This window comes from Sus scrofa, chromosome X (genome assembly GCF_000003025.6).
Source record: "Sus scrofa isolate TJ Tabasco breed Duroc chromosome X, Sscrofa11.1, whole genome shotgun sequence".
NCBI lineage: Eukaryota > Metazoa > Chordata > Mammalia > Artiodactyla > Suidae > Sus > Sus scrofa.
The window spans coordinates 52,490,555-52,562,643 of record NC_010461.5 but is presented as its reverse complement, the minus strand read 5'-3'; the positions used below and the strand labels follow the sequence as shown (position 1 = coordinate 52,562,643).

General features: G+C 38.6%; 1 protein-coding gene across 1 annotated transcript; it reads left to right on the top strand.

Moving 5' to 3' along the window:
• Nucleotides 29,564-40,413, top strand: EDA2R (ectodysplasin A2 receptor). Its single transcript, XM_021079842.1, is given in 5 exon segments — nt 29,564-29,769; nt 30,307-30,403; nt 32,426-32,477; nt 32,480-32,578; nt 40,037-40,413. Coding segments are annotated over 5 exon segments (831 nt in total).

Below are 72,089 nucleotides of genomic sequence, written 5' to 3'. Positions count from 1 at the left end.
ACTCAATGTCTGTCAGACTGCAGATGTCAGTTTTATTGTTGACTGCTTTAGGTGAATTCTCCTGTTCCTTTAACTCATATGTTTTCAGTGCTTCTTCATCTTGCTTGCGTTTTTCTTTTTCTGTGAGTTCACGGAAGCCAAACTATAGTCTCGTAAGGCTATTTCTATGCAAGAGCAACCCTTTGTATTTTTGGAGTGGTTACTACTTATTTTTCATGTGGGAGTTTGAATATTTGCTGTCTCTCTCTTTGGTGTAAGCAGGCTGTTATTCCCAGGATGCTCAGTGTGTTTTCAGGGAGAAGGAGGCAACATGTTAAGGGCAAGCAATCAGTGCCTGGTCATTTGGCTCTCAATAGCAGCAAGGACCTGTAGGAAGGTAGCCCAGGCTGCTCATAGTTGCAGGACCCTGGGAAGTGGTAATATGCTCTAGGCAAATCTTCAGGGTGACCAGAGCATTTGGCAATAGCAGCAGCATGGTGCATGAGTTCCCAGGTGAGTGAGAGCAACACCAGCTTGTGTTTGATTGCAATGCCCTCCTCTGAGGTGATTGGAATCACAGGTGGTGTCTGTTCAGGGACCCTTATTGGGAGTAGGCCATGATGGTGATAATTGTGATGGTTTGCCCCCACTGCCTTTAAAGTATGCATGAAGCACCCAATCTCATTTATCCCACATATGAGGTGTTGTAAAGGGTGATCCTAGTTGCAGGATCCTGGGATGTGACAGAGATCAGACATGTGGGTACTGCCCAGAACGTTTGGCAGGGTCAGCAGCAGGGTGGGTGTGTTCCTGGGGGTTCAGTCACAATGCTCTCGTCCGTGGTGCCCTTTAGGTGAATGGGGCTGCAAGTGATTTTTGTTCAGATATCTCCAAAGGCAGTGGGCCACGCCCAGCTCTGGAATCAGGGATAACTGTGGCGGTTTGCCCCTGCTGCCTACAGACCATGCATGAAGCACCCCGTCCCACTTATCCCGTACAGGAGATGCTGCACCAGTTGTTCCTAGTTGTAGCGTCTTAGGAAGGGACAGTGACCAAGTGTCCGAGCATCACCCAGAGCGTTCGGTTTTGGCAGCTGCAGGGTTAGTGTGTTCAGGGGAGTGAGATCAACAGCATATGGTGCTTGTTTGCAATGCCCTCTTTTTACTATTTTGCCAACCCCTGAGGTGACTGGGGTCGCTGGTGGAGCCCACTCACAGGCCCCAGTGGTGTCAGGCCATGCCTCCCTCTGGCCTCTGAGACAACTGCCATAGTCTGTACCTGCCACCTGTAGATCATGCAAGAGGCGCAATGTTGCACTTAGCCCCCTTATGCCCTTAGCCCACACAATAGGGGCCTGACCACCAGTAGCCTGCATGTGAAGTGCCTCATCTCCCCTAAATGAGCAAGAGGCTTCTGGCTTCCTGTAGCCTCCTCAGAGCAGCCCTGTCCTCTGAGCCTGCAGGCATGTGCATGCTCCAGTGCAGGGAGCTTCCTATGGCTGCCTGCCCCTCCTCCTCCTCCCTCCCCAACAATGGCCCCTTGCCTCTCCTACAGGTCTGGACCTTCTCCCAGGTTCCCTCTGTCATGGCCTCCCACTCCTTAGCCCATGGCACACTGCTCCTTAGCCCCTCATGCCCCCCCCAGTTCTCTCCCTGGGACTGACCTCCAGAGCCTGAGTCTCAGCACTCAGCCCCTGCCCGAGTGTCTCAGGCTGTGGTGTCTAGGCTGGTGGTTCAAATGGTCTGTGCAGCTCTCACTATGCTTTGCTGTTCTTAGTTCAGCTGCTGCACTTTTCTTGGCGACTTTGAGGTCCCGCCAATTCAGCCAATCTTTCTTCAGTTAGGTGGCGTCCCAGGAGGTGGGTTCCTTTTCTCCTTCATGGCTCCCTCTCAGGAATGATAGTGTGGTCCTGATTCCTTTTCTATCTCTTTTTTCTTTTGTTCTACCCAGTTATGTCAAGAGTTTCTTGCCCTTTTTGGAGGTTTAAATTCTTCTGCCAGCATTCAGTTGATGTTCTGTGTGAGTAGTTTTACATTTAGATGTGTTTTTTTGATGTGTTTGTGGGAGAAGGTATGCACTACCTCTTATTCCTCCACCATCTTGCTCCACCTCCTCCACTCTTTTTCTTTTGATTGGAGCATTTAGTCGATTTAAATTTGAAATAATTATTCACAAGCATGGAATTATTTCCATTTTGTTAATTGATTTCGTGTTTTTTTTTTATTATTTTCTTCTTCCCCTTTCTTCTTTGCTCTTTTGATTTGATGGCTCTCTTTAGTGTTATGTTTAAATTGCTTTCTCTCTTTTTGTGTTTATCTATTATAGATTTCTGTTTTGTGGTAACTATAAGGTTAATAGACAGAAATCTCAATATAAACGTGATTATTTTAAGTTTCTGATCTCTTAAATTCAAACATTTTTTAACAGCACTGTATTTTACAACCCTCCTCCCACATTTATAGCATATTTTACATTTTATTTTTGTGTGTGTCTCTTAACTACTTACTGTGAATTTACTTGATTTTACTAGTTTTGTCTCTTAATCTTTCTATTAGCTTTTTGTGTTGTCGAATTACTACTACCTTTACATTAAATTTGCCTTTACCAATGAGATTTTTGCATATTGCTAGTTTTGGCCTTTTTCTTTACTTACAGAATTCCCTTTAACATTCCTTGTAGAGCTGATTTGGTGTACCTGAACTTTTAGCTTTTGCTTGTGTATAAAACTTGACATCCCCATCAAGTGTGAATTAAATCCTTAATAAGGATAATACTCTTGGTTGTAGGTTTTCCCCTTTCATCATTTAAAATATTTCATTCCACCCCCTTCTGGCCTGCAGTTTCTGCTAAAATAGCAGCTGATAGCCTTACAGGAGTTCTCTTGTATGCAATTTATTTTTTCCCTTGCTATGTTTAATATTCTCTCTGAATATTTAAATTTTGCCACTCTAATTACATTGTGTCTTGGTGTGGTCCTCTTTGGAATGAAACTGATTGGGACTCTGTTCTTCCTGGATCTCAATGTCTGTTTCTTTTCTCAGGTTAGGGAAGTTCTCTGCTATTATACTTTCAAATATGTTTTCTAACTCTCTCTCTCTTCTCCTCCTGGGACCCTTATCATGTAAATGTTAGTACACTTGTTCTTGTCCTAGAGGTCTCTTAAACCATTTTTATTTATTTTTTGTCCTGTCTTTTTAGGGCCACACCCACAGCATATGGTGGTTCCCAGGCTAGGGGTCTAAATAGAGCTGTTGTTGCTGGCCTACACCAAAGCCAGAGCAACACCAGATCCAAGCCACATCTGTGACCTGCACCACAGCTCATGGCAACTCCAGATCCTTAACCCACTGAGTGAGGCCAGGGATCAAACCTGCAACCTCATGGTTCCTAGTCAGATTCGTTTCTGCTGTGCCACTGTTCAGCTTCAGTGATTTCCACTACTTTTTTTCCAGTTCACTGATCCAGTACTTTGCATCATCTAATCTACTGTTGATTCCTTCTAGTGTATTTTTCATTTGTTATTATATTTTTCATCTTATATTGTTCTTTATATTTCTTAACTCTTTTTTTTGAAAACCTTTTAACTTCTCACTGTTTATCCAATATTTCCCCAGATACTTTGAACATCTTTGTGAGCATTACTTTGAACTCTTTATCAGGTAGATGGTTTATCTCCACTTAGTTCTTAGGCAGTTTTACCTTGTTCCTTCATTTGGAACATATTGTTTTCACCTTGTTTTGCCTAAGTTTTTGTTTTCATTTCTATGTATTTGGTAGGATGGTTATATTTCCCAACCTTGGAGAAGTAGCCTTTTGTGGGAAACTACCTATACACCCCTTTCCATCAGAGCTAGAGGTACCCCACCAGGTGGGCTGTGTGGGTCCTTCTGTAGTGGCAGGCTGACTTCTGTGGGTGATCTTGTGGTATTTCTCACTCCAAGTCTGGTTGGTTTCCAGGTTCTTTTTTGTGAAGAGGCTTCCTGCCACTGATGGTTGAGGCCAGGTCACAGGGTGGCTGGCTGCAGAGCCCCATGGTTTCCCAGGACTACTGGTGGCCCCCTGATGGGAAGAGCCATGTTCTGAGTTGGGGGAATACCTGGAGGGTTCCCACATCTGGTGTTGTCTTGCTGATGGGCAAGGCCATTTCCCAACATGGCTGAGTCTTGGGTCCATGGTGTCCCAAAGCTGATGCTGGCCCACTGGTGAGTGAATCTATGTCATGAGCAGCTGGGTCAGGGGTTCAAGTTATCTCTGGGATGTTGCCAACCTTCTGGTAGGGAAATCATGTCCTTGAGCTAGTGCTGACCCACTGGTGGGCAGAACCAGTTCCTGAGACCTCTAGCTACAGAGCTCAGCTGTACCACAGCTGGTGTGGCCCACCAGAGGACACAGATTAGGCACAGGGATTCTCAGGGCAAGTGCCATCTCACTGGTGGATGGAGCTGGGTCCCACATTCAATGGCTGCAGGGTGATGGGGGTCCCAGTGTTGGTGTTTTGGATCACTGGTGGGCAGGACTGGGACTCAGTGGGTCCTGGGACTAGTTCCTGCCAACCGATGGGTGAGCCTGGTCTCAGAGCTAATGCCAATCAAATGGTTAACATAGCCAGATCCCAGTTTCTCTGGATGCAGGGCCCTTTGGTTCTCAGATCTAGTGCTGGTGCACTAGTGGGCAAGCCAGGATCCTAGGCTCACTGATGGACTGAACTGGGTTCCAGGTTGTCTGTGGGCTCAGGCAATCTTATGGCAGTCATCCCATTCATCACTGGGGCTTGTCTCTGCTTTGCAGCTAGTTGTTTGGCTGTAGGCATCCAAGTATTGGTGCTGACATGCTGTCAGGCAGGACTGGGTCCCTGTACCAAAAAGCTGGAGGGAGGACTCCACAATGTCACACACTAGCACCAGCACCTTCATGGTAGAACCAGCTCCCAAAACTTGCTGTCACTAGTGTCTATGTCCCCGGAGTGACCTCTAGTTGCCTCTGGCCTCCCCAAGGGGTGCTCCAAAATCAGGTGTGTCTGATCCAAGCTCCTTTCAAATTACTTCAGCCTGGGTCCTCAAGACTGTAAGATTTTGTGTGCACCCTTTAAGAGTGGAGTCTCTATATTTCCCACAGACCTCTTGCTCTCCTGAAAGTATCCCCACAAGCCTCCAAAGCCAGACATTCTGAGAACTTCATTCTCAGGTTAGGACCCTGGCCTAGAGACTCCAGTGTGGGGCTGCATCCACTCACTCCTTGGGGAGAAACACTGCAACCATAGTCATCCTCCCTTTTGTGCATCACCCAACCTTGGGATATAGTTCTTGACTATACTGCATTTCTGCTCCCCTACGTGTTTCTCTGGTTCCTTCTTTGTCTTTATGTAGAGTTATTTTTCCCCCTTTTTATTCTGTTTGTTTGTTTGTTTTTTGGCTGTGCCAACAGCATGTGGAAGTTCCTGGGCCAGGGGCTAAAATTGTACCACAGCAGAAATGCCACAGTGACAATGCCAAATCCTTAACTTGCTACACTACCAGAAAACTCCAAAAGAAATTCTTTTTATATTTTAATCTTCCAGTCTTTCTCATCAATATTTGCTCTGTAAATTGTTGTAATATAAATGTTCCTATCAGAAGAGATGAGCTCATATACTTCCTATTCTGCCAAATTAGCCATTTTCTCTTTTGTTAAATTTATTTCCAAATATTTTGTTCATTTAGGTATTACAGAATATAACTATTTTTAGTTTCCTTTTTGGGTTGTTCCTTGCTGGTTAATTGAAACAAACCAGATGGTTGTGTTTACCTTGTATCCTGAAACTTTGAGTTTGTTTATGTATTACTTTGTTTGAGCTGCTATAACAGTTTTATTTTCTCACAGTTTTTGAGATTAAAATACTGAGATCAAGGTGCATTCTGGTTTTTGTTTCTTAGGAGGCCCTCTCTCCTTGGTTTGCGTATGTCTGCCTTCTTGCTCTGTGTTCACATGGTTATCTCTATGCATGTATATGTGGTGTCTGATCTCTCCCTTTATCTATGTCCTAATTTCTTTTTTTTTTTTTGTAAGGACACTAGTCATATTGTATTAGGGCCCATCCTAACTACCCCCTTTTAATTTAATTTCACTGTAAAGGTCTCGTCTTCAAAATACAATCAAATTCAGAGATACCATTAAGTTATCGTTTAACATATGATTTGGGGTGTAGGACATAATTCAGCCCATAGCAATCTATTAGCTCTGCTATCTTTTACTGGAATAATTACATTCTTCTATACATAGGGTTATGTTAGCTACAAATATAATTTTTCTTTATTTCCATTTTTTATCCATGTTATTTATTTTCCTTATATAGTAGCTCTGGCTAGGACTTCAAATAAGTTGTTGAATTGTAGTGGTAAAAGTGGCCATGATTTTCTGGTTTCTGATCATAGGAAGAAAAGTGTCAGGTTTTTACCATTGAGTATGATATTTGCTGTGCATTTCTCATATATGTTTTTATCATATTGAATAAGTTCCCTTTTGTTTCTAGTTTTCTTTGATATTTGAGATGGCCATGTAGTTTCCCTTTATTTTATTAATGAGCTATATTAGCATTGATCTTCTTATATGTTAAATTATCCTTGCATTCCTATAAACTCCTCTTGGTGTTCAGTCCCTTTAATATACTACAGGATTCACTATGCTTACATTTTATCAAAGATTTGGGGGTGACTATTCATGAGGGATATTGGTGTGTGATGTTTACTTGTTTGTTTTGCTTTTTAGGACTGCACCTGTGGCATATGGAGTTTCCTAGGCTAGGGGTCCAATCGGAGCTACAACTGCCTGCCTAAGCCACAGCCACAGCAACATCAGATGCAAGCCACATCTGCGACCTACACCACAGCTCACAGCAATGCCAGATCATTAACCCACTGAGCAAGGCCAGGGATCGAACCTGCAACCTCATGGTTCCTAGTCTGATTAGTTTTCACTGCGCCATTACAGGAACTCCTGATTTTCCTTTCTTCTGATGTGTTTTTATCTGGATTTTGCAAGTTATTGCTGGACTCATAAAATTAGTTATGCATTTAATTTATATTTTTGGAAAATTTTGGAGAAGATTAGGACTAGTTATTTTAATATATTTTAGGTTCACCAGAGAAGCCATGTGGTACTGGATTTCTCTACATTGAGAGATTTATGATTATTGATTCATCTCTATACTTATTATAACGCTTGAGTTTTACATATCTTCTTGAGTTATCTTAAGTAATTTGCGTATTTCTAGAAATTTGTCCATTTCATGTAGATTATCTAATTTATTGCTATATAATTGTTCAAATAATTCTTTTATAAGTTTTTAAATTTATATGTTTGTTAGTAATACCCCCATTTTCATTCCTGACTTTAGTCATTTTCATCTCATCTGTTTCTTTGTTATTATAGCTAAAGGAATGCAAATTTTGCTGTTCTTTTGAAAGAATCCACTTTTCATTTCATTGGTCCTATTATTTTTTTCCTATTCTACTTTATTTATCTTCACTAACTGGGTTTACTTTGCTCTTCTTTCATAGCTCCTCATGGTGTAAAGTTAAATTATTGATTTGAGATTGTTTTTAACGTAGGCATTTACAGCTATAAATTTACTTCAGAATACTGTTTCCTTTTTTTCTCCATAAGTTATGTCCTGTGGTGTTTTTATTTTCTTTCATTTTATTTTGAGTTTCCCCTGTGGTTTTTTTCTTTGACACAAATAAGAATGTTGTATTTAATCTCTACATGTTTGTGTATTTTCCAATTTTCTTTCTGTTATTGTTTTATGGCATCATGATCTTGTGGTCAGAAAAAACACTTTATATGTTTTCAGTATTTTAAAATTCATTGAAACTTGTTTTATAACCTTAACATATGATCTAATTTGCATGATGTTCTATGTGCAGTTGAGAAGAATGTTTATTCTTCTTTTATTGGGTGTAGTGATATATATATATAGGCTTGAAGTTCCCCTGTGGTTCAGTAGTTAAGGATCCAGGAACTTCCATATTGCTGCTGGTGCAGCCAAAATAATTGGCTGCCTTCCATCCTTCCCTCCATTGAATAGATCATTCTTCATAAAGATGTACATATGCACACATACTACACAATACCTGGGAGACAGCTGGGAGAGTATATATGTAAGTTAGATCTTGTTGTTTTATAGTGTTGTTAAAGCCCTCTATGACATTATTGATATTCTCTCTAGATGATATTCAATCCATTATTGAAGAAAAGTATTGACGTCTCCAACTATTTTGTAGAACCACTTTTACTTATGTAAATTTTGCCAAAATTTCATAGATTCGGGGAGATATGTTGTTTGCCATATGTATGTTCATAGTTGTTGTATCTTCTTGAACTGTTGACTCTTTATTAATATATATTGTCCTTCCTTTTCCCTTATAGAAGTTTTATCTTAAATTATATTTCATCTGACAAGAGTATAGACATCCCAGTTCTTTGCTTAGTACTACTTGCTGAGCATTTCCTTTTTTTTTTACTTTCAAACTATTTGTATCTTTGGATCCAAAGTGAATCTCTTCATATGGCATATATATTGATTTTGTTCTTAATCTACTCCATCATACTCTACCTTTGAAGAATTTAATCCACATCATTAAGATGAATACTGAGAAGAAAGCACTTTTGGGGGAATCCTCGAGGAGCCTTCTGACTAGAGAGCTGCAATTTGCCTAGGTTACAGAAGGTGAATTTGGAAACAGTGTGAACTGCCTGATATTCTTCAAGGGACCTCCTGGGAAGTCAGAGAGCTATGATTTGCCTAGTGGGTGGAGAAAGTTAATTTGGAAACATTGCAAACAATCCTGGAAGTCTACAAGGGGCATTCTGGGAGGAAAGAGAAACACAGCTTGCCTAGGATATTGGAGATTAATTTGGAAATAGCCAGACTGTCCAGGATTCCTCAAGGGGTCTCCTGGGCAGGCACAGAGACAACGGATGCCTAGGGGGAATAAGAAAGTTATTTCAGAAACAGTGCAAATGATCCTAGGATTCCAAAAGGGGCCTCCTGGATGGGCAGAGAGCTGTAATTTGCCTAGTGGGTGGAGAAAGTTATTTCTGAATTTTTGAAACAGTACAAACAATCTTGGGAGCCCTCAAGGGCCCTTCTGGACAGGTACACAGCTGTGAAAATTTCATTGCTTGGTAAAGCTATTGCAGAAACAGCGTAAAGAGTCCTGGGAGTCACTAAATGCCTAGTGGGTATGCAGAGAGCTGTGATTGCATAGGGAGTGGAGAAAGTGTATCTGGAAACAGCACAAAGGATCCTGGAAGTCACAAAAGGCCTTGTGGGCAGGTAAAAGTGGCAAAAGGCCTGGTGGAGGGAAAAATTTTAATTGGAAATAGGACCCACTGCCCAGGAGTCACAAATAGCCCAACAAGTTGATGGAGTGAACTTAGGAATAGCACAAGCTCTGTGATCCCTGCCAACAAGAAAACAGGGGAATGAAGAAGCAGTGTACGTTTCATGGCTAGTGAAAGTAAGTTAGAGGGACCCACTAGAGCACATTTTTACTTCACAGTGACTATAGAGGGCACTCTACAATCAGCCTGGTAGGGGGAGATACCACTGGAACTGTGCAGGCACTACAGCTACAGAGAGCCTTTTAGCAATGGTTAGGGAGCAGGCTCTACCCTTAGGGTTACAGAGAACACTCCCCAGACTGGAAAAATAGGGAGTGACTACAGAAAGGTTGCCTGCATCTGCAGCTATAGAGAGCAGAACCAAGAGCCTCCTTGACAAAGGAAGGGACTTAAGGAGCAGCTGCTGATATTGCCAACTACAGGAAATCATCATAAGAGCTACCTGGAAGGAGAGGTCTCAGGATCCACCCACACTAAAAAAGCAATCCCCTTAATGGTGAACCACTGTCAACTCTTGCACAGACCATATTCCTAGCAGTCATCCGGCTCCAGGGGATGTTGTAGAATACCACTGCTCCCATCACATTCTCTAGGTTCGCGTGAGCCACTACCATCCCTAAGAACTCCAAGACTAGGCAACATATACTACATCCATATAACTGCTACCCAGGTGACAATAAACCTAGAAAGTTAGACATTATGAGATGACAAAGAAATAGCTTCCAGACAGTAGAACAAGATAAACACACATAAAAAAACTAAATGAAGAGGAAATAGGTAATCTCCCTGAAAAAGAATTCATAGTGATGAGAGTAAAGATGATTCAAGATCTTGGGGAAAAAATGGAGGCACAGATACATAAGCTATGAGAAATGTTTTAAAAAGAGCTAGAATGAGTTCCCTTCGTGGCGCAGTGGTTAACGAATCCGACTAGGAACCATGAGGTTGCGGGTTCGGTCCCTGCCCTTGCTCAGTGGGTTAACGATCTGGCGTTGCCGTGAGCTGTGGTGTAGGTTGCAGATGCGGCTCGGATCCTGCGTTGCTGTGCCTCTGGTGTAGGCCGGTGGCTCCAGCTCCGATTCCGCCCCTAGCCTGGGAACTTCCATATGCCGTGGGAGCGGCCCAAGAAATAGCAACAACAACAACAACAACAAAAAGACAAAAAAAAAAAAAAAGAGCTAGAAGACTTAAAGAAGAAGCAAATTAAGATGGTTAGCACAATATCTGAAATGAAAAATATACTGGAAGGAAACAACAGTGGGATAACAGAGACAGAAGGAAAAATAAGTGAGGTAGAAGAGGGTGAAAATCACTGACACAGAAAATAATAAAGAAAAAAAAAAGAATGGAAAGAACTTAAGAGAGTCTAAGAGATCTCTGGGACTACATTAAATGTACCAACAGTTGCATCACAGGGGTTCCAGAAAGAGGAGAGAGAGAAAGGGTCAGAGGAAATATTTGAAGAAGTTCTATCTGGAGGCTTCCCTAATATGGGAAAGGAAACACTAAAGTTGAGGAAACACAAAGAATCCCACAAGGATGAACTCAAAGAGAAACACAGTGAGACACATACTAATCAAGCTGACAAAAATTAAATGCACAGAAAAAATATTAAAATCCACAAGGGAAAAACAACAAATAATATGCAAAGGAACCCCATAGGATAGCAATCCTCAGCAGAGACTCTGCAAGCTAGGAGGGAGAGGCAATATATATATTAAGGTGAAGACAGGAAAGAATATAAAACCAAGAATGCCATACCCAGCAAGAGTCTCTTTCATATTTGATGGGGAAATTAAAAGCTTTTCAGACAAGCAAAAGCTAAGAGAATTTAGCACCTCCAAACAAGTTCTATAACAGCTACTAAGGGAACTTCTATAAGCAGAAAAGAATTAGCCACAATTAGAAACAAGAAAATTTCAAATGAGAAAATTCACTGGTAAAGATGGAGATAATACAAAGGTGGAAAATACACATTTCCAAATATGATATGAAAACTAGCAAGCATGAGATGAGAAGAAAATTGCAGAACATTGAAAATGCATTTGAAAATAAGATAACCACAACCCAAAATAGTTCTGTACACTATAGATGGTTATATAAAAATCTAGTGGGGACCACAAACCAAAAAACTATAATGGATACACACATTTAAAAAAAAAAGCAATCAAAACACAATTCTACAGATAGTCAGCAAATCACAAGAGAAGAGAAAGGACAAAGGAAGAAAAAAAAAAGACCCAAAATAACAATTAAAAACAATGAACAAAATGACAACAAATACATTCCTATCTATAATTACACTGAGTACAAATTGACTAAATGCTCCAACCAAAAGACACAAAGTGGCTGAGTGGATACAAAAACAAGACCCATATATATACTGTTTACAAGAAATCCACTTCTGTCCTGAGGACACATACAGACAAAGTGAGGAGATTGAAGAAGATATATGCAAATGGAAATCAAAGGAAAGCAGAGGTAGCAATACTTTTATTAGCCAAAATAGACATTAAAATAAAAAATGTCACGAAGGACACTATGTAATGATTAAAAGATCAACCCAAGAATATATAAAAATTATAAATATATATGTACCTAACAAAGGAACACCTCAATATATAAAGCAACTAATTATATCCATAAAAGGAGAATTTGGCAGCAACACAATAATAGTGGGGGACATTAACACCCTACTTACAACAGTGGACACACCATCCAGACAGAAAATCAACAAGGAAACACAGGCCTTAAATGACATCCTAGACCAGGTAGACTTAACTGATACTTATAGAACATTCCACCCCAAAGCAGCAGAATGTACATTCTTCTCAAGTGCACATGGAATATTCTGTAGAATTGACCACAACTTTGGCCAAAGAACAAGCCTTTGTAAATTCAAAGAAGTTGAAATTATCTCATGCATTTTCTCTGACCACAATGATATGACTCTTGATATCAACTATAAGAAAAACAAAAACAAAATACAAACTCCTGGAAGATAAACAATATGCTACTGTGCAATCAATGATCATCAAAGAAATCAAAGAGGAAATTAAAAGATACTTAGAGACAAATGGCAAGGAAGATACAACAGTCCAAAACCTATGGGAAATGTGAAAGCAGCTGTGAGTGGGATGTTTATAGCAATAAAATCTTATCTCAGGAAAGAAGAAAAAGCTCAAATAAAAAACCTAACCTTCCACCTAAAACAACTAAAGAAGAAAGAACAAAGTCCAAAATTAGCAGAAGGAAAGAAATCATAAATGTCAGAGTAGAAAAAAAAATTAATAGAGACAAGGAAACAATATAGAAAAATCAATGAAAACAAAAATTGGTTCTTTGAAAAGATCAACAAAATTGATAGAACTTTAGCTAAACTCGTCAAGAAAAAAATGCTAGATGGCTCAAATCAAAAAGTTAGAAATGAAAAAGGAGAAATTACAACTGACTACAAAGCAATGCAAAAGCTTATAAGAAACTACTATAAGCAAATATATGCCAATGAAATAAGCAACCTAGAGGAAATGGACAGATTCTTATAAAGAAAGGTACAACCTACCAAGACTGAACCAAGAATAAATTGAAAATATGAACAGACCAATCACAAGTACTGAAATTAACAATGTGACTTAAAAACTTCCACAAAACAGGAGAAGGATCAAGATGGTAGAGGAAGGGATGTTGTATTCAGCCTCTCTCACAAACACATTAAAAAAAACCCACATCTATAGGTAGAACAATTTGAATAGACCATCTACTGAATACTGGCAAAAGAACTTAAACTTCCAACAAGGGCAAGAAACCCTCCACATAACTGGGTATAAAAAAGGAAAAAAAAGGGAGTGAGAGAAAAGGACTCATGATGGGACTAGCACTACTGAAAGGCAGATGTGAAAGAGAAAAGGAACCCACAACCTGGGAAGCCACATAATTGATGGGGTGATCAGAAGAGATGGAGAGAACTCAAAGTCTCCAAGAAAAGTGCATCAGATGGACTGAAGAGGGATAAAGCAGAGTGAGAGCCACACAGATCAACTGCATCACTGCCCCTGACAGCACAGCCTGAGATGATTGGGCAAAGGCTGGATGCTGAAACTCAGGCTCTGGAGGTCAATTCTGGGGAGAATACTAGGGTTGGCTGTGTGGATACAGCCTGAGGGGCTAGGAGGCAGTGTGCCACAGGCTGGGGAACAGAGTGCCACAGCCAAGGGAACAGAATTCCACAGCCAAGGGAACACAGGAGCTCTAGGCCTGCAGGAGAAGCAAGCTGCCATTGTTGGGGAGGACAAAAGGACGAGAGGCAGACTTCCAGAGGAATCTCTTTCCCTGCACATGCATAGACTCTCAGAAGGTAGGGCGCCTCTGCTGCAGGCTACAGGGGACTAGAAGCCACTTGCTTGAGCTATGGGAGACTGGGCACCTCTTGTGCACACAATGGGTAGCCAGGCACCTCTTGTGTGAGCAGAGGGCAGTGTGGTGCTAAGTATGATGCAGAACCTCTTTTGTGATCCACAGGCAGCAGAAACAAACCACAGCAGTCATCTCAGAAACCAAAGGGAGGTGTGGCCCGTCACCACTAAGTGTCTGTTAACAGGCCCCACCTGTAGCCCCAGTCACCTCAGAGGTCAGCAAAAAAGAGGCCAATTCAACTGATCATCAACTGTTCATGTTCTCACTCCCCTGGGAACACACCTTCCCTGCTGCTGCCACTGCCAAATACTGCAGGCAGTGCCCACAAATGTATAATCACTGTCACTTCCCAGGACCCTGCAACTAGGAGCAGCCTGTGCAGAAACTCATGTGTGGGCTAAGTGGGACAGAGTGCTTCTTGCGTGGTCCAGAGGTGGGCATGTTGCACCACCCGTAGGGGTTCATGAACAGGCACCACTTGCAGGCCCAACAAGCTCTGAGGGCACCACAGAGGAGGGAATTCTGAATGAACACCACCTGTTGTTGCTCTCATTCCCCAGGGAACTTACACACCCTGCCATTGCCATGGACAAATGCTCCAGGCACTGCCAAAATCTGCATGAGGCTCCTTACCACTTCCCAGGGCCCTGCAACTTGGAGTATCCTGCACCATGTTCCTGCAGTTCTTTGCAACTTTCAAGATCCCAGCAACAAGGCACTGACTGTGATCCCTGCCCATTACCTCCTGCTCCCTGGAAACACACTCAGCATGCTGTCAGGTGGATATACTGCTAACACTTTAGAAAGACACAGCAAATACCATGCCAAAAATAAATAGTAACCCCCACAAAATGGAAAGTAGTGCTGTTGCATAGAAATAGCCCTCCGAGACTGCAGTAGTTGGTTTCCCTAAACTGACAAAAAAAAAAAAAATAAGCAAAATGAAGAAGCTCAGATACGATCCCCACTTAAAAGAACAGGAGAATTCACCTGAAGAAGCAAACAAGGAAATAAACCTCTGCAGTCTAAAAGATACTGAGTTCAAAAAGGGGATAGGGATAGGGAAAATACCAAAGGAATTAACGGTGAATATGAAAGAATTGGGAGCAGATATAAATGGTAATGCAGATTACGTTAGAAAAGAACTAGAAAATATAAGCAGGAACAAAGAAAAATTAGAAAATGAATTTGCAGAGACACAAACTGTTAAAGGCATTAAAGAGAAAAATGAATAATGCAGAGAAATGAATAGTGATTTGGAAGACATAATAATGGAAATAACCTAATCAGGACAGCAGACAAAAAAATTGAAAAAACACGAAAGCAATGTACGAGATCCATGGAATAATAAAGAGTGGGCCAGTCTATGAATAATAGGAATTCCAGAAGGAGAAGAAAAAGAAAAGGGGACTTAAAATATATTTAAAGAAATAATATCTGAAAACTTTCCAAAGCTAAATGAAACAGATATCAAGATACAAGAAGCACAGAGGTCCCCAAACAAGTTGAATACCAGCAGGACTACACCAAGACATATTATAATAAAAATGGCAAAATTAAAGATAGAATTCTAAAGGCAGCAAGAGAAACACAAAGCATTATCTATAAGGGAACCCCAATAATGCTATCACCTGATTTCTCTGCAGAAACATTACAGGTCAGAAGAGAGTGGCAAGATATATTCAAAGTTCTAAAAGGGTTAATTTTGCAGCCTAGAATACTCTACCCAGCAAGAATATCATTTGAAATAGAAGTAGAAATAAAGAATTTCTCCAACAAAAACAAAAATAGTACAGCAATACTAAACCCATTCTAAAAGAAATACTGAAAGGGCTTCTCTAAATAAAAAAAAGAAGTAAGAAGAAATAGTATGGAGGAAATCACAATTAGAAATAATCATGTAAATAAGCCAGTATACAGATGTAAAAGGAAAAAAAGAAAAACCTATTGTAAAATGACCGCAAAAACAAGGAAAAGCCAAAGAACAAACAGGAAACTATTTTAAAAAGTCTTCAAAAACATAGAATGTGGGGAAGGAAAGTAAGAAAATCTAGACTTTGTTTTTTAGAATGTGTTTGAGCCTGTATGATTATCAGCCTAAAGCAAGCAGATATAAGAAGTGCTCAACATATTTGAAAAACAGGGCATCCACAAATCAAAACCAAATATTACATTCAAAAAAACATAACAGGAAAGTACACAATCATAAAATAAATGGAAATCATCCAACCAAAAAGAGAAAGGAACAAAGGAGAAACATAGAATCAAATGGAAATCAAGTTTTGAAATGGCACTAAATACATATTTTTCAATAATTACCTTAAATGTCAATGGACTGAATGTTCCAATCAAAAGACACAGAGTGACAGATTGGAGAGAAGAGCAAGAGCCTACAAAATGCTGTCTACAAGAGACTCACCTTAGGGCAAAGGTCATATATAGATTGAAAGTAAGGAGATGAGAGAAGATATTTCATGCCGATGGACAAGACAGTAAAGCAGGAGTTGCAATACTCATATCAGGCAAAATAGACTTTAAAATGAAGGCCATAAAGAAAGACAAAGAAGGGCACTACTTAATGATAAAAGGATCCATCAAGGAGAGGGTATTATAATAATTAATATATATGCCCCCAATATAGGAGCACCCAAATACCTACAACAAATACTAATAGACATAAAAGGAGAAATTGATGGCAATACGGTAATAGTAGGAGAATTCAATACCCCACTCACATCAATGGGTAGATCCTCTAGACAGAAAAATCAATAAGGCAACAGAGATCCTAAATGACACAACAGAAAAAGTTAGATTTAATTGACATTTTCAGGACATTACATCCAAAAAATATCAGAATATACATTATTTTCAAGTGCACATGGAAAATTCTCAAGGATTGACCACATACTGAGGCACAAAACTAACTTCAACAAATTTAAGAGTATAGAAATTATTTCAAGTATCCTCTCTGACAACCATGGCACACAAATAGAAATGAACCACAGGAAAAGAATTGAGGAAAAAAACTGACTACATGGAGACAAACCAACATGCTATGAAAAAAAAAAGGTCAATGTGAAAAAAAGGAAATTTAAAAATACCTTGAGATAAATGATAAAGAAGACACAGCCATACAAAATCAATGGGATGCTGCCAAAGCAGTGCTTAGATGGAACTTCATAGCAGTACAGGCCTTCCTCAAAAAAGAAAAATATAAAAGTGACACTAAGCCCACCACCTAATTGAATTAGGAAAATAACAAACAAAACCAAGAGTCAGCAGAAGGAAGGAAAGCATAAAGTTTAGAGATAAAATCAATAAAATAGGTATTCAAAAAATAATAGAAAAATCAACAAAACCATGAGCTGGTTCTTTGAAAAGGTAAACAAAATTGACAAACCTTTGGGCAGACTCACCAAGATGAAGAGAGAAAATACCAAATAAATCAAGAAATCAAAAGGGGAAATCTCAACGGATAATACAGAGATACAAAAAAAGTAAGAGAACATTATCAGCAATTATATGCAAACAAATTTGAAAACCTAGAAATAAATGGACAACTTTCTGGAGAATTATAGCCCACAAAAGGAAAATACAGCCCACAAAAGGAAAGCTATGTGCAACTGAATGGAATTATCATTAAAAATGAAATTGAATATGTAACAAAAACACTCCCTACAAACAAATATCCTGGACCAGATGGCTTCATGGGAAAGTTCTACCAGACATACAAAGGAGCACTTATACCATCCTTCTTAAAATTTTCCAAAAAGGGTTAAAGACGAATGAACACTCCCAAAAACATTCTATGAAGCCATCATCACCCTAATATAAAAAGCAAAGATACTACCAAAAAGAAAATTATAGGCCAATATCCCTAATGAGGATAGACACAAAAATCCTCAATGATATTTAGCCTACCAAATCCAACAACATACAAAAAAGATCATACACCATGACCGAGTGGGATTCATCGCAGGTTCACAAGGATGGTTCAACATGTGCAAATCAATCAACGTCATACACCACATTAACAAAATAAAAGTCAAAAAACACATGATCATCTCAATAGATGCAGAAAAAGCATCTGACAAAGCCCAACATCCATTCATGATAAAAACTCTTACTTAAGTGTGTATAGAAGAAACATACCTTAGCATAATAAAGGCCATTTGTGACAAACCCACAAGAAATGGAGAAAAGCTGAAAGCCTTCCTGCTAAAATCTAGAACAAGACAAGGATGCCCATTCTCACCACTTTTATTCAACAGATTATTGGGAAGTCCTAGCCACAGAAATAAGACAAACAAAACAAAAGGTATACAAATTGGAAGAGCAGAGGTAAAATTGTCACTCTATGCAGATATAATGATACTATATATAGAAAACCCTAAGAACTCCACAGAAAAAACTGCTTGAACTGATCAATTACTTCAGCAAAGTAGCAGGATACAAGATTAACACTCAGAAATCAGCTGCATTTCTGTATAGTAACAATGAGATATTATAAAAGGAATGTAAAAATACAATGCTATTTAATATAGCACCCCCACATATTAAATACCTAGGGAAAAACCTGACCAAGTGAGTTAAAGATTATATGGTAAGAACTATAAAACATTAATCAAGGAAATTAAAGAAGATTCTAAGAAATGGAAATATATTCCATGCTCCTGAGTTGGAACAATTAATATCATAAAAATTGCCATACTACCCAAAGCAATCTACAGATTCTATGAAGTCCCTATCAAATTACCTATGACATTTTTCACAGAACTAGAACAAACAATCCAAAAATTTATATGCAACTATAAAAAAACAGAATTGCTGAAACAATCCTGAGGAACAAAAACCAGGCAGTAGGCATAACTCTCCTAGACCTCAGGCAATATTACAAAGCCACAGTCATCAAGACAGTGTGGTACTGGTACCAAAATGGACAGACAGACCAATGGAACAAAATAGAGAACCCTGAAATAAACCCAGACACATATGGTCAATTAATCTTTGACAAATAAGGCAAGAATATAAAATGGGAAAAAGACAATCTTTTCAGCAAGTATTGCTGGGAAAACCTGGACAATTGCATGCAAATCAATGAAACTAGAACACCCTGACACCACGCACAATGAAATCAAAATGAACTCAAAATGAATTTAAAGATTTAAATGTAAGACAAGACACCTTCGTACTCCTAGAAGAGAACACAGGAAAAACATTCTCTAATGTCAACCATACAAATATTTTTTAGGTCAGTCTTCCAAGGCAATAAAAATAAAAGCAACAGTAAACCAATGGGACGCAGTCAAACTGACACGCTTTTGTACAGCAAAGGAAACCAAAAAGAAAACAAAAGACAACTTCCAGAATGGGAAAAAAATAGTTTCAAATGATGCAACTGACAACAGCTTCATCTCTAAAATATACAAACAACTTATAGAACTCAACAGCAAAAAAGCTGACAACCCAATGGATAAATGAGCAAAAGACCTGAATAGACATTTTTCCAAGGAAGATATACAGATGGCCAACAGGCATGTGAAAAAAATGCTCAACATCACTGATTATTAGAGAAATGCAAATCAAAATTAGTATGAGTTACCACCTCACACCTGTCAAAATGGCCATCAGGTCAACTAATAACAAATGCTGAAGAGGGTTTGGATAAAAGGGTACTGTCCTTCACTTTTGGTGGGGATGTAAATTCGTATAACCCCTATGGAAAACACTATGGAGTTACGTTAGAAAACAAAACATAGAACTACTCTATGACCCAGCAATCTGGACACAACTTTCATTGAAAAAATACTTACACCCATATTATCATTGCAGCACTATTCACAATAGCCAAGACATAGAAACAATCTAAGTGTCCACTGACAGATGAATGGGTTAAGAAGATGTGGTATATATACACAATGGAATACTACTCAGCCATAGAAAAGAACAAAATAATGCCATTTGCAGCAACATGGATGGAACTGGAGACTCTCCTACTAGGTGAATTAAATCAGAAAGAGAAAGACAAATACCATATGATAGCACTTATATCTTGAAACCAATATAAGGCACAAATGAACCTTTCCATAGAATAGAATCTCATGGACCTGGGGAAGAGACCAAGGGAGAGTGGAAGGGTGTGGGATGGACTGAGAGTTTGGGGTTAGTAAATGTAGACTACTGCCTTTGGAGTGGATAAGCAATGAGATCCTGCTGTATAGCACAGGGAACTATATATATCTAGTCACTTGTGATGGAACATGATGGAGGATAATATGAGAAAAGAATATATATATATATATATATATATATATACACACACACACACATACATATATATACATACATATATATACACACGCACATATATATACATACATGCATACACACACACACACACACACACACACACACACATATGACTGGGTTGCTTTTCCATACAGTAGAAATAGAACAGTGTAAATCAATTATAATGGAAAAATTACAAATCATAAAAAATAAAAATAATAAATAAGTAAAAACAACTAAATATCAAAAGTCCAGGACCTGATGGCTAGCCAGGTGAATTCCTTCAAATATTCAGAGAAGTGTTAACACCTATTTTTCTGAGACACTTCCAAAACCTAACGGAGAAAGGAACACTCCCAATTTTCTTCTATGAGGCCAACATCACCATGATACCAAAACCTGAGAAGGATACAAAAAAAAAGAGAAAACTATAAACCAATATCACTGATGAACATAGATGCTGAAATCCTAAAAATATACATTAAAAGGATTATACACCATGATCAAGTGGGATTTATTCCAGGTGTCCAAGAATTCTTCAATATCTGTAAATCACTCAGTGTGATACACCATGTCAACAACCTGAATAACAAAAAACATATGATCATCTCATATATGCAGAAAAAGCTTTTGACAAAATGCAACACCTTTTCTGGTAAAAACTCTCCAGAGAGTGGGCATATAAGTAAACTACCTCAACATAATAAACGCCATAGAAAACAAACCCATGGTTAACATTATTTTCATGGGTGAAAAAATGAAAATATTCCCACTAAGATCAGGAACAAGACAAGGATGTCCACTCTCACTACTAGTGTTCAACAGATGTTTGGAAGTCTTAGAAATGGCAATCAGAAAAGAAAAAGAAATAAAATTAATAAAAATTGGAAAAGAAATAAAATTCATTGCAGATGACATGACACTATAGTTGGAAAATGCTGAAGACCCTGCCAGAAAACACTTAGAGCTCATCAATGAATTTGACAAAGTTGCAGGATACAAAACTAATTCGCAGAAATTGATTGCATTTCTATATACTGACAAGGAAAGATCAGAAAGAGAAATCAGAGGCACTATCCCCTATACCATCTCATCAAAAAAAATTAAAATACCTAGGAAAAAACCTACCTAAAGAGACAAAAGACCTATGCTCTGAAAACTATAAGATGCTAATGAAAGTAATCAAGATGACACAAATAGATGGAAAGATGTATGATCCACTGGAATTGGAAGAATGAATTATTGTCAAAAATGATTAAACTACCCAAGGCAATCTACAGATTCATTTCAATCCCTATCAAATTACCAATGACATTCACATAACTAGAACAATGTATTTTAATATTTGTATGGATGCACAAAATACTTCGAATAGCCAAAGCAGTATTGAAAAATAGAAGTGTAACTTTAGGAATCAGGGTCCCTGACATCAGACAATACTACAAAGCTAAAATTATCAAGATAATATGTTACTGGCACAAAACCAGAAATATAGATCAATGGAATATAGAAAGCCCAGAAACAAATCCAAGTAACTATTGTCAGCAAATCTATGACAAAGGAGGAAAGAACATACAGTGGAAAACAGATAGTGTCTTCAATAAGTGGTCCTGGGAAACCTGGAAAGCTGCATATAAAAGGATGAAATAAGAACACTCTCTAACACCATACACAAAAATAAATTCAAAGTGAATTAAAGACCTAAATGTAAGGCTAGATACTATAAAACTCTTAAAGGAAAATATAGGCAGAATGCTCTTTGACATAAATCATAGCAATGTCTTCTTTTTCCCATCTGCTAGAATAAGGTCAATAAAAATAAAAATAAACCAATGGGATGAAATTAAACTCAAAAGCTGTGCAGCAAAGGAAACCATTTAAAAAATGAAGACAACCTACAGAATGGGAGAAAAGTTTTGCAAACAACTCAACCAACAAAGGTTTAATCTCCAAAATATACAAACAACTCTTACAGTTCAACAACAACAAAGAAAAACAAACAACCTAATTGAAAAATGGGCAGAATACCTAAATAGACATTTCTCGAAAAACATTAAGATGGCCAACAGACACAGGAAAGAATGCTCAACATCACTAATTATTAGAAAAATGCAAATCAAAACAACAATGAGGTACCACCTTATACCACTTAGAGTGGCCATCATTAACAAACAACAAATGCTAATGAGGATGTGGAGAAAAGGGAACCCTCCTTCACTGTTTGTGGGAATGTAAATTGGTTTGTGGGAATGAAAATAGGTACTATGGAAAACAGTATGGATATACCTCAGAAAACTTAATATGGAACTACTATATGACCCAGCAATCCCACTCCAGGGCATATATCCAAACAAAACATTCATTTAAAAAATATACCTGCACCTCTATGTTCATTGCAGTACTATTCACAATAGCCAAGACATGGAAACAACCCAAATGTTGATTGGCAGGTGAATGGATTAAGAAACTGTGGTACATAGATGGAATACTACTCAGCCATAAAAGGACACACATGCCATTTGCAGCAACATGGAAGGAACTAGAGATTCTTATTCTAGATAAATTCAGAAAGAGAAGATAAATACCATATGATATGACATATATGGAATTTAAATATGAAACAGATGACCTTATCTACAAAACAGAAACAGATCATGGCCAAGGAGAGTAGCCTTGTTGTTTCTGGGGTGGGGGAGGGGGGGTGGAGTGGGATGGAAGAGGAGTTTGGGGTTGGTGGATGTAAACTGTTACAATTGGAATGGATGGGGAATCAGGTCCTACTGTACAGCACAGGGAAACTGAGTGATTGGGTCACTTTGTTGTACAACATAAATTGAGGAAATATTGTAAATCAACTAACATTTAATAAAAATTTTAAAAATATGATATAAATGTACATATTTACAAAACAGAAATAGACTCATGAGGAGAAGCAAACATATAGCTACCAAAGGGGAAAGACCGGAGAAAAAAATGGAATTTGGTGTTAAAAGGTACTTACTACTATATATAAAATATATAAACAACAAGGAACAACTGTATAGCACAGGGAACTATATTCAATAGCTTGTAATAACCTATTATGGAAAAAGATACTAAAAAATATATATGTATAACTGCATCATTTTGCTGTACATCTGAAACATTGTGAACCAACAATGTTTCAGTAAAAAAGAGTACTTCTGACATTTTATTATTTGTTTTATATTTCTTTACACCATTTATATTCATCATTTTCTAGCTAATTTTTGTGCTAGTTGATTTTTTTGCAGTGAAGAATTTTAATTCCCTTATTTCTTTTTTGTTTATTTTTAGATATTTTATTTGTGATTACCATGTGGATTCCCTTTAACATATTTAATTTTATGCTAACTCACAGACATTGAAAAACTTATGGTCTCTGGAAGAGACAGTTTGGGGGTTGTGGGGATGTTCTTGGGCTGCGGGATGGAAATCCTGTGAAATCAGATTGTTATGATCACTATACAACTACAGATGTGATAAATTCATTTGAATAATAAAAAAGTAAAATATATATATATGTATATATATATATATATATGTATATATATATATAACACACCCTCACACCATGCACAAAAATAAACTAAAAATGGCTAAAAGACTTGGTGGGAATGTAAATTGGTACAACCACTGTGGAAAACATTATGGAGGTACCTCAGAAAACTAAATGTAAAACTACCATATGTTCCAGCAATCCTACTCCTGGGCATATATCCAGACAAAACTTTCATTCAAAAAGATACATGCACCTAAATGTTCATGGCAGCACTATTCACAATAGCCAAGACATAGAAACATCTTAAATGTCCATTGACAGATGAATGTTATTAACAAGATGTGGTATATATACACAATGGAATACTAGTCAGCCATAAAAAAGAACAAAATAATGCCATTTGCAGCAACATGGATGGAAGTGGAGACTCTCCTACTAAGTGAATTAAGTCATAAAGAGATAGATAGATACCCTATGATATCACATATCTGGAATCTATTATATGGCACAAATGAACCTTTCCACAGAATAGAAACTCATGGACTTGGAGAACACACTTGGGGTTGCCAAGTGGGAGGGGGAGGGAGTGGGATGGACTGAGAGTTTGGGGTTAGTAAATGTAGACTACTGCCTTTGGAGTGGATAAGCAATGAGAGACTGCTGTATAGCACAGGGAACTATATCTAGTCACTTGTGATGGAACATGATAGAGAATAATGTGAGGAAAGTTTTATATATATACACACACACACATATATATATGTATGACTGGGTCACTTTGCTGTACAGCAGAAATTGACAGAACATTGTAAATCAACTATAATAGAAAAAATTAAAATATTAAAAAATCAATAAAAATTTAAAGTATAATTTCAATTGATACTAACTTCAATAGCATACAAATAATCTACTCTTATACAGCTTATATCTTCTTTCTTTATGTTATTCTTTCACTTTTGTTTTTATCTTAATCATTATGTGCCCAACAGTATAGGTTTATCATTGTTGTTATTTTTAGATATTTTAATTTAAATCATATAAGAAATAAATATCACAGTTCCAAACCAAAAATTCAATAATGCCGCCCATTTTTTTTACCTTTACCTGAGACATTCTTTTAACCTGAAGAATTCCCTTTGGCATTTATTGAAGCACAGGTCTTTTTTTTCAATTTAGGAGGGTTTTAATTTATGTTCTACCTCATTTTTGAAGGATTTTCTGTTGGGTATAAAATTCTTAGTTAATGACTTATTAGTTTTGTTAGTTAGATATGTCATCTTATTGCCTTCCAGATTCCAGTTTCTGAGGATAAATCAAGTTTGAAACTTATTGAGGACCACTTACACTTGACAAATTATTTCTCTCCTGCTTCCTAGAGATTTTCACTTTGTCTTTGACTATGCATATTTTGTTTATGTCTTAGAATGGATTTCTTTGACTTTTTCCTACGTGTGGTTTGTTGAGGAACATGGATGTCTTATCCGTGTCTTTTGTCAAATTTAGGAAATGTCTGCCTTTATTTATTCAAATATATTTTCTACTCTTTTATCTCTCTTTTACTTCTGAGATTCCTATAATGTGTGTGTTAGTTTAATTTTTAATTATTTTTTTAAAATTTCTGCTCCACAGACTTGATCATTTAAACTGTCATATTTAAAGCTTGCTCACTTATTCTTTACCCACTCACATCTGCTGTTGAACTCTTCTAGTGAATTTTTCATTTCAGTCATTTTACTTTTAAGCTCTAGTATTTCTGTTTGGGTCTATTTTACAGTTTTTCCTCCTTGATATTTCTATTTTGTTCATACATTTATTTCATTATATCCTTTAATTTTTTTCTAAGTTTTACTTGGACATATTTAAAACAGTACTTTTTAGTCTTTGTCTAGTAAGTCTGATGTCTGGACTTCCTCAGAAACAGTTTCTATTTTATTTCTTACTCTTTTTTTTTTTTTTTGTAACAGCTGCACCTGTGGCATATGGAAGTTCTCTCCCTGGGGGTTGAATCAGAGATACAGCTGCACAGCCACAGCAATACTGGACCTGAGTCACCTCTGAAATCTATACTGAAGCTTACAAAAATACCAGATCCTTAACCCACTGAGCGAGGCCAAGGTCCAAACCCACATCCTCATGGACACTATGTCAGGTTCTTAATCCACTGAGCCACACAAGGAACTCCTTATTTGTTACTTTACATGGGCCGTACAGTCCTGTTTCTTTTGATGCCTTTTTGTTGAAAAGTTGTCATTGTTTTCATTATAATATGATAACTTTGGAAATCAGACTGTACCCCTTCTCCATATTTAGTTGTTTTGTTTTTGTTGTTGTTACTTTATTTGAAGGCTATAGTACTCCACTTGGTGGTTTTTGGTGTTTTAACCAAAACTATATGTGCAAAGACTGTATTCCTTGTCATATGTGGTCACTAAAGTCTGTATTCACTTAGATTGTGTTCAGGGTAATATTTTGACAGAAATTTCCTTGAGTGCTATGAGTTGAAAAACAGACAACAATAACAGTTCAAAAAAAAAAAACCATATATTATTCTCAGTCTTTGTGGATTGGCTCTGTGCTGAAGCACTCTTATAAATCAGTCTGGTATGTAAGCTTTGGATGTTCTCCATTTTTTTCTAAGTGTATGTCTTGCTCTGGGCAGGCATGTACCTTTCTAAATTCTCCCATATATGTGGGTGACTTTGAACATCCTAATTTCCTAAAGAATCTTCTGAAGCTTTTGCTCCCATAATTATGCAGTCTCTTTTATGTCTCCACCTATAATTTCTTGTCCCAGGCCCCTGTGGTTTGTTATTTTGTTTGTCTGTGGTTTGCAACATTTTAAAACAAATGACCGCCCATTTTTCAGCCTGCATTCTCAATTGAATGAAACAAGGATGAGAACTTTGTATCTGTCCTTCAGATAACAGGTTAGAGTGGATATTCACAATAATTTCTAAGTTTTTTTTAGTTCACTCTGGAACTAGGGATGAGGGTGTCACACTAAGAACACAGGCTACTGCTACTTTAAGACTGCCTCCACTATAGGATTGTTACCAGGGAAATGCAGTAAGGGCAAATAAAAATGGTAGAAAACTTTCCTATCCTTTTCAAAATACCTTTATCTTGATTCAGCATTTGCTTCATTGCTGTGAACAATTAACTTTTTCCCAGAGTTCTTCCAACATTGATTCTGACAATTTTTGTTTGTTTTTCTATACTTCTGTTAAGGAATGAAAGTTTAGAGCTGCTGTCTCCTCCATTTCCATGACATCCTCTGTCATTTTTAATATGATTCCAACATCTCTCTGGGTGTCCCTGGATGCCAGAAAAACAAAGTATAAAGAAAATTAAAGAGTTTTTAATTTTGAAATAAGTATAAATTAAAAATAGTTTTTGTTGGTCCAAGCCTTAGAGAGGCATACATCATTTTATCCATATTCCATTGCCTAAAAATTAGGCACATGGCCCTACAAAGCTGCAGTGGGGTTAGGGAATATGGATTAGTGGTATTCCCAGAGGGAAAGGAGAATGAGTTTAAAAACAACCAACCAGCACCTGCCACAACTAACAAATAATTAATATCTCTTTTTAACTAGAGTTGTGTCTTTGATAGAGAGCCAAGACATAACAGGCAAGAGCCTTGTTCCTAGGATAGAATGTTAGACTTGGGATAATGTTTTAGAGATCAATGTCCTCAGATGTTGGGGACTCTTATGACCAGAAATGAAGAGGGGCAGGCCAGAGTCACATTGAGTCATTACCAAACCTGAGATAAGAGCAAGATGGAACACTCATCTGTCTTCTGTACCATCTGCATTCAAATATTTTTAAGCATTACCAGGATTAAGATTCAGTCTTAGAAGACGGTAAATTTCTAAGAATTTCCATTTTTCCAGGTTGTTTGATTTCTTGGAGTATAATTGTTCATAATATTCTCTCATGAATATAAATATTTCATTGATATTGTCTGTAACTCGCACATCAAAGCACTTAACAAAATAAAAAGTCAGTCTATTGAATAGGTTGCAAATTATATATCAATAAGAGATTAATATCCATAATATACAAAAGTCAATATACAAAATATACTCAACATCAAAAAAACATATTTGAAGAATGTACAGAGTACCTGAATAGACATGTTTCCAAAGAAGACATTATAGATGGCCAGCAGACACATGAAAAGATATTCAACATCACTAATAATCAGGGAAATGAAACACAACAATGGGAGGAAATAGTATGTATACATGTATGTGTAATTTGGTCCCCATGCTGTACAGTGGGAAAAAAAGAAAAGAAAAATCACTATATTACCTCAATCCTGTCAAAATAGCTATCATCAAAAAGGCAAGAAATAATAAGTGTTGGTGAGGATTTGAAGAAAAGGGAACCCTCATACACAGTTGGTGGGAATGTAAATTAGTACAACCATATGGGAAACAATACAAAGATTCCTTAAAAAATTAAAAATATAACTACCATTTGATCCAGAAATTCTATTCCTGGATACTCATCTAAAGAAAATGAAAACACTAATTTAAAAAGATATATGTACCCCAGTGTTCATTTCAGCATTATATGTAATAGCCAGGATATGTAAGTACCCTAACTATCCATCAAGCAAAGGAAAGATAAAAATATGTGATATGATATATGTAATATTTCACTGAATATATATATATATTTAAAATTAAGTATTACCCAGCCATAAAAGAGAATAAAATGTTGTCATTTGCAACAACATGGATGGATATAGGTGGTGTTATGTGAAATGAAATGTAATACAGAGAAAGATAAATATTGTATGTTTTCACTTATATGTGGATTCTAAAAATATAAAACAAATAAATGACTATAACAACAACAACAAAAAGACAGAATCACAGTTGTAGAGAACAAACTAGTACTTGCCAGGAGGGATGGGGTGGGTAATAGGTGAAATCAGACAGAGAAAAACAAATACTTTATGTCTTCACTTGTAGAATGTAAGAAACAAAACAAATGGACAAATATAACCAAATAGAAAGAAACAGACTCACAGATACAGAGAATAAACTAGTGGTTTCCAGAGGTAAGCTATATAGGGGTAGTGGCAAAATAGGCAAAGAGAATTCAGATATATAAACTACCAGTTACAAATTGAATACATCACAGGGATGTAATGTATATCACAGGGCTTATATTCAATAATACAGTAACTTTGTATGGAGTATAAGCTATAAAAATATCAAATCACTGTGTTGTACAGCTGAAACTAATATGTTGTGAGTCAATTATATTTCAATAAAATGTAAGAAATAAATTTTGCATCACAATCCAACACATGGTTATGTATTTCATTTGTAAAAGTTCTTCAAAACAAGACTGAGATAGGTCTTTGTCAATTGTTTCTAGCTCCCCACCTTCTGGCACATCATAGAATTGCACTTTATTACACTTTTGTAGATGTGTCATTATTGATACATAAGTATCATTTACTAATGATAAGGTGATGTGCATCATCAAGGGCATGTGAGCAAAATGAAATGGGTCATTTCTGGGAGAATACTTTAAAATCCAGTGCACAGTTCACAGTATTTTCTTTTCCCTGATGCTCCAAGCATGGTAGCACAAAGATGAAGCCCCTGTCACCCTGGGTAACCCAAGGAAGATAATGTAAAGCAGAACCCCCAAGAAATCTCTGGTAGGAAAATAGTGTGAGTGAGAAATTTTTGTTTTTTAAGACATTGAGATTTGGGATTTTCTTTTTACCAAAGCATAACTTATGCCAACTGATATAAATACCTAGCTTTAGTACATACTCTGCACTCTGATATTTGACATCATTATTTTATTTTGTCATATTTCAATTTTCAGTGCTGGTTGCAGCCTTGTCAGTTGATCATGACTCCATAATGGGTTGCAACTTCCAGTTCATAAAATGCTAATCTATACAATATCTACTTGTCCCATAGCTCATCCTCTCTCCAAGTTTCCATAATGTTAGTGACTCCCATTTCTCTGCGGGATTGTGGTTATAGAGAGGGTGGAGATGCATACTGCACAGCCTGCCCTCCCCACAGATACAAAAGCAGCTGGGGTCACCGTAGATGTCATACTTGCATCACCTGTGCTGTTATCAATTGTATCCAGAAAGCCAACTGTACAGCTACCTCTAATACTGTCTGTGGGCACTATCTGCCCAGGTAAGCCTACTATATGAGGCCAAGTCCATCTATACATTCTGTAGCCCTTGTAGGTCTCCCTCATCATTACCTCTCAGAGTCTAGTTGAAGTAGTCTAAGTGTCCATATAATTATGAATTTAAGCTCAATGAGGGATAAGCAGTAGCTTCTCAAGATCCCCTATAAAGTACCAAGCACACAGTCAGTCACAGATGAGTACTAAACAGCTTAATCATGTTGACATGTTTAGCTCAGGCCCAAGTTTCAAACTAAAAGGTAAATCTCACTGTAAACCTAAAAGAGATTAGGAAGCACTTAGTGTCAAAGCAGTGTTTCCCTCTCCTGTGATACTGGTTCCCCCTTTGGCTATTGGGTTTGGTTAATTGGGGAAAGAGGTGGAGTGTCTGGGACTCTGAGTCAGAATCAGATATAGAGGCAGAATACTCACTTGTTTCCTGGAGGCAAGACTCTTACAGGCTGCCTATAGTTCAAGGAGTAAGTAGTCCAAGTACATTGCTTGTTTGATCATTTTGCCATTTCTTATTGCTCTGACCACAGGTTCTACCAAAAGACATGTATTGGAGGCCTGAAGGATCAAGAATGTATCCCTTGAATGAAGCAGGCCCCCACCTCTGAGGTTCAGTGTGTATATCCAGTTCTCTTTTCCCCTTTCCTCCACAACCCACTGCATAACAGCAAGACAGGGTAGCAAAGGCATCCCCCACCTCCTCATACTCATTCCTGTAGGATAGATTAGCAAGAGAACTCATTAGATTTGAATAAAAGTTTCACAATATATTATCTGTGTAACCCTTTATAAATCATTAAAACCCATTGAACCCCATTTCCTTCATCTGAAAAAATATAATAATCATTAAAATATATATATATATAATAATCATTGTTCTCCATATCTTATGGGATGCTGTCTAGGTCTAATGAAAAAAAAAGTAGGTTTAGAATGCACTTTATAAATTATAACATCTCTATACTGTAGATGATGATGATGAGGATGATGATGACGATGTTTATAGCGGTTCCTAAGTGCTCAGGACTAGTAAAAGGCTGAATAAAATACTTGAATCTAGACTATGCCCATGTGAGTATTCATTAATTTCTCTACAATTTTGTCTATCTACCATCTACATGTCTACTCACTTGTTGTTGGAGAATTTTTTGTTTGGTTGGTTTTTTAGGGCTACATAAGTGGCATATAGAAGTTCCCAGGATAGGAGTAGAATCAGAAATGCAGCTGCCAGCCTATGCCACAGCCACAGCCATAGCAACATGGAATCTGAGCCACATCCGAGACTTACACCACAGCCCACGGCGAATGCTGGATCATTAACCCACTAAGCAGGGCCAGGGATTGAACCTGTGTCCTCATGGATACTAGTTAGGTTCATCATCACTGAGCCACAACAGGAACTCACTCACTTATTTTTTTTCAAATATGTACAAATACTTTAATTGCAGAAACATGTAAAAATGCTCAGTTACACAGCATCAATGATTAATAAATCTTAAAATTTTATGTATGTGCTTCAGATTTTTTTTGAAAGAATGAAGACTGCATATTTCTAATAGAATTTGTTTTTTGATCCTTTCTGAGTTCCATTCTGTCCTTACCTCACCAGAGGCAATGACTTTCATGAAATTGTATGTATCTTGATGGTAGGCTATGCTCCAGTAACAAACTCCCAAATCTCATTGATTTAATGAAATAAAAGTTTATTTTTCACTATGCAAATATCTTCCTCCATCTTTTAATAATACCACCAAACCATGTGGCTTTCAGGTGGATGGGACATATGGATCATGAGAAAAAAGAATGTATACATGTATACATGTATGTGTAACTGGGTCACCATGCTTTGCAGGAGAAAATTGACAGAACACTGTAAACCAACTATAATGGAAAAAAATAAAAATCATTACATAAAAATAAGGAGACTGAGGAGACATACTGGCTCTGAACTATTTTAGTCTGCAAGTGACACACATTACTTCCACTCACCTCTCATTGGCTAGAATTACTTTGATGGTCTTATCACAAGAGTGTATGAGAAATGCAGGGAAGAATATGAATAATTGGTGAACACTATGACTCTGCCGTACTCTCTACTTGTGTTTTGATACTTGTATTATTTTGTGATATATGTACATACTCATAGGTAATTCATATGCAACATATTGCTATTATTTTATATTTTTGATGTTGCATATAAATGATATCGACCTATATATTTTCTTTCCCATCTGGATTATTTATATTGATCCATACAATATAAATGGATCTTTTATTTTATTTTATTTAAATGCTATAAAATAATACTACATGAATTATATCATGATTTATTTATCCTGTGTCCTTAGTTTGTTTATATTTTTCTTGGTATATAACTAGATGTGACTTGGAAAGACCGTAGGTTATGTGCATCTTCAAATAACTGTACAAAAGTATACCATACCAGCAGTATATGTGAATTCCTCTACTTTGTTCTTCATATTTTTGCCTACACTACAAAGAAGTAAAACTAATTTTAGAGCTCTAATTGAGGAAGACCCTAGGGAGAGAGTGCTAACCTGAGGAAGAACAGCCCCAGTGGCAGGGTAACTATTGACTACCTACAGTGACTGACCTCCCCCACTTTCTTGTCTCACAAGTGCCTTCCAGTTGAGCTTAGTGAAGTCAGATGTACCCATGGTTTCCCAGCAGGAGGCCACATTTTTGCACTGGTGAGCAGTCTGCTCATGGTGTTTACCCTGGTATTCCTGGGGCTCTTCTTCCTCTACTGCAAGCAATTCTTTGACAGCCATTGCCAGCATGGTAAGGGTAGCTGCTTCACATATTACGTGAATCAGGAACAAGGATCTGACTAGCCAAAGAGAGGAATTTTCTGGGGCCTTGTTCATTAAGGTGCAGGGGTTCATAAAGGAATACATTATGGGAAAACCTCTCGGAAAGGAATCTGAAAACCTAAACTCTAAATCTACTTCTAAATCTCTGAGTAACTTTAGACAACACACAAGGATTCTTTAGTGCTCTTTTACCCTAACCTTTAAAATGAGAGAAGGAGTTGATTCATAAGTTCTTTTTCAATTATTCATTTCAACTAATGATTATAGATTCTGGAGCATGTCAGGAAAGGAGGAAGGCTGGCTGGAATGAGACATGACTGTAATAAAAGTTAGTGAGGTCTCAAACAAGAGTTATCAGGATGGTAATATCCCAAGTATGAGTAACTGAGAGCCCAGTGTCCAGAAGAGTTGGCAAACTTAAGACATTTTTCCTCAGACAATAATGATAACCAGAGATGTGGCCCAGCCCATAGGAGATGGCTGTGTGAAATTCTAGATGAAAGGTATTATTTAAAGTCAGAAGTAATGTCATGATCTGTTTTTATCAGAAGGCCAGCCATTAGCCAAGAATGTGAGACAGAAAGTCCAGTCCACTGAAGACAAAGATGGGGGAGGTGGGATGGTATTTGGCCAGGACCAGACAAGGGGTTAGATCTTTAGACAAGAGTACTGAGGCTCAGTACAGCTTCAGTTTCAGTGCCATCAAGGGAGGTGTTAGGCAGAAACACCAAAATAGGAACCCAGGCTAGTAAGTGGAGTCGATTTAGTAAAGAAGGAGGAGGATACATTCTACTATATACACAGGTACTCAGGACTCCTCCTCAGCTCACAGATTACTGGGCCCAAAGCAACACAACCTTGTTCAGCCTCTCTGTTGGTGTGGGAATAAACCTTTTTATATTAACCTGCTTTGGTCAGTTTGGCTCAAGGGCCTTCCAGATTATTTTCAAAAACCTTAACAGATGTGTTTGGCTATACCACTGACTTAAGTGGAGGTAAATCTAGAATTTCAGGGTACTCATGTTATAAGAGGACGCTTGTCCCTTTATGATGCTTTTAAAACTCTACTTCTCTCTCCTCTACTCTTTGGTGTCTGCTGGAACATTGTGGCTCAGGGGGGACCATCCTGTCTCTGAATTTGGAGGTCAGTTTCTCAGAGAAGAGCTATTGCCCAATTGGGGATGGGCATGAAACATAGGCAATGAAGCATTTGGTCTCCAGGGCTCAGAAAGAAGATGCGGCAAAATCTAGGAGCTGCCTGTCTCCCTCCTCCTGCCTCAGGAGAGAAATGGGTAACCCTTCTCTATGCTTCCTCTGTCATCAAGATAATATTACAGTACTCTTCTCTGGGGATACAAGTGCAGGCAGCTTCCTCAGAGTATTTCTAGAGGGAATAAAATTAGATATTGGGAGTTCGCATCATGGTGCAGAGGTTAATGAATCCGACTAGGAACCATTAGGTTGTGGGTTCGATCCCTGCCCTTGCTCAGTTGGTTAAGGATCCGGTGTTGCCATGAGCTGTGGTGTAGGTCGCAGATGCAACTTAGATCCCATGTTGCTGTGGCTCTGGCGTAGGCCAGTGGCTACAGCTCCAATTAGACCCTAGCCTGGGAACCCCCCATATTCCATGGGAGTGGCCCAAGAAATAACTGGAACATGAGGTTCAAAATGGCAATAAATAATCATCTATCAATTATCACCTTAAATGTCAATGGGCTGAATGCCCCAATCAAAAGACACAGAGTGGCTGAGTGGATAAAAAGGCAAAAACCTTCAATATGCTGCCTACAAGAAACTCACCTTAGGACAAAGGATACACATAGATTGAAAGTGAAAGGGTGGGGAAAAATATTTCACGCCAATAGACATGACAGAAAAGCAGGAGTTACAACACTCATAACAGACAAAATAGACTGTAAAACAAAAGACATAAAGAAAGAAGGACACAACTTAATGATTAAGGGATCCATCCAAGGAGAGGATGTTACTATCGTCAACATATATGCCACAAATATAGCAGCACCCAGATACATACAACAAATATTAACAGACATAAAGGGAGATATTGATGAGAATACAATGATAGTGGGAGACCTTAATACCCCCCTCACACCAATGGACAGATCCTCTAGACAGAAAACCAATAAAGCAACAGAGATCCTAAAGGAAACAATAGAAAAGTTAGACTTAATTGATATCTTCAGGACACTACATCCAAAAAACTCAGAATACACATTCTTCTCAAGTGCACATGGAACATTCTCAAGAATCGACCCCATATTGGGACACAAAGCTAACCTCAATAAATTTAGGAGCATAGAAGTTATCTTAAGTATCTTCTCTGACCACAATGCCATGAAATTAGAAACCAACCATGGGAAAAGGAAAGAGAAAAAACCTACTCCATGGAGACTAAACAACATGCTACTAAAAAACCAGTGGGTCAATGAGGAAATCAAGAAGGAAATTAAAAACTACCTTGAAACAAATGATAATGAAGACACAACCTCTCAAAATCTATGGGATGCTGTGAAAGCAGTGCTCAGAGGGAAATTTATAGCAATCCAGGCCTTTCTCAAAAAAGAAGAAAGATCCCAAATGGACAACTTAACCCTCCACCTAAAGGAATTAGAAAAAGAAAAACAAGAAAGTCCGAAAGTCAGCAGAAGGAAGGAAATTATAAAGATCAAAGAAGAAATCAGTAAAATAGAGATTCCAAAAACAATAGAGAAAATTAATAAAACCAAGAGCTGGTTCTTTGAAAAGGTAAACAAAATAGAAAACCCCTGGACAGACTCACTCAAAAGAGGAGAGAAAGAACCCAAATAACCAAAATTAGAAATGAAAAAGGAGAAATCACAACGGATACAGCAGAAATACAAAAAACCATAAGAGAATACTATGAACAACTATACGGCAACAAGTTTGACAATCTGGAAGAAATGGACAACTTTCTAGAATCTTACAGCCTGCCAAAACTGAATCAAGAAGTAACAGACCAACTGAACAGACCCATCACTAGAAATGAAATTGAAGATGTCATAAAAACACTCCCTACAAATAAGAGTCCAGGACCAGATGGCTTCACAGGCGAATTCTATGAAACATATAAAGAGGAACTGGTGCCCATCCTCCTTTAAACTCTTTCAAAAGGTGGAAGAAGAAGGAATACTCCCAAAGACATTCTATGATGCCACCATCAGCCTCATTCCAAAACCAGACAGAGATACCACCAAAAAAGAAAACTATCGCCCAATATCATTGATGAAGATAGATGCAAAAATTCTCAACAGAATCTTAGCCAACCGAATCCAACAACATAGCCAAAAAATTATACACCATGACCAGGTTGGGGTCATCCCAGGTTCACAAGGATGGTTCAACATATCCAAATCAATCAGCCTCATACACCACATTAACAGAAGAAACGTCAAAAATCATATGATCATCTCAATAGATGCAGGAAAAGCATTTGACAAAGTCCAACATCCATTCATGATCAAGACCCTCGCCAAAGTGGGTATAGAGGGAACATTCCTGAATATAATCAAAGCCATTTATGATAAACCCAAAGCAAATATAATACTCAAAGGAGAAAAACTGAAAGCCTTCTCACTGAAATCTGGAACAAGACAGGGATGCCCACTCTCACCACTGCTCTTCAACATAGTTTTGGAAGTCCCAGCCACAGCAATTACACACAGAAAAGAAATAAAAGGCACCCATAAAGGAAGAGAAGAGATCAAACTGTCACTGTATGCAGATGACATGATACTATACATAGAAAACCCTAAGGACTCAATGCCAAAACTCCTTGAACTGATTAATAAATTCAGCAAAGTAGCAGGATATAAGATGAACATTCAGACATCAGTTGCATTTCTGTATACCAGCAATGAAACATTAGAAAGGGAATACAGAAGTACAATATCTTTTAAAATTGCACCTCACAAAATCCAATACCTGGGAATACACCTGACCAAGGAGGTAAAGGACCGATATGCTGAGAACTATAAAACTTTAATCAAAGAAATCAAAGAAGATGTAAAGAAATGGAAAGATATTCCATGTTCCTGCGTTAGGAAAATCAATATTGTAAAAATGGCCATGCTACCCAAAGCAATCTACAGATTCAATGCAATCCCTATCAAATGACCCAGGACATTTTTCACAGAACTAGAACAAACAATCCAAACATTTATATGGAACCACAAAAGACCCAGAATCGCCAAAGAAATCCTGAGAAACAAACACAAAGCAGGAGGCATAACTCTCCCAGACGTCAAGAAATACTGCAAAGCCACAGTCATCAAAACAGTGTGGTACTGGTATCAAAACAGACAGACCAATGGAACAGAATAGAGAACCTGGAAATAAACCTTGGCACATATGCTCCATTAATCTTTGACAAGGGAGGCAAGAACATAAAATGGGAACAAGAAAGTCTATTCAGCAAGCATTGCTGGGAAACCTGGACAGCTGCATGCAAAGCAATGAAACTAGAACACACCCTCACACCATGCACAAAAATAAACTCCAAATGGCTGAAAGACTTAAATATACGACAGGACACCATCCAACTCCTAGAAGAAAACATAGGCAAAACACTCTCTGACATCAACATCATGAATATTTTCTCAGGTCCGTCTCCCAAAGCACTAGAAATTAGAGCAAAAATAAACCCATGGGACCTCATCAAACTGACAAGCTTTTGCACAGCAAAGGAAACCCAAAAGAAAACAAAAAGACAACTTCCAGAATGGGAAAAAATAATTTCAAATGATGCAACGGACAAGGGCTTAAGCTCTAGAATATATAAACAACTTATGCAACCCAACAGCAAAGAAGCCAACAACCCAATGGATAAATGGGCAAAAGACCTGAATAGACTGTTCTCCAAGGAAGATGTACAGATGGTCAGCAAACACATGAGAAAATGCTCAACATCACTGATCGTAAGAGAAATGCAAATGAAAACATCCATGAGATACCACCTCACACCAGTCAGAATGGCCATCCTTAATAAATCCACAAATAACAAGTGCTGGAGGGGCTGTGGAGAAAAGGGACCCCTCCTGCACTGTTGGTGGGAATGTAAACTGGTACAGCCACTATGGAGAACAGTTTGGAGATACCTTAGAAACCCATACATAGAACTTCCATATGACCCCACAATCCCACTCTTGGGCATATATCCGGGCAAGACTCTACTTAAAAGAGACACATGCACCCGCATGTTCATTGCAGCCCTATTCACAATAGCCAGGACATGGAAACAATCCAAATGTCCATCGACAGATGATTGGATTCGGAAGAGGTGGTATATATACACAATGGAATACTACTCAGCCATAAAAAAGGATGACATAATGCCATTTGCAGCAACATGGATGGAACTAGAGAATCTCATACTGAGTGAAATGAGCCAGAAAGACAAAGACAAATACCATATGATATCACTTATAACTGGAACCTAATATCCAGCACAAATGAACATCTCCTCAGAAATGAAAATCATGGACTTGGAGAAAAGACTTGTGGCTGCCTGGGTGGAGAGGGAGGGATCGGGAGCTTGGGGTTATCAGACACAACTTAGAATAGATTTACAAGCAGATCCTGCTGAGTAGCATTGAGAACTATGTCTAGATACTCATGTTGCAACAGAACAAAGGGAGAGGAAAAAAATGTAATGTGTATAACTTGGTCCCCTTGCTGTACAGTGGGAAAATTAAAAAGAAATTAGATATTTTTTCATTTGGGGAAGGTGTTTATCAGGAATCACTGACTTACATATATACTGGGCTTGTATAGGTTAAAATAATGGCCCATCCTCTGTCTGTAGAAGAATCTACTACTCACCTTTAGTTGTTTATTATCAAGGGTATTCAGTGTTTCAAGATCTTCTGAATTTTCGAGAGAGAAAAATCAGGTTTTTTGGTCTAATAAAAAGCAAACACAACCACATTGCAGAGGCCAAATGTCTCTTAGTTTTAACAGAATGTTAAATCAGACTTATACATGAAAGGATTAATGATTTTCTATCACTGCTATAACAAACTATCACAAATTTAATGGCTTAAAACAACACCCATTTAACAACAAAAAACACCAAATTATTATCTCACCATTTCCATCAATCAGATCCTTTTTTTTTTTTTTTTGCCATTTCTTGGGCTGCTCCCATGGCATATGGAGGTTCCCAGGCTAGGGGTCTAATCGGAGCTGTAGCCACCAGCCTACTCCAGAGCCACAGCAATGTGGGATCCAAGTCATGTCTTCGACCTACACCACAGCTCACGGCAACTCTGGATCCTTAACCCACTGAGCAAGGTGAGGGATTGAACCTGCAACCTCATGGTTCCTAGTCAGATTTGTTAACCACTGCACCATGACAGGAACTCCTTTTTTGTGTGTGTGAAGGAGAAAAATACTTTTTTGCTTTGCCATACAAAGGAGAATCACAGCAGGCTAGTGCCTCAAAGACTGTGCCCCCTCCATCAAACAGATGGCTTGTAGCTTTGGCCTGATCTCTGCTGAGAGGTTCACTAGGCCAAAACCAAGGTATTGGCAGGGATGCATCCCTTTCTGGAATCTCCATGGGAGAATCCATTTCCTTGATCATTCAGTAAGGTGAGAGAATTCAGTTCCTTGCAGTTATAGGTCTGAGGTCCCATTTCCTTGTTGTCAATTGAAGGCTATTCCCATTTTCTAGAGAAAGCTCATTCTTTGGCTCAGGACCCTTTTCCATTTTCAAAACTAGCAATGGTGACCAAGTCCTTTTCATTTCATATATCTGATTACACTCTCTGACTCTTCTTTTTCACTGTCAAGGACACACATTGGGCCCACCTGGATAGTCTAGGCTAATCTACATATTTTAAGTTCCATGATCTTCTTCTTTTTTTTAGGGCTGCACCCAAGCCATATGGAAGTTCCCAGGCTAGGGGTCTAATCAGAGCTGTAGCTGCCGGCCTATGCCACAGCCACAGAAACATGGGATCCAAGCCACATATATGACCTACACCACAGTTCATGGTAATGCCAGATCCTTAACTCACTGAGTGAGGGCAGGGATCAAATCCACATCCTCATGGATACTAGTCAAGTTCATTACCACTAGGAAAACCACAATGGGAACTCTTTAAATTCCACAATCCTAATTCCATCTGCAAAGTGCCTTTTGCCATACAACACAACATATACACAGACATAACACCAGGGATTAAAGATCATAGATGGGGTGGGGTGAGGGATTTGTTAAAATCCTGACTCCCACAAAAGGTTTCTCTTGCTATGGAGAAGCTGACTCTTTTCTCTGATCCTCCTCAGGTAGCCTCAATCTGATACCCCAATGTAAGTATATTCCCTACTGTATCTTCTCAGTCTTGTGCTAAGGTGTCCAGTGGCTTTCTTCTTTGAGTTTCAGGGGTTTAGCTCCAGTATGAGGCTGATACAGCAGTAGAGGAAGAATATCTCCTCCCCATGCCACTTGGCCAGGAGACCAGTCCTGAGTCCCCACTGAGTGCAAGCATCTTTGAGACCCAGCCACTTAACCCCATCCTGGATGATGACTGCAGCTCCACTCGTGGCTTCCCCACACAGGGGTTTTTAACCTTGGCCTCCTATGACTCAGAGAGCCACTCCCACTGGGCCCACATTCCCATCAAATGCACAGAGCTGGACCTGTGAATGTTTTCCAGCTCTGCCTCCTATAGTGGAGCTGAGAACCTAGGGGGAAACACAGCTGAAAGCTCTGGAGACAGGCTGGAGCTCAGTGTGCCATTTGATGTCCCCAGCCCTTAACTCTACTGAGGTGAAGTGGAAAGGTAGGAGAGAAGACCAGAAATTGGGTACCACCCCAAAGGAATTATCCTCTGTAGTACTATTATTCAGTACAGCTAGGGGTAGAGGAACAGTAAACTAGGAATACTGGTAGATGGAGGGACAAGATTGGTAATGCCAATATTTAGAGCCAGTCAGTCAGACATCACATATCTGGGCTGACAGTTGTCAAGGAACTGGCCAGGTTGACATGACACCAGTTTCTCTAACCTTGCTATATATTTATTTATTTATTTATTTATTTACGCTTTTTATGGCCACACCTGCAGCATTTGGATGTTCCCAGGTTAGTGGTTGAATCAGAGCTATAGCTGCTGCCCTATGCCATAACCACAGTGACTTGAGATCCAAGGCGTGTCTGCCACCTACACCATAGCTCATGGCAACACTGGATCCTTAACCCACTGAGCGAAGCCAGGAATCAAACCAACATCCTCAAGGGCACTAGTCGGGTTTGTAACCCGCTAAATCATGACTGGAGCTCCCTTCTAACCTTGCCTTTTGTAAGCTCTCTCAGGGCCCTACTGTCTTATAGCCATATTCACTTATCCCCTATTATGTGTGCAAGCACCAAAGCACAGTTGGAAAATATACAAGCCTTGGCATCTGGCAGCTCTATATTTCAAGTCTACCTCCACTCCTTAATAGCTATGTGAACCTTATGTGAATTCCTTCATCTTTCTGAGACTCGGGTCCTTAATCTGTGAAAAGTAGGAAACACTACTCACCATATATTGTGAGGATTGAATAAGCAATACATGTGCAAATGCCCTTTATAATTTCTGATACATTAGAGGTATTTAAGCAATGTCAGTTTTTCTTTCCCTCACTTGCCGTCAGTCATAGTTTACGCATCTCTACATATACACTACACTTGTCTGATCTTCATAACACCCCTTTGTGGTAAGCAGGACAGGGTTTGTTAGCCACACCTTATGGAGGCAGGAACTGAAACAAAGGGAAAATGAATTGCTCAAAGTCACAGAGAATTTTGGTAACAGAACTGGACTACAGCCCAAGTTTTAGAGCTCTAATCCAGTGCTTGTCCAACTCTATCAATGTGACTATTCCATAGCCAATGTTACATTTTCAAAAGCTTAAGCATCATGGGGAAATATGAGGCATGAGGGTAATTTCCTATTTTTCAACTAACCAAGTATTTTCACCACCCATTTCCACATTTCTCTAGCTATGGTATTGTCTAGGTCCTGCAATTACTCCCCCTCCCTATACCTTACCTAAGAAAATGTAAACAATATATAAATGAAAACCAAGATGGTTATTAAACAAGTCAGCCTAGATACTTTCATGATCATCTAGTTCAACCTCCTCTCCAAGTACACCAGTCCATGCCTGAGTTCTTTTTATAATATCACCACCAAATGTTTTTGTCATCCTTGATCATATACTTGCAAGTCAAAGAGCTCATTACTGTAGCTATGACTGGTAGATTTGAGCTCAATGTAGAGAAAATTTTTCTTTCTCCCTGTAGTAACCACCCCTGGGTCCTGGCTCTGTTCCTTTGGCAACACAGACCTCATTTGCTTCCTGTGACTTGTGATAGCCCTGAACAATCAAGAGATAGCATCTCCTCTATGGAAAGTATCTGGGTTCCTTTAAAGTGTGGGAGGATTAAAACTGAGCCCAATCTCATGAGGAATATTCTCTCCAGTATAGAGTAGGGTAGAACTGTCATCATGTCTTCACCCTAGAGAGATGATGTTTCTTCTATTCTATCATAACTGGTGGTCTAAACCTTTTTTTTTTTTTTTTTTGAGAGATGGGGAGAGGAAGGAGCTAGTGAGATTGCCCTATAGTTTTCTAACTTGCTCTCTTCCCTCCCTAGGTCACTTGGGCTCCTTGCAGCCCAGTCATTCTCCCTGGACTCTCCTGCCTTGTTCCTATACCACAACAGCAGCAGGGACATGGGATGTGGTATCCACAACAGTCTGTACTCTATGAATGGAGAACCATTCCACCAAAGGATTGATTCTTCATCATTTTCCCAAGACTTACCAGCAGCATTTCTTGCTTTCCTATCCTAGCTATCCTAGAGAACTAGATTCCCCAGGCATGGGACAACCAGACATGTTCCTAGCTCAGCTTGATTATGGAGAAGAGGGGAGGGGATAGCAATTAATGAGGTAGAGTTTTACTACTTGCATCTTTGGTCAGGTGAACCTGAAGGAGTAGTCTCCCAGGGCTTTGATACATCTACCTAGCACTTTAGGGACAAAATCAAACTCTTCCCTCTTTAGCACCTCTGCACTGCCCACCTCAATAGTACACACACACACACACACACACACACACACACACACACACACACACACACATACCCCTATACACATCTTCGGAGAGGTCTGACACCTTCATTCTCCACACATCTCTTAGACTTCTGTGGCTGTGACAACCACAGAGGTAGCCCATTTGACCCATGGTGGTCTTCCTCTCCACTTACAGATTTCTTACCTCCTTTAGTAGGGATCCAACTGAGTGTCTTATTAACTTTAAAATGATACTTCCTAAAGTTCCTTTTATTTTGTTTATCTTTTTTTCTTGTCTCTTTTGTCCCTTCTTGGTACCTCGTCTTCTTAAGCTGAAGTCTCTACATCCATAGGGTCAAACTCAGAGCTTTGGTCTTTGGGGTGACAGTGAAGTCCCTGAGATCTAGGGAGGACATTCAGAACCTAAGGTTCTCATTAAGGGCTGTCCTAGGGCCCCTCAGGGGCCACTGATGCTTTCTTGATTAAGAGAGAAAATAATAAGAATGAAGTGAAACTCCTCTTTCCGTGGCTGATGCCACAGATCAAATGAGAAAATTAAGGCTCAGATGTGAGGACAATGGATTGCTTTTAAGTCTCTCTTATATCCATAATGGGCCACTTGCGCTGATACCCACTCCCTCACAGTAGTTCAGATTTGGAAAGAAAAGTGTCCAGATGAGTAGAGCAATTGTCCCCTTTGCTTGTGAGCAACCTATTCAGTCCATAGTGTTGGATGTGGCTTAATTTCCAAAAGCCAAGACTGAAGATAGTTGTCTTGGAATGGGAATACAGAGTTTACCACATCTGTGTGCTTCACTATACAGTTTTCAGTGTGCATTTATAACAATTATCTCATGGAATCTTTATACAGACCCTGAGGTGGGCAAGGCAAGGATTACTACCCCCAGTTTACAGACAAGGAAATGGAGGTCCAGAGATGGAAGGTGATTGGCCTTAAGTTACTCAGTGATGTGGGGGTGAATATCAAGGATAGGGGCCTCTCCAATATCTTGAAATCTTCATTTTATAGAAGACGGCGTTATTTTTTAAATTATTTTTTATGGCCACACCCACGGTGTATTTAAGTTCCCGGGTCAGGGATTGACTCCGAGCCACAGCTGTGACCTACACCAGAGCTGCAGCAATGCTGGATTCTTTAACCCACTGTGCCAGGATGGAGATCTATCCTGCACCTCCGCAGCAACCTGAGTCACTGCAGTCAGATTCTGAACCCACAGTGGGAATTCAAAGAAGAAAATGTTTTGAAATAGGAAGATTTGGATTTTCTGGCACATCTGCTCCAGAAAACAGCTCTTTTTAGAAGAAAAAAAATGGTAGAGAGATAAATAAGGCCCTTATACCTGAGTGTGAATAATGTAATGTTCATGCCCACCATACCAAGCCTATACTCTCCCCCTCTTATCATCTCACCTATGCTGCAGCCAGCCTGGTTATATATTCTCTGCCAGATCTGACTCCAATAGAAAGCTTAGAAACTATCCATTCAACACTATCCCTCATAAGATCAAAAACTGAGAAGAGCTTCAAAGTCTGACAAGACTCTTTCTACTCATTCTATCTTACCTCCTTTTGCCCCTGTGGTATAAAGAGAAGGGATAAAGGCTGGAGCCAATAGAAGCTCCCATCCTACTTGCCCTCCCTCCTTCTTAAGTCTCTGATCTTAAGTCTCTGATCTTAGTTTGGGTAATGACTTGAGACTTCAACTTTATTTAGAGGTGGGAAAGGGGCAAATATCCCAACTTTAAAAACCTCCCCAGGTAGATTGTAGGTATTTGATCAAATCTGTCAATTATAACACTTTTTCCCTTAAGGTCTAAAAAAGTCCATTAATACATTATGCCTGTTTTAATGATGAGTAACCTTAGTCCTAGACAGGAGTAGTAACTTATCCAAAGCAATTCATAGTAAGGAAAACTAACCTACTCCACACTCCCACCCCAAGACCCAAGTGTGGATTCCATGGCTGAGAATAGAGGCAAAAAAAGGGCAGGTAGAGCAGAAGCTGCTCTTGGCAGAGGGACAAGTGGGGGTGTTAGAGGGCAGTGGTTATTTATATCCACTAGACATTGTCTAAATAACCTTAGAAAGATCATCAAGGAGTATAGGGGAGACACTTAGGAGACTGATTAAAACAATTCATCTCTATCACCAGAAAAAGCAGCCGACCCTATAGTCTAAGTGCTGCAAAGGTAATGATATAGCCTTCCATTGAAAATAGCACATGACTTCATCTGTATCCGGGATGGAGAGGGTTTCTTTTTCTTTTTTTCTTTTGGCCTTACTCTCCCTATATCTCTTACCTCCTATGGCCTACAGGTTTTCTCTTTCCTTCTTCCAGGTCACTCTAGACTCACCACACTCCCTTGGTCAGCTGGAAGGTCTTATACGTGTTTGAATAGTCATGGTCCCATATTTCAGTATAGGGAAGGGCAGTTAATTTCCCTATAGTTCTCCTGGGATTTACCCTTTATTTGAAGTGCTATAACTCTCCATCTCTAGGAATGAGAAGGGCTGGATACCCTCCTATATATGCGTGTGTGTGTGTGTGTGTGTGTGTGTGTGTGTGTGTGTGTGTGTATACAGCTGAGTGGGGAGAGGAAAGGAGCCCCACTGCCTCTTTCTATTGACATATCAATTGCATCTCAGCTTTCTCATCACCCCACCAATTTGATTCTTTCATAAGTGTGTTTTACTTTAATCCCTACCTATGCATCTCACAAACAGGAACAAGCAAGCACCTTGGAGGCTGTATTCTTATTATCTGGTTATCTTTCTGAGGCTTGTAAGACTAGTTCCTGTCCCACAAGTACTTGGCGGTTTATTAAGTATTTTAAACAGCATGTGCACTTCATTACTAGGTCCTAGCCCTGACAGAGGAATGCTCTCTGCAATAAGACCTCTGCTTTCAGGAGTTGTATTAAATGCATGTTTGGGACCACTCACCTACAAACACTGACTAGGGCCTTAGGGCAACCCATTGGTCAGAATGCTAAAAGCACCTGGAAAAAAGTTAAAATGTCCCACTGTACTGGGACATTGAATTACAAGCCTGTACCAAGCATCTTGGCCTCACATAATTATTACAAAATATGTGTGAGCCAAGGTTTTAGACCCTGACCTCTAGGTTCTCTGTTATTTTCTTCCTGGCACAGTTTATTCTTAATTCGCTGGCTCTAATTAGTCATGTCTATAGCTTCTGGTAGAACAAGAACTAGTACCCAAAGAGATGATTGAGCTTGAGCAGACCTAAGGTGTACAAAAGTCATCATGTACCTTGCAGTGGTTCTTGCCCAAATCTAACAGAGCTGCATCTGGAAAAACAGTGATTGTATCATAGTTACAATAAGATTTTTTTCTTTTTATTTATTTATTAATTTATTTTTATTAGTGATAAAATGTTACAGCCAGCCCTCTTCACTTCACCTTCTCTAATGTTTATAATTTACAAAGCTCTTTTATATTTATGGTCTCATTTCATCCTCACATACCCCTGAAAAGAGTGTTATTATGTCCATTTTGGAGACAAGAAAAACCAGCTTGTATTAGATATGTGGCTTGTCAAGTCAGACATCATTCTGACTCAAATATCCTGATACCAAGACCAGGGTTTAACCACTGTTTTATGGCTTCCTCTTAACAACTGCTTTAAGATAGTACAATTACCATAGAGGGACTGGGTACAACATTATAGGAAAAGAAAAAAAAACCAGCAGTCATGGAGTAAAATTCCCAAAAGCTATATCTAGAAACACAATCACTACTGTGAGCCTCACCCAAGACAACAAACTTCCTGGCTATAATACCCATCCCAGAATAACTTCTTAGCAAATATTTTTCTGTAGCAATTAAGACACCAGCATTGGTTGCTGGGGCTACCTCAGTGCACAGGTGTACCATCCAGTAGCAGATTCCTCATGGTATAAATATTGAGTGACCATCCTCAGTCATATCCAGAATCACCTTGGTTCTAACTTTCATTCTGAAGTTCAAAAATTGTAGATGGAATGGAATTGGAATGGGAAAATGAAGTTTTACTGTACATTTTAAGATATCTTGGGTAGAGGTGAGGTGAAGCATGCTCTTTTTATTTATAATTGCTGTTTGACTAAGGCAGATGTCACACTCAAGTGTTTGTTCCTGGAGAGTAGTTTTAAAGGTTTCATTGCTTTTAATTTTGGGGTATCTTTGAATGCCTTGCTTTCATGTATCTTTTCTATTTGGCGGTGATTGGTCAGTGGAAGCACAAAGCACACTTGATAGAAAGATTTTCAACATGTTCCTAAGAATATATAATAGTTTAATTGTGTACATTTGAACCAGCAAAAGAAAGTTCTTCTAGTTTGTAAGGGAGATGAGGTGTTTCCTAGGAATGTTTTTTGGTTCAGCATTTCCTTCTCTGAATACATGGATTTATATTTTGACAAGGAAGAGCCTAGGAGAACAACTTTCTTTTCCAAGGTTCTGAGATCTGAGGTAGGTAAGACTGTCAATATTGCAGCACCCTCTCCCAACACATAACCCTGCTATAGTGGAAAGATACACTGTTATGCACCTAGCCCCCTTCTAACTTCACTACCAAGGTATCTTTTATTTCACATTGAATGTAGGTAAATGGTTATTACTTTTCCATCTTAAATTGGTTATTGATAGAGATTTTGTTAAATATTGGGCCATATGCATGTGTGGCTACTGGTAGAATTATGTTTTATTTCTGATTCTCTGAAAAGTTTTCATATTAGCCAATAAAGACAAATACATTCAAATACCCTGTTTATTTCTCTGCTTTCAACAAACTAAGGTGTTTCCTTTGGCTGGTGTGTCTTTGCTCAGTGAATACAGAAAGGGAATATATTTATTATTGGTGGATCCAACATTGGGAGTAGTGGAATCCACTGACTTGTCACCCAAGAGAACTGGGTTATAATCCAAGCTCTCCTTCTATGTTTTTTAATTGTTTATGACATCTATATTTGCTTCCTGGACTACACATCTCCTAGAAATTCTTGTATTCTAAACTAATACTTATCAAAAAGGATTCCATGGCACTAAGAGGACTGTGCATATTTCTTCTGAAGTGTGTGTGTTTTTGTTTTGATCATAGTATTTTTTAATGCATGAATATTATATCTATATTGCCTGGATATTAATCTCTTATAAGTACTACCTGGCCATTGTAGGGACTGTGTTTGTGCTTACGGTATCATTGGATTTAAGGAACCACCCAAAGAGATACTATTTACTTTGAATGCTCTGCTTTACTACAACATTATTTAAAAGCTAGAAAAATCAATTTTCCCCCATCTTTAATATTCCATGATCCTGACAACAACACATGCTTGCAATGATTGTGGTAAAATTAGTACTTTGATACATTGCTGACAGTGTTGTACAATGATACATCCACTTTTGAAAAAAGTTTGTCAATTCCTCTAAAAGTTAAATTAGAGTTAGTATATGATCCAATAATTCCACTGTGTACCCCCAAGATAATTAGAAAAACATAGGTGTACACAAAAATTTTACACAAATATTTATAGAAATATTACTTATAATATCCAAAAGGTGGAAACAACCTAAATGTTTATCAACTGATAAATGGATAAACAAACTATCATATATACATAGAATAGAATATTCAATAATAAAAAAGGATTGAGTTGATATGGTACACTTTCACTTTAGGTTCACAACATGATTGGCAAGTATCTGTACACTCAGCAGTTAGTCTTTTAAGGCCTTAGAAACTGTGTGTGTGTGTGTGTGTGTGTGTGTGTGTGTGTGTGTGTGTGTGTGTGTGGTGGTGGAGGTGGTGGTTCAGATGCTGCCTAACTGAACAAAATGGATCCTCAGTGAGAGCATCTGCATGATTATTTCCCCCAAAGCCTTTTTTCCATGTGGCTTCTACTGCCAGAAAATTCCCTTCCTTAACATTTCCTTCTTAAAGAATACAACAAAGGGGAAAAGAGGAAACCAAAATCAGTATCTAGGGGATATCTCTCACATGCCTTCTCACTTTCATATTTTGTCTCATTCAATCCTCATGATGTCCCTAGGTGATGAGTGCTCTTTATAACCTTCATTTTACAAGGGAATAAAATGAAGTTCATACAAATTTAATGATTCTTCTATGGTTATTAGTAAATTATGTACTAGAATTCCAGTTTAAGTCTGTCTGACTCTAAGGCATATAAACACTTCCCACCATGCCTCAGCTGCCTCCCTAAAAAAGACCCCAGGAAAGAGAATTCTGTTTATCCCACTGGATCTCTCATAGTTTCTAGCTTGAGAGGCTATATCAGAGAGTCTCCATAACAGTCACTAAGTATCACATACTAGTGTCAAAGTATTGTCAGCTCATGATATACTAATCATTCCCATATAATAAGAAGGACCACATTGATTGTGCTATCTCCTTGGCCATGATGTTGTCATTGAAAGAGCATTCTGGAGATTGGAATGCTTATTTCACCTTCATCATCCTTTAGCTGGGGTAAAAATAAAAAGTATACTTTTCTTGGCTTCAGTTCCTACAAGGTGCACAAAGTGATTGGACTCAATAAGCTCTAAGAGCCTTCCAACCCTGGCATGCAATAAGCATGTAAAACCTAGCCTTGTATGGACTCACTCTTGGTAGCAGATCTCAAAAGAGATGAAGAACAGAGAAGATGAACAGCAATGGGGTTTACAACACAACTGAGTAAATATCTGGGGTTTGATTTTTTTTAACCTATTGGCTCTATTAATGTTTTCCATTCCCTTTGGAATCAGCTCTTTTTAATCACCTGACATTTTAACTTAATATTGATTAAATATACCTCCAGGGATTACTTTCAGGTGCTTCAGATGCATGGGAGAAAGTAAGCTTTCCATAAGCAAAAATGACAAAGAGACAGATCATGATGCAATTTTCTTCCCACTTAATGTGCTATCTATAAAACAAGATCTCTTGGTAAAAGTAGTAAACCAGTAACAGTATTGAAAAATATTATATTGCATCAAACAACACATATGGATAAAGATTAAAATACCTCAGTTTGGTTAGAGGTTCTTTCTCCAAGAAGGCTTAGTAGTTGACAATCACTGATTAATCTCTTCTTGATTCTACATTTCCATTGTCTTGTATGGGATATGATTCTTATTAACATTAATTTAACCATCCTACTCAAATTGAAAACCCCTACAGCAGTTATTCTTAACTTTGGATTTATAGTGAATTCACTTAGAGAGTTTAAAGAATATTGATGCATACATAAAAAGATGTTCAATGTTGGAGTTCCCATTGTGGCATGGCAGAAATGAATCTGACTAGTATCCATGAGGATAAAGGTTCAATCCCTGGCCTTGCTCAGTGGGTCAGGGATCTGGCATTGCTGTGAGCTGTGGTGTAGGTCTCAGATGCACCTCAGATCCAGCATTGCTGTGGCTGTGGTGTAGGCCGGTATCTGTAGCTCTGATTTGACCCCAGTGCAGCCCTTTAAAAAAAAATCCAAAAAACACTCAATGTTGCTAATTGTTAGAGAATTGCAAATCAAAACTACAATTAGTTTCCACCTCACATCAGTCAGAATGGCCCTCATCAAAAAGACTAAAAACAATAAATCCTGGAGAAGATTTATAGAAAAGTGACCCCTCCTACACTATTTGTGAGAATGTGCATTGGTGTAACCACTATGGAAAACAGTATAGAGGTTCCTCAGAAAACTAAAAATAGAGTTGTCATATGATCCAAAATTCCCTTCCATGGGCATAAATCTGGACAAAACTGTAAATCAAAATATATATGTGCCCCTATGTCCATAACAGCACCATTCACAATAGCCAAGACATGGAAACAACCTAAACATCCTAAATAACCATCCGTCAACAGATGAATGAATAAAGAAGATGTGGTACATATATACAATGGAATATCACTTAGACATAAAAAAGAATGAAATAATGCAATTTGCAGCAACGTGGATGGAACTAGAGATTGTCACACTATGTAAAGTAAATGAGAAAGAGAAAGACAAATACCATCATACTATTATATAGAACCTAAATTATGGCACAAATGAACTTATTTATGAAACAGAAACAGACTCACAGAGAACAGACTTGTGGTTGCCAAGGGGGAGAGAGTTGGGGAGGGATGGAGTGGGAGTTTGTGGTTAGCTAATGCAAGCTAGTATATATAGAATGGATAAATATCAAGATATGATTTTATAGCAATGGAACAACATTCAATATCCTGTGATAGGCCATAATGGAAAAGTATATAACTGAATCATTTTGCTGTACAGAGAGATTAACACAATATTTTAAATCAATTATACATCAATTAAAAAACACTGATGCATAGACCTCATTCCTAGAGATTTTAACCGAATTGTTCTGATGGACAGCCTGAACATATTAAAACAACAGCAACAACAAAAAACTCTCCTCCAGGTGATACTGAGTAGCCAGGGTTTGGAACCTCTTCCCTCTGGGAAAATTCTCTCTCCTACTCAAGACTTTCCTTAATCATGGCCACATGTAATCCATTTACTGTGCTAAAAGCCCCTTCTAAAACTTTTGTCAGCTGTTTCTTGCCTCTGCATCCTTCTCTTAATTCTTTTTAATCCTTTTGATGTCGAAATTTGCATTGCCTAATTTGTATTAATGACTCTCCTACAGATCATCCCAATTACAGGATTAAGTACAAATTTATGCTTAAATATGGAAATCTTCTAATATGTCAGCTTCATAGTCAGGCTATGAATCCATATTCAAATAGAAATTTATAAGAAGATTTAAGATCCAGACCATAAAGAGATGCATTTCTCTATTGCCCCCGCAACAAAGTACAGCAAATATCCTGGAAATTATACTTAAAACAAATATGAGAAAGCCATGAAAATAGGAGATAAGAGGTTCATAGGGTTATGGAACACGATGAATGATAGAGAAGTAAGTTTTCTGAGATTTTTTTTTGTTATTACATATATTTCAGACTTGGTGGGAGAAAGGCCAGCAACATAGAAAGGCCAATAAGCAATAAATGCCAATAAATGCCCCCAAGAAAAGCCTACTTTCTTGAGCCAAGAGGCAAAGAGAGGCAACCTAGCAAGACAGAAACCTTTTATCTATAACAGCCCTACCTTGGGGAAATAACTGTGACACCATCCCCATCCTTATTAGCAAAGGCAGTGTGACTTCTACCCTTTCCCTGCTCTAATGTATCCCTTCCCTTCTTGCAAGAGTGGTATAAGAAAAGACCAAATGAGAACTTGGTCTTTAATCACAACACTGTGATAACAAGGTTCCCCTCCATGGTATAAGTAGAGGTCTGCTAAGGGTCTGGAACTGCAACACTAACCAGTGATATCAAGGTACTCCCTCCATTCCCCACTAGTGTCTGTAAAAGATGAGTGGGAATCCAAAACATTAATTACCATCCAGAAGTAACAAGGCATCTCCCTACCCAGAGATGCAGTGGAGGACACATGGGGAACAGTAAAATGGTACTACTCATCCTCCTAGCCAGTGTGGTACCATCAGAGCCATAGTGAGGATTTGAAACTTTCGTCTTTTCCCAGCAGTAAGGAGTCATTCCTTAATTCTGTGGTGTCAAGGAAGACTGAGTGGAAGATCTGAACTTTTCCTCCTCACTTGTCAGTAGTAAAAGAGTTACTCTCCTTCACCTACTGGTGTAATATTAGAGGAGACCTTCTAAACATAATATATTGAAAATAGCCACCTACCCAGTATTCTGTGATAATCTATGTGGGAAAAGAACCAGAGAGAATCATATATGTGTATATGTATGACTAGGTCACTTCGTTGTACATCAGAAATTATCAAAGCCTTGTAAATTAACTATACTTCAATAAAATTTAAAGGAAATAAAATCCAAAAAAATACCCAAGGTCCTATAATATAATAAACAAAATGCCCAAATACAATAAACACCATGTTAGTAAGAAGAAGCAGGAAATTGCTACTTGAATGAGAAAAGACAACTGACGTCAATAAAATGACATATATGTTGACATTGTTGCACAGGTTTTTAAAGCAACCATCATAAAAATGTTTCAGTAAACAATTATTAATTTGCTTGAAGTAAATGAAAAAAAAAATTCTCAGCAAAGAACTAGAAGGGCCAGATAACTTTAGAATTGAAAAATGCAATACCTATAATAACTCCATGGATGGAACTGAAGAGCACAGTGAAGAAGACAGAAAAGATCACTGGCCTTGAAAATACAGCAATATTAATTATCTGAGTAGAACAACAGAGAAAAAGAAAGTAAAAAAAAAGATACTGATAATTAATAAGTGGAATTTGCCCTGGGTCACCATGCTGTACAGTAGAATATTGACAGAATGCTATAAACCAGCTACAATGGAAAAAAATCATTTAACAAAGAAGAAACTTAAAAAACATAATAAAAATTTAAATTTAAAAAATAAATGAAAATAAAAATACAGTATTATTTACTCTAGCATCCCCTCCCCAAGGAAATGCCTAGGTCTAAGGCAAACACAATATGGACAAGATCTTTATCAAGTAAACTACAAAACTGGTGAAAGAAATCAAAGGAGAACTAAGTAAATGGAAAGATACTCCATGTTTGTTGCTAGAGAGAACATTGTCAGGATGTCATTTCTTCCCAATTTTATTTATTGATCCAAAGCAATCCAATAAGTGTCAGAGCAAGTTATTCTGTGTATATAGACAAGCTGATTCTAAAGTTTATATAAAGAGGCAAAAGATTCAGAATAGCAAAGAGAAGAACAGAGTTGGAGGACTGATACTACTGGTTATAGGGCTCAGATGTGGCTGCTCACCAATCAAAAGCCTATACTTGTGAAAGAAGTGTTAGTAGGAAAGGGAAGATTGCTTTATTCAGGAGGCCAGCAACATGGGTAGAAGGTGGACTCCTGTCCAAAAGCCAATTCCCCACTGTTGATCAAGGAGGAAGAGTTTTTAAAGAGGAGTTTCAGGATTGTATAGGTGGGGAGAGGGGACTAGGTGCAGTCAGCTCTGACAATCATCTTGAAATGGATCATGCAGTGGTCTGGTCAATGTCATCCTGATTAAGTACACTTACTCTTAAGTTCCAGGGTCTGTTTGTTCCTGTTTCCTTGAGGATAGTTCTTGAAATTTTGCAAGTTGGAACAGCTTATATCATGGCTACAATTTGGCTCAAGGTATTAGCAAGAGCCCATGAGGAGGAACTAAATATCCTTGACTTTATTTAATGGCTAAATTATTATTCTGTCCTGTTTGACCATTTTCTTTGCCTCTGCAATTTTTACCTCTCTGATTACTCTTTGCTTAAAGTTTTTCTACAGACAAGAGGCTGGTCTTGGACCTGGAGGAGTTCTGTCTTGGGAAAGCTCCATAGGGTCCTGCTCCATCATACTACCTGACTTCAACACTTACTCTAAAGTTACAAGAATACAGAGAGTGTGGTATATTGGTGGAAAAAAATAGACAAATGTAGATCTATGGAACAGAGTAGAGGATCCATAAATAGTACCATATAAATATAGTCAATTGATCTTTGACATGGTAACAAAGGAAATACAATGGATAAAAGATCATCGTTTTGACAGATGTTGCCGGAACAACCAGACATCCACATGCAAAAAAATAAATAAATCTAGGCACAGAAAACACACTTTTTACAAAAATAAACACCAAATGAATCACAGGACAAAACATAAAATGCAAGATCAAAAAAACAAAAACTGCTAAAATAACAGAGGAGAAAATCTAAGTAATATGGGTTTGGTGCTGTTTTTAGATACAACACAAAAGGCACAGTACATGAAAAAACAATAAGCTGGATCTCATTAAAACTAAAAATTTCAGCTCTGTAAAAGACACCATCAAGAGATCAAGATGGCGACAGTATAGGACATGGAGCTCATGTCTTCCCACAAATACATTGAGAATACATGTGCAAATGGAACAATCCTTGCAGGACAGCAACTGAAAAGTGACTGAAGCACTTTAACACCCGAAAGGACAAGACAGCTCTCCATGTAACTGGGTCGGCTGAAGGGGAAAGAAAGAAAAAAAAGAGGGGGGGGAGTGGAAGCAAGTCAGACCTGGACCTCTGGCAGGATGCTGAGGGTGAAGAGAGGTTCCCATACTGAGGGAAGTCCTCTGGGACAGGAAAGAATACTTGGAACCTCAGAGGAGAATGCAGCAGCCAGTGTGTGACAGGCAGGACAGAATGAGACATACATTGATGACCCTTTCCTCTGCCCTGCATGCCCCAGCCTGAGACTCCAGACCGCTGATATGGGCAGGGGCCAGGTACTAGAATGTGAACACAACCAGGGAGAGAACCACAGTAGAATTTGAAGAGGCAGTTGGGAGGAACTAGAGGGCAGAGCACTGAACCCATAAATGTTGGTGGGGCAGGCAACTACTGTGGCTGAGCACTGTTTTTGAATGGTGTGCAACGTAGGGTATTGAAGTTCTTTTCCCCATGTAGGCCCCTCTGGACCTTAGGAAAGGCTTCTTCTTGGGCTGATCTGCTTGCTCAGACTCACTGGAACAAACCCATGCACTTGACCTCTGGCCAGCCCATTCCCACTGAAATGAGCCCATATGACCCATACTGGGCCAACATCTCCTTGAGGCAGATTTGCTTGCCCAGTCCTCTGGTTGGCCTACTCCCATTGGAGTGAGTCTATGTACCCCATCCCAGGCCCACCTCCCTTCAGTGCAAATTTCTTTCAGTAAACACTGGCCAGCCCACTCCCACCTAACTGAGGCTATGTGCCTGACCCCTGGCTCAGCTTCCTAATCTTTAGCCTGCCTCCCTTCTAGGCAGGCTTATAGAACTAGAGGCCACCCCACCCTCCTCTAACCTGGATAGGCTCCTGAGTTCCTGCTGCCTCGGAAGATGTCTCCAGTACATTACCCACATTCTGAGGTGGGGCTGAAGCCAAAGCTGAACCCCAGGGTCCCTCCAGCTGAGAAAGAATAGCTAAAATCTCTCCTCCCAGCTACAAGAACCAGATTTACACCTCTGCTCCAGGCTTTGTAAATTCAGGGCCTGTGGAATATCCAAATGAACAAGTGCCCCTGCAGCTGAGACTCATCTGGCTTTAGCAGCTATAAGCTTTGTGGGAATGTACATACAGGGTCTGGACCAGACCAGAGCTTGAACTGCCTCCATAGCACTCACAGTTGCCCCAGGTACAAAATTGCTGCAGTTATGGGAACTGCCTTCAGTGGTTCCACAATGATGGCCTAGAGAAAACAACACCTGAGAGATACTAGGGCCAATTTCCAGCATTGCAGTACCAACAACAATGTACTCTGTGAATCTTCACTATGGATAAATGGTGACACAAACAGGCATGCTCACAAGTGAACAGCTAAAACAGAGGAATACTCTGAGATTCCTTTCCTAGTGGGAATGCTCCAATCCCACCTATCTAGCACCACAGACCAGAAATAAACCCATAAACATATGGTGGCTACTATTCCAACAACTAGGGAGCAGTGACAACCACAGAACAAGGAAAAGGCCCCACTCAATATCCAGTACAGGTTCTGGTTACATCAGTCTCACCTCTTATCAAGGAAATAAAGACCAGCATACACTGAGAAAAAGTCTGGAAGATATCTATATATTTAAAAAAATAAAATCTCTTAAAGAGACTCAAGCTCACCTCCTCTCTCTCAAACAGCAAAATCACAACAACTGTTTAAAAACCCAAGATCTGGAGTTCCTGTTGTGGCGCAGTGGTTAACGAATTCGACTAGGAACCATGAGGTTGCGGGTTCGATCCCTGCCCTTGCTCAGTGGGTTAACGATCCGGCGTTGCCGTGAGCTGTGGTGTAGGTTGCAGACGCGGCTCGGATCCCACATTGCTGTGGCTCTGGCGTAGGCCGGTGGCTACAGCTCCGATTCGACCCCTAGCCTGGGAACCTCCATATGCCGTGGGAGCGGCCCAAGAAATAGCAACAACAACAACAAAGACAAAAAGACCAAAAAAAAAAAAAAAAAAAAAACCCAAGATCTATAAAAAATAGGCTGAAAAATATCAAAAAAAAAATATCCTACACCCAAAAGGCAAGAAAAATCCATGACAAGACAATAGGAGGGGCACTTTCACAATATAAGCAATTCCCATGCTAGCTGACTGGGCAACTCACAAACTGGAAAATAACTATGGTAAAGGCTCTCCCACAGGAGTGAGAGCTCCAAACCACTCATCAGCCTGGGGGTCTGCAATTAGGAAGAGTAGCTGCAGAGCATTTTCCATTGAAGACCAGTGACGATTAAATGCAAGAACTCCACAGGACTGTGGAAAGCAGAGACTCCACTCTTGGAGGGTGTACATAAGATTTCACAGTGACTGGGTACCAGGGCAAAGCAGGGACTCCATAAGAATATGGGCCAAACCTACCTATGGGTCTTGGAGGGTCTTCTGGGAAAGAAAAGGTTGTCTGTGTCTCACTGTAGGGACAGGACACTGGAGGCAGAGGTCTCAGAGAATAATTAGTATGAGCTACCTGGAGACTATCACTTTGGAAAACTGTGACCACACCCAAAAATGCCTGCAGGTAAGAGGGCTCAGAAGCCCCATACCAAACAGGCAACAGGGTGGGAACCCAGTCCCAACCATAAACAGGTTGCCTAAAGAATTCCTTGATATGCAGCCACCATTAATCACACCTCATCAATGACCCCTCCCACCAGAGGGACAAGACCCAGCTTCACCCACCATTGGGCAAGCACCAGTCACTCCCATTAAGAAGCCAGCAAAAGCCCCTGTATAAATTTAACCCACCAGAGGACCATCACCAGAAGCAAGAGGAGCTACAATCCTGCAGTGTGCAGAATGAGTCCACAAATGCAGAAACCTAGACAAAATGAAACAGCAGAGAAATACACTTCATATGAAAGAAAAAGATAAAACCCCAGAAGAACAACTAAGGGAAGTAGAGATAGGCAACCTATATGAAAAAGACTTTAGAATAATGATAGTAAGGATGATCCAAGATCATGGAAAAACAGGGAGGTAAATATTGAGAAAATGCAAGAAATGTTTAACATAGAAAAAGGATATTGAAAAAACAGAGATAAATAATAAAATAACTGAAGTGAAAAAAATACACTAGAAGGAATGAATAGCAGAATACACGAGGGAGAAAAATGCATAAGTGTGAGGAAGATAGACTGGTGGAAGTTAGTGATGTGGAACAGAACTTTAAAATAAAAGAATGAAGGTAAATGAGGACAATCAAATAAAACTCTAAGATAACATTAAACATATCAACAGTAGCATTATAGCAGTCCCAGAAGGAGAAGAGAGAGAAAGAACCGGAGAAAATATTTGAAGATATAATAGCTGAAATTTCTCTAAATGTGAAAGGAAATATTCACTCAAATACAGGAAGACAGAACACTGTAAACCAACTATAATGGAAAAAATAAAAATCATTAAAAAAAAAAAAAGAGTACCATATAGGAAAACCTAAGAAGGAACATGGCCAAAAAGGACTATATGTAAAGTGTTGAAAGGGAAAAACCTACAACCAAGAATAATCTACCTAGTGAGGCTTTCCTTCAGTTTCAACAGAGAAAATGAAAGCTTTAAAAACAAGCAAAAGCTAAGAGAATTCAGCACACCTAACCAGCTTTACAACAAATGTTAAAGAAACTTCTATAGGTGAAAAAAAAAGGCCGTAACTAGAAGCAGTAAAATTACAAATGAGAAGACTCACTGGTAGAAGGAAATATATTGTAAATGTAGGAAATCATAGACAAAAATATTCTATCAAAAGCAGCAATCATGAAAAGAGGAGAGTATAACTGCAAGATGTTGGAAAGGCATTTGATCATTTTTATTAGATTCCATATATTAGTAACCTCATATGATTTGTCTTTGTCTCACTTACTTCACTTAGTATGATAATCTCTAGTTGCATCTATGTTGCTAAAAATGGAATTATTTCATTCTTTTTATGGCTAATATTCCATTGTATACATGTACCACACCTTCTTTATCCAATCTTCTATTGATGGAAGTTTAGGTTTCTTCCATATCTTGGTTATTATAAACAGTGCTGTAATGAACATTGTGTGCATCCATCTTTTTGAAGTATAGTTTTCTCTAGATATATGCAAAGGAGTTGGATTGCTGTATCATATGGTAATTCCATATTTAGAGATTGAATGAACTTCCATACTGTTCTAGCGGTCACACCAGCTTACATTCCCATCAACAGTGTAGGAGGGATCCCCTTTCTCCACACCCTCTTCAGCATATGTTGTTTGTAGATGTTTTAATGATGGCCATTTTGACTGGTGTGAGATGATAAGATACCTCATTAATTTGCATATACCTAATAACTAGTGATGCTTAACATCTTTTCATGTGTTTCTTTTGACATTTCTATATCTTCGTTGGAAAAATATGTATTTAGATCCTCTGGCCGTTTTTTGATTGGGTATTTTTTAATATAAACCTGTATAAGATTTTTGTGTATTTTAGAGATTAACTCTTGAAACTAACTTTATTTGAAAAGATTTTTTTTCTCATTCTGTGCATTGTATTTTTGTTCTGTTTAGGTTTCCTTTTCTGTGGAAAAGGTTTTAAGTTTAATTAGATCCCATTTGTTTATTTATTAATTTTTAAAATTCAACTACTCTAGGATGTGGATACAAAAAGGAATTGCTGTGATTTATGAAAAAGATTACATATTCCTCTAAGTGTATTATAGTGTCCAGCCTTACATTTACATCTGCAATTCATTTTGAATATTTTTTGTTCATGATGTAAGAGAATGTTCAACTTTCATTCTTTTACATGTTGCAGTCCAGTTTTCCTAGCACTGCTCATTGAAGAGGTTCTCTTTTCTCTATTGTATATTCTTGCATCCTTTGTCATAGATTAATTTACCATACGTATGTGGGTTTATTTTCAGGCTTTCTATGCTGTTCCACCAATATATATTTCTGTTTTGTTTTTGTTTTTGCCAGTACCATATAATTTTGATGAATGTAGCATTGTAAAATCTAAATTTGGAGAGCCTGATTGCTCCAACTTCATTTTTCTTTTCCAAGATTGCTTTGGCTATTTGGAGTCTTTTGTTTTCATACAAATTTGAGATTTTTTTGTTTTAGTTTTGTGAAAAAATACCATAGGTAGTTTGATAGGGATTACACTGAATCTGTGGATTGCCTTGGGTAGTATAGCCATTTTGGCAATGTTGATTTTTCCCATCCAAGAGCATTGTATATCTTTCTATCTCTTTGTGTCATCTTTGAATTCTTTCATTGATGTCTTATAGTTTTTGGAGTACAGTTTTTTGCCTCTTTAGATAGGTTTATTCTTAGATATTTTATTGTCTTTGCTACAATGGTAAATAGGATTGTTTCTTACTCTTTCTGATCTTTTTCAGTTTATAGGAATGTAAGTGATTTCTAGCTATTAATTTAGTATCCTGCAGCTGTACTAAATTTATTGATGAGCTCTAATAGTTTATGGTAGTATCATGCACCCCAATGTTCATTGCAGCACTATTTACAGGCTAGGTAGAAAGGGCTAGAAGAAATGGAGAAGTTGAAAAATCTGAAAATAGAAAGAACATGAGGGGCATAGGGACCTTGGAGAAGAGATGAAATGTAGTGTACAAGGCACAGGTCAAGTGAATGATTTTCCTGAGGGGGAAGGATTACATCTTTTTTTTTGTAATTGTAGAAAAGATGTAATGTGGATACAAGAACACCTAATATTTAAGTTTAGATTAGGGAATTGTTGGCAAATTCTAACATATAAGAGCTACTATTTACTGAGCATTTACTAAGTTTTAACTTTTGATCCATCTATGCTTCATCTGATTTATCTCACTCAATATTTTCAAAAATTCCATGAGGTAAAGAAAATTGTTATTTACAGACAAGGAAACAGACACTCAGAGTGGTGAAAAAACTTAACCAATGTCACACTGCTAGAAGTTCCAGGATCTGAATGAATAGACAGAAAATGCTCTTAACTGTTATAGCTGCAGATATCATTTTCTTTTCTTTTCTTTTCTTCTTTTCTTTTCTTTTCTTTTCTCTTCTCTTCTCTTCTCTTCTCTTCTCTTCTCTTCTCTTCTCTTCTCTTCTTTTCTTTTCTTTTCTTTTCTTTTCTTTCTTATTTTCCCGCTGTACAGCAAGGGAATCAAGTTATCCTTACATGTTTACATTAAATTTACTTTTTTTTCCCCACCCTTTGTTCTGTTGCAACATGAGTATCTATCATTTTCTGTTGAGAATGAGGGAGGCAGTGGCTTTCATATGTGAGGAAAGTGAAGCCATTTGACTAAGCCTTTGAGGAAAGTGAGAGAGGGAAAACTGATCAATAATAACTGGAGGCAGTTGATACAAGATTTAGTTTATCAAACTTTTTGATTCAATACCTTTAACAGTAAAGGAAAGGCAAAAATTAACCTACAGATATGCCATAACATCGCCTAAACACTATCTAAAAACACAAATATCTAGGTCAATTTTATCATAGAAAATAATGTGAATTTAGTGTTTGGCTCTGTCAATATGACCTAACCAAAATGAACTACTCTCAGTTTTCCTACAGGAGTGAATGTGTTATTTGTTTATCACTAGGCATTTATCTCTTGCAAAGTTGTCTAGATTCACAAACACACACACACACACACACACACACGCACATGCACATGCACACCAGAAATGTAAAGACACAAAACTCATAAATTTTTAATGCTGTTTTATTTTTCCATTGTTGCCCTGCTCCACCTGTCTTTTTCTAAGAGATACTCTGATTATCATGAGGACATTTCCACTGACATCGTACATTACCATCTGGTAAAACAGAAATGTGAAGAGGCAGCTTACTTCATACTATGTAATTTTTTTCTAAGGAAAGGTAGCACTTCATTTACAAAAAAAAAAAAAAACAGATGAAAAAAAGTAAAAAATAAAAGATTTCACTACTATTTTCTTTTTTTTCTTTTTTTACTGTCTTTATTTTTTTTCCCCACTGTACAGCAAGGGGATCAAGTTATCCTTACATGTATACATTACATTTACATTTTTCCCCCTCCCTTTGTTCTGTTGCAACATGAGTACCTAGACAAAGTTCTCAATGCTACTCATTGGATCTCCTTGTAAATTTATTCTAAATTGTATTTGATAACCCCAAGCTCCCAATCCCTCCCACTCCCTCCCTCTCCCATCAGGCAGCCACAAGTCTTTTCTCCAAGTCCATAATTTTCTTTTCTGAGGAGATGTTCATTTGTGCTGGATATTAGATTCCAGTTATAAGTGATGTCATATGGTCATAGTCTTTCTGGCTCATTTCACTCAGTATGAGATTCTCTAGTTCCATCCATGTTGCTGCAAATGGCATTATGTCATTCTTTTTTATGGCTGAGTAGTATTCCATTGTGTATATATACCACTTCTTCCGAATCCAATCATCTGTCGATGGACATTTGGGTTGTTTCCATGTCCTGGCTATTGTGAATAGTGCTGCAATGAACATGCGGGTGCATGTGTCTCTTTTAAGTAGAGTCTTGCCCGGATATATGCCCAAGAGTGGGATTGTGGGGTCATATGGAAGTTCTATGTATGGGTTTCTAAGGTATCTCCAAACTGTTCTCCATAGTGGCTGTACCAGTTTACATTCCTACCAAGAGTGCAGGAGGCTTCCCTTTTCTCCACAGCCCCTCCAGCACTTGTTATTTGTGGATTTATTAAGGATGGCCATTCTGACTGGTGTGAGGTGGTATCTATGGATGTTTTCATTTACATTTCTCTTACGATCAGTGATGTTGAGCATTTTTTCATGTGTTTGCTGGCCATCTTTATATCTTCTTTGGAGAACAGTCTATTCAGGTCTTTTGCCCATTTATCCATTGGGTTGTTGGCTTCTTTGCTGTTGGGTTGCATAAGTTGTTTATATATTCTAGAGCTTAAGCCCTTGTCCGTTGCATCATTTGAAATTATTTTTTCCCATTCTGGAAGTTGTCTTTTTGTTTTCTTTTGGGTTTCCTTTGCTGTGCAAAAGCTTGTCAGTTTGATGAGGTCCCATGGGTTTATTTTTGCTCTAATTTCTAGTGCTTTGGGAGACGGACCTGAGAAAATATTCATGATGTTGATGTCAGAGAGTGTTTTGCCTATGTTTTCTTCTAGGAGTTGGATGGTGTCCTGTCGTATATTTAAGTCTTTCAGCCATTTGGAGTTTATTTTTGTGCATGGTGTGAGGGTGTGTTCTAGTTTCATTGCTTTGCATGCAGCTGTCCAGGTTTCCCAGCAATGCTTGCTGAATAGACTTTCTTGTTCCCATTTTATGTTCTTGCCTCCCTTGTCAAAGATTAATGGAGCATATGTGCCAAGGTTTATTTCCAGGTTCTCTATTCTGTTCCGTTGGTCTGTCTGTCTGTTTTGATACCAGTACCACACTGTTTTGATGACTGTGGCTTTGTAGTGTTTCTTGACGTCTGGGAGAGTTATGCCTCCTGCTTTGTGTTTGTTTCTCAGGATTTCTTTGGCGATTCTGGATCTTTTGTGGTTCCATATAAATGTTTGGATTGTTTGTTCTAGTTCTGTGAAAAATGTCATGGGTCATTTGATAGGGATTGCATTGAATCTGTAGATTGCTTTGGGTAGCATGGCCATTTTTACAATATTGATTTTCCCAATGCAGGAACATGGAATATCTTTCCATTTCTTTACATCTTCTTTGATTTCTTTGATTAAAGTTTTATAGTTCTCGGCATATCGGTCCTTTACCTCCTTGGTCAGGTGTATTCCCAGGTATTGGATTTTGTGAGGTGCAATTTTCAAAGATATTGTACTTCTGTATTCCTTTTCTAATGTTTCATTGCTGGTATACAGAAATGCAACTGACGTCTGAATATTCATCTTATATCCTGCTACTTTGCTGAATTTATTAATCAGTTCAAGTAGTTTTTGGTTTGAGTCCTTAGGGTTTTCTCTATATTGTATCATGGCATCTGCATACAGTGACAGTTTTACCCCTTTTCTTCCTATTTGGATGCCTTTTATTTCTTTTGAATGTCTGATTTCTGTGGCTGGGACTTCCAAAACGATGTTGAAGAGCAGTGGTGAGAGTGGGCATCCCTGTCTTGTTCCAGATTTCAGTGAGAAGGCTTTCAGTTTTTCTCCTTTGAGTATTATATTTGCTTTGGGTTTATCATAAATGGCTTTGATTATATTCAGGAATGTTCCCTCTATACCCACTTTGGCGAGGGTCTTGATCATGAATGGATGTTGGACTTTGTCAAATGCTTTTCCTGCATCTATTGAGAAGATCATATGATTTTTGACGTTTCTTCTGTTAATGTGGTGTATGAGGCTGATTGATTTGGATATGTTGAACCATCCTTGTGAACCTGGGATGAACCCAACCTGGTCATGGTGTATAATTTTTTGGCTATGTTGTTGGATTCGGTTGGCTAAGATTCTGTTGAGAATTTTTGCATCTATCTTCATCAATGATATTGGGCGATAGTTTTCTTTTTTGGTGGTATCTCTGTCTGGTTTTGGAATGAGGCTGATGGTGGCATCATAGAATGTCTTTGGGAGTATTCCTTCTTCTTCCACCTTTTGAAAGAGTTTAAGGAGGATGGGCACCAGTTCCTCTTTATATGTTTGATAGAATTCGCCTGTGAAGCCATCTGGTCCTGGACTCTTATTTGTAGGGAGTGTTTTTATGACATCTTCAATTTCATTTCTAGTGATCAGTCTGTTCAGTTGGTCTGTTTCTTCTTGATTCAGTTTTGGCAGGCTGTAAGATTCTAGAAAGTTGTCCATTTCTTCCAGATTGTCAAACTTGTTGCCGTATAGTTGTTCATAGTATTCTCTTATGGTTTTTTGTATTTCTGCTGTATCCGTTGTGATTTCTCCTTTTTCATTTCTAATTTTGGTTATTTGGGTTCTTTCTCTCCTCTTTTGAGTGAGTCTGGCCAGGGGTTGTCAATTTTGTTTACCTTTTCAAAGAACCAGCTCTTGGTTTTATTAATTTTCTCTATTGTTTTTGGAATCTCTATTTTACTGATTTCTTCTTTGATCTTTATAATTTCCTTCCTTCTGCTGACTTTAGGTCTTTTTTGTTCTTCTTTTTCTAATTCCTTTAGGTGGAGGGTTAAGTTGTCCATTTGGGATCTTTCTTCTTTTTTGAGAAAGGCCTCTATTGTTATATATTACCCTCTGAGCACTGCTTTCGCAGCATCCCATAGATTTTGAGAGGTTGTGTCTTCATTATCATTTGTTTCAAGGTAGCTTTTAATTTCCTTCTTGATTTCCTCATTGACCCACTGGTTTTTTAGTAGCATGTTGTTTAGTCTCCATGGAGTAGGTTTTTTCTCTTTCCTGTTCCCATAGTTGGTTTCTAATTTCATGGCATTGTGGTCAGAGAAGATACTTAAGATAACTTCTATGCTCCTAAATTTATTGAGGTTAGCTTTGTGTCCCAATATGGGGTCGATTCTTGAGAATGTTCCATGTGCACTTGAGAAGAATGTGTATTCTGTGTTTTTTGGATGTAGTGTCCTGAAGATATCAATTAAGTCTAACTTTTCTATTGTTTCCTTTAGGATCTCTGTTGCTTTATTGGTTTTCTGTCTAGAGGATCTGTCCATTGGCTGTGAGGGGGGTATTAAGGTCTCCCACTATCATTGTATTCTCATCAATATCTCCCTTTATGTCTGTTAATATTTGTTGTATGTATCTGGGTGCTGCTATATTTGTGGCATATATGTTGATGCTAGTAACATCCTCTCCTTGGATGGATCCCTTAATCATTAAGTTGTGTCCTTCTTTCTTTATGTCTTTTGTTTTACAGTCTATTTTGTCTGTTATGAGTGTTGTAACTCCTGCTTTTCTGTCATGTCTATTGGCGTGAAATATTTTTCCCCACCCTTTCACTTTCAATCTATGTTTATCCTTTGTCCTAAGGTGAGTTTCTTATAGGCAGCATATTGAAGGTTTTTGCCTTTTTATCCACTCAGCCGCTCTGTGTCTTTTGATTGGGGCATTCAGCCCATTGACATTTAAGGTGATAATCGATAGATGATTATTTATTGCCATTTTGAACCTCGTGTTCCTGTTGATTCTATGGTTCTCCATTCATCCTTTTTTTTGGTTGGATGGTCTCCAGTTATTATCTGCTTAAGGTGTTTTTTTTTTTTTTTCATTTTTTTGCGAATGCAATATTTGGTTTTGGCTAGTGGTTGCCCGGTTTTTTAAGTATGCTAACCCCGTCCTATAATTGTGAGTTTTAGCCTGATGGTCCTGTAGGTTCAAACACTTAATTACTATATTAAAATTAAGAAGAGAAACATACAAACAGACAAACAAAAAGGGTCTATTTATTTACTAACATCCCTTGCCCACATTTTATGATTTTGTGGACTCTTTTTTTTTTCTTTTTATTTTCATTGAGGCATGTTCATGATTAAACCTGTATGCTGGCTTATTTGAGTGACTGCTCTCTGATTTCGGTTTCCTCAGTCCTAGTTCTTCCTCCTCTTCTTTTTCTTTTCTTTTTCCTTCCCTTTCTTTCCTTCCTTTCTTTTTGGTTTAGAGAAGCCCTTTCAGTATTTATTTTAGCCTGGGTTTTGTGTTGCTGTGTTCTTTAAGTTTTTGTTGAAAAAAATCTTATTTCCCCTTCTATTTTAAATGATATTCTTGCTGGATAGAGTATTCTAGATTGCATATTTTTTTTCTTTTAGCACTTTAAATATCTCTTGCCATTCCCTTCTGGCCTATAGTGATTCTGTGGAGAAATCAGCTGATAATCTTTGGGGGTTCCCTTGTAGGTAAGATTCTGTTTTTCTCTTGCTGCCTTTAGGATCCTCTCTTTATCACTAACTTTTGCCATTTTTATGATAATGTGTCTTGGTGTAGCTCTATTTGGGTTCACTTTGTTTGGGGCCCTCTGTGCTTCTTGTATCTTGAACTCAGAATCCTTTTGATTTGGGAAGTTTCCAGCGATAATTTCTTCAGATATATTTTCCATTTCCTTATCTTTTTCTACTCCTTCTGGAATTCCTATTATGCGTAGACTGGCCTGCTTTATATTATCCCATAGGTCTCTTATATTGCTTTCCAGTTTTTTGATTCGGTTTTCTGTCTGCTGACTTGATTGGGTGATTTCCATTATTCTATCTTCCATATCACAGATTCGTTCTTCTGCATTATTCATTCTGGTTTTTACTGCCCTTAGTTCAGTTTGCATCTCTGCAAATGAATGTTCTAGTTTTCCTTGGTTCCTCCTTATATTTTCTAGTTCGTTTCTGAGGGTATCTGCATTACTGTTCCTATCTTCTCTTCATTCCTTCAGTATTTTCATTATTTCTCTTTTGAACTCCAGGTCTGTCTGACTGGGGAGGTCTGTTTCATTGTTGACTGTTTTAGGTGAGTTCTCCTGTTGGTTTGACTGGGGGTGGTTTCTCAGCTTCTTCATCTTGCTTGTTGTTTTCTTTCTCCTGAGGGAGTTGTACTCTCCGTGGCCGGGCAGTGTTTGCCTTGTCACTGCTGTGGAATGTTTCCTGAGGGCTGGCATTGTTGGTCAGTCTTTCTTGAGGCAGTGTGGCTTTTCTGGAGTGTTGATGGGGCTAACAGGGTCTCTTTGAAGCAAAGGAGGACTTCCTGAGGGCAGACAGGACTGGGAGGTCCACCCCACGATGGTAGCAGATTTCACTTGGTCATGCAGAGCTTGCTCTGGTGTTTTTAGGCTGTGGGGTTCTTGCAGGGGGTTGGCGGTGTTGGGCAGCTGTTCCTCAGGAGCTCTGCACTCCCTGAGGGCTGAAGCAGCTATCTGGGTCCCTGATAACCCAAGAGGCTCTTCCCTAGGGTAGCCCGACTCAAAAGGACGGTCTGAGAATGTAGGCAGATGTTTTCACAGTCTGGCCAAGCTTGTTGCAGCTTTTCTGGGCTTCAGGGGGTCCTACAGAGAGCTGGCAGTCCTTTGCAGCTCTTCTGTAAGAGTGCGGCTCCCTCCAAGGGCTGGAGCAGCTAGCTGGGCCGCTGAAACCCCAAGAGGCTCTTCCCCAGGCATGCCAACTCAAAAAGACTGTCCGAGAATTAGTCAGACCTTTTCACAGCCTGGCCAGGCTTGTTGTAGCTTTTCTGGGCTGCAGGCCTTTTCTCAGGGGCTGGTGGTGTTTGGTGCTGCTCCACAGTGGTGTAGCCCCTCGAAAGGGCAAGCAGGCCTGTGAAGGGACAGCCCCTGCATTGGTAGGCTTCAGGCAATTGTTGAGGCCAGCTCTCCTGGATGGCAGGGAGCCCCAGGTCCAGCGAGTGTGTAGGGGGTGGTGGGGGTGTGGGGAGGGGATGCACTGGGAAGCACAGCTTTGCTAGCTAGTGGGCCAGTAAGCTTGTTGTGGCGTGGGGAGTATTCTATGGGGACCCACCCCTTCTTCTCTCCCCTCCACAGCACAGGCGCAGAACAGGCTCTTCTCCCAGGTTCACTCTGATGCGGCTTTCCACTTCCCCGCCCCTAGAGTATTGCTCCCTTCCTCTGCAACAGCTTTGTTTTCTAGTCTCCCAGGCAGTCTCTGTGCCATCAAACTTGACAGACTGGTTTCTGGACCTTCCAAGCAGTCTCCGCCCCCCCCCCGCCCCCCCCCAACACTTTCCTGGGCACTAACCTCTGGAGCCAAGGTCTCGGTGCCCAGCCCCCACCCAGGCATCTCAATTTTTGGTGACTGTGCCCATAGTTTAGATGGTCCGTTTGGTTCTCAATCTGCTTTTCAGAACTCCAACTTACTGCTACACTCTTCTCTGCATCTGGAGATTCCACTGGTTCGTTTGATCTTTCCCCCATGTAGGTGACTTTCCAGGGTGCAGGATCCCTTTCTCCTCCACAGTTCCCTTTCGGGAGCACCTGTCCAGCCTTGATTCACCTTCTCTCTCTCCTCTTTTCTCTTGTCTTACCTAGTAATGTCACGAACTTCTTGCCGTTATTGGAGTTTAGGCTCTTCTGCCAGTGATTGGTTGCTGTTCTGTGTGAGTCATTTATCCTGTAGGTGTTTTTTTGTTGTTGTTGTGTTTGTGGGAGTGGGCAAGCATGTCCCCCTACTCTTCCGCCATCTTGTCTCCTCCTTCTCACTATTTTCATTGACAATTTTCTGCTCTGCTGTCTGACAAAAGGATATTATAGCTGCAATCTACGTCTGCCAAAGACATCCTTATTTTGTGATGGAACTGAATAGAAGTAATGAGGGACCATATATGTAGCTAAAGAAAGACAAAGAAAGAATTAGATAAACAAAGACTACAGATTCTGTTGACTTCTGTACATACTAGCCAGTGATCCTCATCTTAATAATTCCTTTCCTTGGCCTCACTAATGGGATCCCTCCCCCATCATCTGAATTTTCCCTTCTTTGGCATGATGGTCTTTTATTTCTGACTATTCATTAGGTATTAAATGAGATATCCTTTCCTTAGTTCTACTCTAATCTTGCATCTTCCTGACCTCCAAACCCAGGTCCAAGCAGTTTGAGCAAACGTATAAAAAATTATCATTTCTGTAGGCTGTGCCTTTTTCAAGTATATTGTCAAAATAGTTTTTCAATTTTTATTATGGTAAAACATGCATATGGTAAAATTAAAATTTTTTTCTGATTTCAGTACCTGGTATCCTCTATTCTACTTTCTGTCTATATGAATTTGTCTATCTTAGGCACTTCAGGTAAGTGGATCATATAATGGTCTGGCTTATTTCTTTTAGTATATTTTTTAAATTTTTAAGAAGTTTTATTGACGTATAGTTGACTTACAGTGTTGTGGTAATATCTGCTGTACAACAAAATGATTCAGTCATACATGTACACACAACCATTCTCTTTCATAATGTTTTCAAGTTTCCCCTTTGTAGTAGCATATATAAAAATTCCATTTCTTTTTAAGGCTAAATAATATTCAATTATGTATATATACATATATATATACAACATATATATATATATATTACACACACACACACACACACACACATATATATAGTGCATTTTGCTTGGCCATTAATCTGTTTATGGGCATTTGTAATTTTTCTACTTTTTGATTATTGTGAATAATACTATTAGACTTGTGATTGCCAAGGGGGAGGTGGAGGGAGTGGGATGGATTGGGATCTTGGGGTTAATAGATGCAGACTATTGTCTTTCGAATGGATTAGCAATGAGACCCTGCTGTGCAGCACTGGGAACTATGTCTAATCACTTATGATGGAGAATGATAATGTGAGAAAATAGAATGTTTACATGTATGTGTAACTGGGTTACCATGCTGTACAGTAGGAAAAAAATAATAATGTATAGGGGAAATTAAAAAATAAAAGAGGCAAAAAAAAAAAAAAAGAATTGGAGTTCCTGTCATGGCACAGTGGAAACGAATCTGACTAGGAACCATGAGGTTGTGGGTTTGATCCCTGGCCTCACTCAGTGGGTTAAGGACTGGCATTGCCATGAGCTCTGGTGTAGGTCGAAGATGCAGCTGGGATCCCATGTTGCCATGTTTCTGGCATAGGCTGGCTGCTACAGCTCTGATTAGACCCCTAACCTGGAAACGTCCATATGCTGCAGATGCAGCCCTAAGAAGACAAAAGCCAAAAGCCAAAAAAAAAAATTGTTGTACAAATAGCTGCTTGATTCTCAACTTCCAATCCTTTTGAGTATATACCCTGGGGTGGAATTGTTGGACCATCTGCTAATTCTATGTCTAACCTTTTCAAGAATCACCAAATGCTTTTGCACAATGGCTGTACCATTTTAACATCACCCACAACCCCAGAAATGCTTGAGAGTTCCAATAATTACACATATTTGCTGACATTTGTTGTTGTTTATTTTTTAATAGTAATCATTCTTTTTTAATATAAAGTTTTTTTCCACTGTAGCTGGTTTACAGTGTTCTGTCAATTTTATACTGTACAGCATGGTGACCCAACAAATTTAAGAGTATAGAAATTATTGCAGGTGTCTTCTCTGACCACAATAGCATGAAACTAGAAATCAACCACAGGAAAAGAAATGGGAAAAAACTTACTACATAGAGACTAAACAACGTGCTGCCAAAAAACCAATGGGTCAATGGGGAAATCAAGAAGGAAATAAAAAAATACCTTGAGATAAATGATAATGAAGACACAGCCACTCAAAATCTAATAGTAATCATTATAATGAGTGTGAAGTAGCATCTCACTGTGATTTTAACTTGCATTTCCCTAATAGTTAGTGATGTTGAGCATTTTTTTCATGATTTTTTTTCTCATTTGTACATTTTCTTTGGAGAAACATCTGTTCAGGTGCTATGCCCATTTTTTTTTTAATTTTTCTTATTTATTTATTTATTTTCTGTTTTTAGGGCTGCATCTGTGGCATATGGAGGTTCCCGGGTTAGGGGTCAAATCAGAGCTATAGCCACTGGCCTACACCACAGCCACAGCAATGCAGAATCTGAGCCAGGTCTGTGACCTACACTACAGCTCACAGCAATGCCAGATCCTTAACCCGTTTAATGAAGCCAGGATCAAACCTGATTCCTCATGGATGCTAGTCAGATTCATTTCTGCTGAGCCAAGATGGGAACTCCTCTTTGCCCATTTGTAAAATTAGGTTTCTTGTTTTTATGTTTTTCTAAATTACTCAATGAATTTATTATTTATAGTTTTACAATGATCATCACAATCCACAATTTGATAGGATTTCCATCCCACAACCCCAGTGCATCCCCCCACTCCCCAAACTGTCTCCTTTGGAAACCATACGTTTTTCAAAGTCTATGAGTCAGTATCTGTGCTTCAAAGTTCATTGGGTCCTTTTTTCAGATTCCACATCTCAGTGATAGCATTTGATGTTGGTGTCTCATTGTCTGACTTCACTTGGCATGATAATTTCTAGGTCAATCCATGTTGTTAAAATGCTGTTATTTCATTCCTTTTAATGGCTAAGTAATATTCCATTGTGTATATGTACCACATCTTCTTGATCCACTCCACTGTTGATGGGCATTTAGGTTGTATCCATTTCTTGGCTATTGAAAATAGTGCTGCAATGAACATTGGAGTACATGTGTCTTTGCGAGTCATGGTTTTCTCTGGATAGATGCCCAGGAGTGGGATTGCTGGATCTAATGGTAGTTCTATTTTTAGTTTTCTGAGGAGTCTCCATACTGTTTCCCATGGTGGTTGCACCAATTTACAATCCCACCAACAGTGTACTAGGGTTCCTTTGTCTCCACACGCTCTCCAGCACTTATAGTTTAGACTTTTTGACAATGGCCATTCTGGCTGGTGTAAGGTGGTACCTCATAGTGCTTTTGATGTGCATTTCTCTGGGTTATAGGAATGCTT